We start from the raw sequence: 72,089 nt of genomic DNA, 5'->3' as shown, positions 1-72,089 counted from the left end.
TCAGGTGTGAATGGGGAGAAGGAGTGTTATACTTGGTGTTATCGCTCTCACACTCTCTCATACTGGTCACTGGAAGTTCAACATGGCACCTCATGGTAAAGAACTCTCTGTGGATCTGAAAAAAAGAATCTTTGCTCTACATAAAGACGACCTAGGCTATAAGAAGATTGTCAACACCCTGAAACTGAGCTGCAGCACAGTGGCCAAGATAGGTTGACCAAAGAAGTTGATTGCACGTGCACATCGTCATATCCAGACGTATGAGTGCTGCCAGCATTGCTGCAGAGGTTAAAGGGGTGAGGGGTCAGCCTGTCAGTGCTCAGACCATACGCTGCACACTGCATCAAATTGGTCTGCATGGCTGTCATTCCAGAAGGAAGCCTCTCCCAAGATAAACTTATTTGGTTCAGATGATTTTAAGCATATGTGGTGGCAACCAGGTGAGGAGTACAAAGACAAGTGTGTCTTGCCTACAGTCAAGCATGGTGGTGGGAGTGTCATGGTTTGGGGCTACATGAGAGATTCCTGCTGTGGGGAGTTACAGTTCATTGAGGGAACCATGAATGCCAACATGTACTGTGACATACTGAAGCAGTGCATGGTCCCCTCCCTTTGGGAACTGGGCCGCAGGGCAGTATTCCAACATGATAACGACCCCAAACACACCTCCAAGACGACCACTGCCTTGCTAAAGAAACTGAGGATAAAGGTGATGGACTGGCCAAGCATGTCTCCCGACCTCATATGAACCACAGTTGCATTGTCTTTGCAAAGAAAGTTAGGGACAAGTGTCAGACTGAATGGTAAGTTTAACTGACTCTTTGGTTTCTGTCGCATACAGTTTGTGCTATATGACTTTCCTGTTCAGCATGGCATGCTGAGTGCTTCAGGCATCTCTTCCACGCCTTACAACAGCTTCCTAAAATACAGAATAAAACCATTTTAAACATATATCTTTTAAAACATGTACCCTTTAAATATGCATTCTTTGGATCATTTAATAAATGATTGCGCCTACCACAAGAGGCAATAGTAGGAATCTTGGATTTTAGCTGTTATAAGACAATATGCTACAGTTGGACCCAGTAATGATGAATGTCGGTAATCAATGATCTGTCCCAGGATTGGTGCCGACATATACATATCATAAACTTACCATTGGGTATAGGGACCAAGCGCCCGATAGACCAAAAGGATCACGAACCTACTGTTCCATTTATCACCAGTGAAAAAAACTTTATAGCCTTGTGTCTGGTATCCACTTGGTGAAGATGAAAGGCATCAGTGACTAAATGTTGTAGAGTTCTGTATATATGTATCCGATGTCTATTCCTGCTAGATGCAGCTTTATTTTACTTGAATTTACAGTGAGATTTTTTCTTTGCTTCTATTTGTGACCATTAATCAGAGTGTAGGAAGACACTGTTATGTTTTATGATACACTACCACATGTTGTGATCTTCTGCGATTAGTGGAACTTTCTGAAATACATATATTAATAGTCCAAATCTGAAAAATGACAATAATTGAATTAATAAAACACTGAGGCAAGCCAGAAGGCCAGGAAAGAACTGGATAATTACTCTGGGAATGCAGGAGTTTGGAAAGTGACCAGGAATGTTTTATGGTTCTTATCTGTTTTCACTGTTTCTATTACACCACAAAGGAAAGTGAGTTTCTAATTACCACAAACATATAATAAATTCTTGGAATAGTCAGCTCTCCTTATATCTACGAGGCTCATGTTCATCAATAACATTGCACTGGTTGTATGATTCATACAAGGCGTGGGACTTTGGGACAGTGTGCTGTGGACATACCTGAGCCCTGGATCCTGAATGGCCACTAGTACTATACATGATATGGGATAGCTGGGCTTTTTTTTTTTTTTTACAGATTTGGCCACATGACTTAAATGGGTTGGCAACTAGAGATGAGCGAATTTCTCAAAAATTCAATTCAGTTGGTTCGCCAAATTTTCCAAAAAGATTAGATTCGATCCGAATTTATTCATGGCAAATTGCGTTAAAAACAGCTATTTCCTGGCTCCAGAGAGCCTGTATAGTGGTGTAGAACACTGTGCCTTGCAGAAACACGCATAAGGAGTCTGCTGTGGTAGTGAAACAATACTGTGAGTCAGTATGAAATGCAGATGACAGGCATTGCTCTTAGAATCACTGCACACTTCACTTATTTGGGCAGTTATGGGGCCAAAACTGATAAAAAAAAACTCAAGTGTGAACTCAGCCTTACAGGTCAATGTTAGCACCAGGTATAAAGAACCTTGCAGAAGCCCAAGATCCTACTATAGCATGAAAGAGCGCACTCCTTTTACACCGTCGTAAGCTGATTCCACATAGATTTCTACAGAACCTGTTCTATTAAAGTGCAGAGGGTGTCAGCAGTAAGTTTGTGTTGATGTCACCGATTATTTTGCCTTTCCTCTGATCTGTCAGAACAATAATACCCAAAAAACGGATCCTGTCTGTTGAGTATCTGCCTTCACTAGGTCAGCATTTGGTCAGTAATCCATCAGTATTGCTAAAGCCCAAAAAAACAGGAGTGGATCCAAAACAAAGATGACACGTGAATGGAATATTTGCATGTCTTCTGTGTTTTGTACCCACTCCTGCTTTTGGCTACCAAATCATAAGCCAATTCTGATGGGACCATACAGGCCTTACAGCTGTTACACAGATCCATTGTGCGTCTCATTTTTCCTTCCTTCTGACAGATCAAAAGAAGGGTCAAACAAATGATAATGTCAACCAGGCCATAAAGGCAAAATAGTGGCCCAGTCATGGGTGGGAACAGCAGTGACAGAGTGTTGAGGTGGCAGCAGCATTAGGAGACCACAGAGTGGTTATGTAACAGCAGGAGGTATATTTCCTATTAATACACCCCATAAATAACTGTTGTACAATGTAATTTCACTGCAGAATGGCAATTAAGGTTTATTCTTTTTACTGTTAATAAACCCCCCCAAAAAAGTAAAACAATCAAAAATCACTGCAGAATGGCTAATAGGATGTACGTATCTTTTCCTTTTAATACACCTAGTAAATGGCTGTAGTACAATGTAACTTCAACGCTGAACGGCAATTATGACATATATTTTCCTTTTTTTTTTCTCCTATTAATACACCCCCCGTAAATAACTGTAGTAACATAATAACATAGTTTATAAGGCTGAAAAAATACATTTGTCCATCCAGTTTAGCCTGTTATCCTCCAAGTCCAGAAGAAGGCAGAAAAACCCCTGTGAGGTATTAACCACTTCAGCCCCCAGTGCTTAAACACCCTGAAAGACCAGGCCACTTTTTACACTTCTGACCTACACTACTTTCACCGTTTATTGCTCGGTCATGCAACTTACCACCCAAATGAATTTTACCTCCTTTTCTTCTCACTAATAGAGCTTTCATTTGGTGGTATTTCATTGCTGCTGACATTTTTACTTTTTTTGTTATTAATCGAAATTTAACGATTTTTTTGCAAAAAAATGACATTTTTCACTTTCAGTTGTAAAATTTTGCAAAAAAAAACGACATCCATATAGAAATTTTGCTCTAAATTTATAGTTCTACATGTCTTTGATAAAAAAAAAATGTTTGGGTAAAAAAAAAATGGTTTGGGTAAAAGTTATAGCGTTTACAAACTATGGTACAAAAATGTGAATTTCCGCTTTTTGAAGCAGCTCTGACTTTCTGAGCACCTGTCATGTTTCCTGAGGTTCTACAATGCCCAGACAGTACAAACACCCCACAAATGACCCCATTTCTGAAAGTACACACCCTAAGGTATTCGCTGATGGGCATAGTGAGTTCATAGAACTTTTTATTTTTTGTCACAAGTTAGCGGAAAATTATGATTTTTTTTTTTTATTTTTTTTCTTACAAAGTCTCATATTCCACTAACTTGTGACAAAAAATAAAAAGTTCTATGAACTCACTATGCCCATCAGCGAATACCTTGGGGTCTCTTCTTTCCAAAATGGGGTCACTTGTGGGGAAGTTATACTGCCCTGGCATTCTAGGGGCCCAAATGTGTGGTAAGGAGTTTGAAATCAAATTCTGTAAAAAATGACCAGTGAAATCCGAAAGGTGCTCTTTGGAATATGGGCCCCTTTGCCCACCTAGGCTGCAAAAAAGTGTCACACATCTGGTATCTCCGTACTCAGGAGAAGGTGGGGAATGTGTTTTGGGGTGTCATTTTATATATACCCATGCTGGGTGAGAGAAATATCTTGGCAAAAGACAACTTTTCCCATTTTTTTATACAAAGTTGTCATTTGACCAAGATATTTATCTCACCCAGCATGGGTATATGTAAAAAGACACCCCAAAACACATTCCTCAACTTCTCCTGAGTACGGGGATACCAGATGTGTGACACTTTTTTGCAGCCTAGGTGGGCAAAGGGGCCCATATTCCAAAGAGCACCTTTCGGATTTCACTCCTCATTTTTTCCTGAATTTGATTTCAAACTCCTTACCACACATTTGGGCCCCTAGAATACCAGGGCAGTATAACTACCCCACAAGTGACCCCATTTTGGAAAGAAGACACCCCAAGGTATTCCGTGAGGGGCATGGCGAGTTCCTAGAATTTTTTATTTTTTGTCACAAGTTAGTGGAAAATGATGATTTTTTTTTTTATTTTTTTTTTCATACAAAGTCTCATATTCCACAAACTTGTGACAAAAAATAAAAACTTCCATGAACTCACTATGCCCATCAGCGAATACCTTGGGGTCTCTTCTTTCCAAAATGGGGTCACTTGTGGGGTAGTTATACTGCCCTGGCATTCTAGGGGCCCAAATGTGTGGTAAGTAGGTAAATGACCTGTGAAATCCGAAAGGTGCTCTTTGGAATGTGGGCCCCTTTGCCCACCTAGGCTGCAAAAAAGTGTCACACATCTGGTATCTCTGTATTCAGGAGAAGTTGAGGAATGTGTTTTGGGGTGTCTTTTTACATATACCCATGCTGGGTGAGATAAATATCTTGGTCAAATGCCAACTTTGTATAAAAAAATGGGAAAAGTTGTCTTTTGCCAAGATATTTCTCTCACCCAGCATGGGTATATGTAAAATGACACCCCAAAACACATTCCCCACCTTCTCCCGATTACGGAGATACCAGATGTGTGACACTTTTTTGCAGCCTAGGTGGGCAAAGGGGCCCATATTCAAAAGAGCACCTTTCGGATTTCACAGGTCATTTTTTACAGAATTTGATTTCAAACTCCTTACCACACATTTGGGCCCCTAGAATGCCAGGGCAGTATAACTACCCCACAAGTGACCCCATTTTGGAAAGAAGAGACCCCAAGGTATTCGCTGATGGGCATAGTGAGTTCATGGAACTTTTTATTTTTTGTCACAAGTTAGTGGAATATGAGACTTTGTATGAAAAAAAAAAAAAAAAAAAAAATCATCATTTTCCACTAACTTGTGACAAAAAATAAAAAATTCTAGGAACTCGCCATGCCCCTCACGGAATACCTTGGGGTGTCTTCTTTCCAAAATGGGGTCACTTGTGGGGTAGTTATACTGCCCTGGCATTTTCCAGGGGCCCTAATGTGTGGTAAGTAGGTAAATGACCTGTGAAATCCTAAAGGTGCTCTTTGGAATATGGGCCCCTTTGCCCACCTAGGCTGCAAAAAAGTGTCACACATGTGGTATCGCCGTATTCAGGAGAAGTTGGGGAATGTGTTTTGGGGTGTCATTTTACATATACCCATGCTGGGTGAGAGAAATATCTTGGCAAAAGACAACTTTTCCCATTTTTTTATACAAAGTTGGCATTTGACCAAGATATTTCTCTCACCCAGCATGGGTATATGTAAAATGACACCCCAAAACACATTCCCCAACTTCTCCTGAGTACGGCGATACCAGATGTGTGACACTTTTTTGCAGCCTAGATGCGCAAAGGTGCCCAAATTCCTTTTAGGAGGGCATTTTTAGACATTTGGATACCAGACTTCTTCTCACGCTTTGGGGCCCCTAGAATGCCAGAGCAGTATAAATACCCCACATGTGACCCCATTTTGGAAAGAAGACACCCCAAGGTATTCAATGAGGGGCATGGCGAGTTCATAGAAATTTTTTTTTTTTGGCACAAGTTAGCGGAAATTGATATTTTTAATTTTTTTCTCACAAAGTCTCCCGTTCCGCTAACTTGGGACAAAAATTTCAATCTTTCATGGACTCAATATGCCCCTCACGGAATACCTGGGGGTGTCTTCTTTCCGAAATGGGGTCACATGTGGGGTATTTATACTGCCCTGGCATTCTAGGGGCCCTAAAGCGTGAGAAGAAGTCTGGAATATAAATGTCTAAAAAATTTTACGCATTTGGATTCCGTGAGGGGTAGGGTGAGTTCATGTGAGATTTTATTTTTTGACACAAGTTAGTGGAATATGAGACTTTGTAAGAAAAAAAAAAAAAAAATTCTGCTAACTTGGGCCAAAAAAATATCTGAATGGAGCCTTACAGAGGGGTGATCAATGACAGGGGGGTGATCAATGACAGGGGGGTGATCAATGACAGGGGGGTTGATCAATGACAGGGGGGTTGATCAATGACAGGGGGGTTGATCAATGACAGGGGGGTTGATCAATGACAGGGGGGTTGATCAGGGAGTCTATATGGGGTGATCACCACAGTCATTGATCACGCCCCTGTAAGGCTTCATTCAGACGTCCGGATGCGTTTTGCGGATCCGATCCATCTATCAGTGGATCCGTAAAAATCATGCGGACATCTGAATGGAGCTTTACAGGGGGGTGATCAATGACAGGGGGGTGATCAGGGAGTCTATATGGGGTGATCACCACAGTCATTGATCATGCCCCTGTAAGGCTTCATTCAGACGTCCGGATGCGTTTTGCGGATCGGATCCATCTATCAGTGCATCCGTAAAAATCATGCGGACATCTGAATGGAGCTTTACAGGGGGGTGATCAATGACAGGGGGGTGATCAGGGAGTCTATATGGGGTGATCACCACAGTCATTGATCACGCCCCTGTAAGGCTTCATTCAGACGTCCGGATGCGTTTTGCGGATCGGATCCATCTATCAGTGCATCCGTAAAAATCATGCGGACATCTGAATGGAGCTTTACAGGGGGGTGATCAGGGAGTCTATATGGGGTGATCACCACAGTCATTGATCATGCCCCTGTAAGGCTTCATTCAGACGTCCGGATGCGTTTTGCGGATCGGATCCATCTATCAGTGCATCCGTAAAAATCATGCGGACATCTGAATGGAGCTTTACAGGGGGGTGATCAGGGAGTCTATATGGGGTGATCACCACAGTCATTGATCACGCCCCTGTAAGGCTTCATTCAGACGTCCGGATGCGTTTTGCGGATCCGATCTATCTATCAGTGGATCCGTAAAAATCATGCGGACGTCTGAATGGAGCTTTACAGGGGGTTGATCAATGACAGGGGTGTAATCAATGACAGGGGGGGTGATCAGGGAGTCTATATGGGGTGATAACCACAGTCATTGATCACGCCCCTGTAAGGCTTCATTCAGACGTCCGGATGCGTTTTGCGGATCCGATCCATCTATCAGTGGATCCGTAAAAATCATGCGGACATCTGAATGGAGCTTTACAGGGGGGTAATCAATGACAGGGGGGTGATCAATGACAGGGGGGTGATCAGGGAGTCTATATGGGGTGATCAGGGGTGATCAGGGGCTAATAAGGGGTTAATAAGTGACGGGGGGGGGTGTAGTGTAGTGTAGTGGTGCTTGGTGGGACTTTACTGAGCTACCTGTGTCCTCTGGTGGTCGATCCAAACAAATGGGACCACCAGAGGACCAGGTAGCAGGTATATTAGACGCTGTTATCAAAACAGCGTCTAATATACCTGTTAGGGGTTAAAAAAAACACATCTCCAGCCTGCCAGCGAACGATCGCCGCTGGCAGGCTGGAGATCAACTCTCTTACCTTCCGTTCCTGTGAGCGCGCGCGCCTGTGTGCGCGCGTTCACAGGAAATCTCGCCCATCGCGAGATGACGCATATATGCGTGACTCTGCGCAGGGCTGCCACCTCCGGAACGCGATCCTGCGTTAGGCGGTCCGGAGGTGGTTAAGCCAATTTCCCTCACTTTACGGGAAAAAATTCCTTCCCGACTCCAATCAGGCAATCAGAATAACTCCCTGGATCAACAACCCAACTCTAGTAGCTATAGCCTGTAATATTATTACACTCCAGAAATACATCCATGCCTCTCTTGAAGTGAACTCATCATCACCACCTTCTCAGGCAGAGAGTTCCATAGTCTCACTGCTCTTACCGTAAAGAATCCTCTTCTATGTTTGTGTATAAACCTTCTTTCCTCCAGACGCAGAGGATGTCCCCTCGTCACAGTCTTGGAGATAAATAGATGATGGGCAAGATCTCTGTACTGACCCCTGATATATTCATACATAGTTATTATATCTCCCCTCAGTTGTCTTTTTTCTTAAGTGAATTACCCTAATTTTGATAATTTTTCAGGGTACTGTAGTCCATCCATTCCAGTTATAACTTTAGTTTCCCTCCTCTGAACCCTCTCCAGCTCTGCCATGTCTGCTATGTTCACAGGAGCCCAGAACTGTACACAGTACTCCATATGTGGTCTGACTAGTAATTTGTAAAGTGGCAGGACTATGTTCTCATCACGGGCATCTATGTCCCTTTTGATGCAACCCATTATCTTATTGGCCTTGGCAGCAATAGCCTGACACTGGTTTCTACAGCTTAGTTTGCGGTTCACTCAAATTCCTAGATCCTTTTCCATGTCAGTGTTATCCAGTGTTTCACCATTTAGTATGTACTGGTGACTTGCATTATTCCTTCCCATGTGCATAACCTTACATTTTTCAGTGTTAATCGTATACTGTTCTATTCCGTGTTAATTACTTTACACAGTTTAGTTTCATCTGCAAAAATTTATATTTTACTGTGCAAGCCTTCTACAAGACCTTCTGCACCATTAATAACCACCCTCTTTTTTCTATCACTGAGCCAGTTACTTACCCACATACAGACATTTTCCCCCAGTCCAAGCATTCTTATTTTATATACTAACCTTTTATATGGTACAGTGTCAAATGCTTTGGAGAAGTCCAGATATACGACATCCACTGATTCGCCGCGGTCAAATCTAGAACTTACCTTCTCATAGAAACTGATTAAATTAGTTTGACATGACCGATTCCTCATGAAGCCATGCTGATATGGCATTATTTGCTTATTTTCATTGAGATCCTCCAAGAGAGCATCTCTTAGAAAACCTTTAAACAGTTTACACACGACAGATGTTAAACTTACCGACTTATAGTTTCCAGGCTCTGTCTTTGGACCCTTTTTGAATATATGCACCACATTTGCTATGCGCCAATCCTGTGGAACACTCCTTGTCATTATAGAGTCCTTAAATATCAGAAATAAGGGTCTGGCTATGACATTATTTAATTCTCTTAGGATACGGGGGTTTATGCCATCTGGTCGAGGCGATTTGTCTATTTTGATCTTTTTAAGACGCCGCTGTACTTTTTCCTGGGTCAGACAGAGCACTTTTAATGGGGAATCTACTTTTACATTGTGCATTTCATCTGACAGTTTATTTTCTTCAGTGAATACAGTGGAGAATAAATATTTAATAGCTTTGCTTTCTCCTCATCGCTCTCTGCAACTTCAGATTTATTCTTTTTACCATTTATATAATTGAAGAATATTTTAGGGTTACTTTTACTCTCTTTGGCAATTAATCTCTCGGTCTCTAGTTTGGCTGCTTTAATTTGTCTTTTACATATTCTATTCTTTTCCTTTTTTTTTCTTCAATGCTTCCTCGCCTCCCTCCTGTTTTAGTGATTTAAATGCTTTCTTTTTGTCATTTATTGCTTTATTTATAATTCTATTTATTCACATAGTTTTTTTCTTGTTTCTTAACCTTTTATTCCCATAAGGTATGTACCTCTCACAATTAGATTTTAGGATGGTTTAAAAAAAAAAAACATTTTGTGGCTGTATTTTTATTTTTGAGGACTTTGTCCCAGTTAGTTAGGCCTATGGACTCTCTTTGTTGGCTAAATTTAGCTTTTTTGGGAAGTTTGGTATTTTTGTTCCTCCCTGAAGAAACACTCTTTTGAATGACAATTGGAAGGTTATTACTTTATAGTCACTATTTCCCAGGTGTCCCCCAACCTGCACATCTGTTGTTCTGTCAGGTCTATTCTTTAATACTAAGTCCAGTGTGGCCGTCCCTCTAGTCGGGTCCTGAGCCAGTTGGGAAAGGTAATTGTCTTTGGTTATTGCCAAGAACATGTTTCCTTTATGAGATATGTAATGGACCGTTTCAGCAGACAAGGGGTTAAAATCCGTTTAGGCGATATGCCCCTTTCTGAGAGACAGGCACAGCCACTGCAGAACACCAAGCCCCCGAACTGGATACAAAATAGCACTCCAAACTGGAACCTCACGAATAGCTGCTAGCAGACGAACAGGAATCAGCTTACACTCCTGGCAATCAGTCTCTACAGCATACAGTGGATCCCCCCAATTACGAGACAAGGCTCCGTGTTGAGGGTCAAGCAGTGGTCTGACTGTACTTCAAGTACAGCCTCTTTTATTCATAAACCACAAACATAGTACTGCCCACAGGGTTTTGAAATACAACCAATCAGTAATTTACAACACATACAATGTAAGTACAGCAACCAATCGTTCACGCCCCCAGAGGACCAGAAGGGAGACTGCGACACAGGACAGATACAACATATCCCCACAATGCATCATGGTTTCCTCCTCTCTGTCCCGGAGACAACCGATGAGCAATCCAATTATCTCTCAGGACAAAGGGAAATCGCCAATACACATGTGTAGACAACAGGACAGACATCACCATTTAAACACACAATGGGACAATGGCACAATAGAAACACACCCAGCATATTCCTCCCAAGCTGACAAGTTACACTTATTATAAATTGTTACAACTTTGTGAGTTTACATTGTCCATACATATAACTTACATCAATTTAAACAGTATAACTTGGGGACAAACCTATCCAAAATTCACTTGAATAGGTTCAGGGGTTTCAAAGTTAGTATGGGCCATAATCCTGAGGCAAGAGGCTTTTAAACAGGCCTCTCCAAAACCCAGTGGCGAGGTTGGTTTTGCCACACATCTCCCCCCCCCCCCCAGGGAAGACTAACCAGATACCTGACCTCACGGTCAGTACCTGAGTTAGTCTGGCAGTCCACCCACAACCCAATACTGGACCTGTTGAATTTGGTAGCCTGTCTCTGTCCAGTGAGTCCACCAAGGTTATGTTGGAAGCTGGTACTCCCGGTCTCTGTGTTGCTCCCTGGCTTGGAGTGGAGGTTGCTTTGTGGGCAGGGATCAGCGGTACTCAGCCCTGGTGCCAGCGCTACCACGGAAGAAGCCTGGTTGGAGCCTGGTTGTTGAATGGGGAGACCGACTGTCTCCCCTTTGGATACCCAGCTTTGCTGCTGGAGGGGGAGACCGACTGTCCCTACCCCCTGTGCTGTAGGTGCAGAGACCACGGTCCCATCTGCACTGTTGTGGGGCTTACTGTCTCCCCCTGGTGCGTTAAGCTGCCGCTGGGGAGAGGGGGTAACGAGCTCCTCTCCCATACATACTTCCAGCCGCTGGGGAGGGCGACCGACCGTCTCCGCTCCCAATACAGTGTCCTGCTGCTGGGGAAAGGAGACTGGGCTCTCTATTCCCTGCTGGACACTCTGCCGCTGGGGGACAGGACCGACTGTCTCTGCCCCCTGTAACTCCGCCTGCCGCTGGGGAATGGAGACTGGGCTCCCAATTCCCAATAAATCACACGGCCGCTGGGGAATGGAGACTGGGCTCCCAATTCCCTGTACATCACTCAGCCGCTGGGGAATGGAGACTGGGCTCCCAATTCCCTGTACATCACACGGCCGCTGGGGAATGGAGACTTGGCTCCCAATTCCCGGCACATCACTCGGCCGCTTGGGAATGGAGACTGGGCTCCCAATTCCCAAAAAATCATGCTGCTGCTGGGGGGCAGGAACAACTACCTCTGCCCCCTGTAACTCAGCCTGCCGCTGGGGAGGGAGGATGCTGCTCTCCTCTCCCTGCATTTCACACTGCCTTCCCGGCATATCACCCTGCTGCTGGGGGGCAGGAACAACTACCTCTGCCCCCTGTAACTCAGCCTGCCGCTGGGGAGGGAGGACGCTGCTCTCGTCTCCCTGCACTTCACACTGCCTTCCTGGCATATCACTCTGCTGCTGGGTGGCAGGAACAACTACCTCTGCCCCCTGTAATTCAGCCTGCTGCTGGGGAATGGAGACTGGGCTCCCAATTCCCTGCAATTCACACTGCCGCTGGGGAATGGAGACTGGGCTCCCAATTCCCTGCTGGACACTCTGCCGCTGGGGAGAGGAGACTGAGCTCTCTCTGTCCCGCAACTGTAACTTCCGATGGAGGTCCACCCAACGTGGCAGCTGACCGTCACCTTCTGCCCGGTATAGTAGGGTCTTGAACACTAGACTCCTCACGAACTTCACGGATTTCTCAGCTGGATTGGGTCCGAAGAAGTTCAGCCGCAACCACATCATACGGTCAAATTCCTCAACAGAGTATCTGTACTCCACTGCTGGTTCCATCCTGGTGCTTTTAGGGTCGCTGTACTGAGACATGCGTTGCCCTTAAGTTGTAAAATCCAAAGAAATGGTGTCTCCTGTAGCTGTCCTTCTGGCTGTAGGAACGATCCCGCTGCTTGCCACCAATGTAACGGACCGTTTCAGCAGACAAGGGGTTAAAATCCGTTTAGGCGATATGCCCCTTTCTGAGAGACAGGCACAGTTACTGCAGAACACCAAGCCCCCGAACTGGATACAAAATAGCACTCCAAACTGGAACCTCACGAATAGCTGCTAGCAGACGAACAGGAATCAGCTTACACTCCTGGCAATCAGTCTCTACAGCATACAGTGGATCCCCCCAATAACGAGACAAGGCTCCGTGTTGAGGGTCAAGCAGTGGTCTGACTGTACTTCAAGTACAGCCTCTTTTATTCATAAACTACAAACATAGTACTGCCCACAGGGTTTTGAAATACAACCAATCAGTAATTTACAACACATACAATGTAAGTACAGCAACCAATCGTTCACGCCCCCAGAGGACCAGAAGGGAGACTGCGACACAGGACAGATACAACATATCACCACAATGCATCATGGTTTCCTCCTCTCTGTCCCGGAGACAACCGAGGAGCAATCCAATTATCTCTCAGGACAAAGGGAAATCGCCAATACACATGTGTAGACAACAGGACAGACATCACCATTTAAACACACAATGGGACAATGGCACAATAGAAACACACCCAGCATATTCCTCCCAAGCTGACAAGTTACACTTATTATAAATTGTTACAACTTTGTGAGTTTACATTGTCCATACATATAACTTACATCAATTTAAACAGTATAACTTGGGGACAAACCTATCCAAAATTCACTTGAATAGGTTCAGGGGTTTAAAAGTTAGTATGGGCCATAATCCTGAGGCAAGAGGCTTTTAAACAGGCCTCTCCAAAACCCAGTGGCGAGGTTGGTTTCGCCACAAGATATACAGGTTTTAGTTTCCCAATCTATATCTGGGTAGTTAAATTCCCCCATAATGACAACCTCATTATGATTTGCTGCCTCGTCTATTTAGTTTAGAAGTAGATTTTCTGTGGACTCTGGTATATCAGGTGGCTTATAATAAACTCCTATTAGAATTTTATTATTGTTTTTTCCTCCATGTATTTCTACCCACAGTGACTCCACATCTTCATGTCCCACACTTATATCTTCCCAGAGTGTGTGCTTTAGACAGGACTTTACATAAAGGCAGACCTCTCCCCCTCACCGGTTTTGACGATCCTTTCTAAAAAGACTGTAACCCTGTACGTTAACCGCCCAGTCATAGCTATTATCCAGCCATGTCTAAGTTATTCCCACTATGTCATAGTCCTCCTCATACATCACTAATTTCAGTTCCCCAGTTTTATTAGTCAGGCTTCTGGCATTATTATACATACAATTAAGAGGTTTATGTATATTTTTTACCCTACACCTTTACTTCTGAACTGTTCTAGTCCCTTCTTACATTCCTCCCCTAGTTCCAATACCTTGCCCCAGGTCTCTATCTGCACTATCTTCCCCTCCTATAAAGTAATTACCCTCCCCCCAGTCCCTAGTGTAAACAGTTCTCCAACCTTCTAGCCATCTTCTCCCCCAAAGCTGCCCCTTCCTCATTGAGGTGCAGCCCATCCCTACGATAGAGCCTGTAGCCGACAGAGAACTTGGCCCAGTTCTCCATGAACCCAAACCCCTCCTTCCTACATCAGTTCTTTAGCCACTTTAGCTCCCTAATCTCCCGCTGCCTTTCTTGTGTGGCTCGTGGTACAGGCAATATTTCGGAAAACACTACCTTTGAAGTCCTTGCCCTAAGCTTGTGACCTAAATCCCTAAAATCATTTTTAAGGACCAGTGTCCTTAAAACTTCATTGCAGAACGGCAATTAAGAGGTATTCTTTTTACTATTAATAATCCCCCCCCCCCCCCCAAAAAAAATAAATAAGTATAACAATCAAAGAACGGCTAATAGGACGTACGCATCTTTCCTATTAATACATCCCGGTGGCTGTATCACACAGAACTTGCACCCCAGTCACAAGCAAGGTTTTCTGGAATTACTGATGTATCATATAGTGCAAACAATCTAAAAGCAGAAGTATAACTGCAATTTGGATCCTCAATTAGTGCAGCAAGCTGTAAAAGAATTGCTCCTATTACCCAGGCTGTACACTCTAACCTATTGCACCCTGTTCTCTTTTTATAGTGTGGATGATTCCTCCCTATCCTTTCCCTACACCTTGAATAATCTTTCCCTGAACTTCTAAATTGATTTTTCAGCAAATTAAAGTCTTTTCTAGCACTTTCCCTAGCGCCTGCTGATGTCTCTCCCTGCACCAAGTACACTGGAAAATGGCAGAATCCAAGATGGCTGAGGTTATTTATAGGGCTGTGACATCACAGGGGCTGGCTGCTAATTGGCTGCATGCATGGCATTGTGGGTATTCCCTCATTCCCAGAGTTCTTTGCTCCATGTCCTAGCAGCCATTTTAGGAAAAAATTCGATTCGTTACCACAAAGCGTGAGGAAATTCGGCTTCGGTGTGAACCAAATTTTTTCTGAAATTCGGATTGAATTCCACTTTGTCAACTTTGATTCTCTATTGGAAACTTTTTGGGGATGTTTTTACAAACCCTCCAAGGAGCAATGAACTTCCCCTTGCATCAATTGACATGATGCAATCGAAGAAGATCACCACTGAGCCAGTCATTGGCTGCAGCAGCATCAAAACAGATGACTGTGGGGGCAATGGAGCCGGCACCCAACAGTGGGGAGCAGGGAAGTATGCCTCCCTTTGCAGGTCTGGCCAGGAAGGGGGTTTCCAAAATAACCCCCCAAAACATGTTATTGTTATTGTAAACCTCTGGGCATTTGAAGAAGGGATATACAACTAAGGTCTGGGAATGTAACCTCACAGAATACTAACCTGGATCTACATAAGTCGTGAGATGATCACTCTTGCTCTCCTTGTTCTCAGAAACTCAGGAAATCAGGTATTTCTACACAACATAAGGAGCGACAAATCAATAATGTTGTTACAAAAGACAATTTTAGTGTAAAAAGAACTTCAGCACTTGAGAGATTTTTCAAGATTAGAAAAGGTGATTTATTTACAAGCGGGTACACACGTGATGTTTTAGTCAGGAAGGACCTTGTTCAAACCTACAGCCCCATAGAAAAAAGAAAGTTGCAGAGAGAGCTCAGTAATAGTGTGTCACACAGGGGAAAGCCAATTTTACTCAGAGATTCATGATTCACTGTGCCACCACAAGGTCCTTATTACTGAAAATAGTACCTCAGTAATGCCCTAATGGCTCAGACTACACCAGTAACACAGAAAAAAAAAACACATACAGAAGGGACAGACACAGACACATTGATAGTCAGCAGAAACAAATCAGGGGGGGGGGGGACACAAACACATCACCATAGACAGTTGGAAAATAAGAGGCCATTTATAACTGATATACTGATGGCCCTTTCAAGGTACCATTGGAATCATAGAGATTTTTTGTGATATTTATCTTCCCAACGATAGATGTCACTAAGACACTGATTAAACAGGTCTCATGGATAAATACATAAAATGGTCATGTATTTATAATTTACAACCTAGAGGTAGTTGTTTTTTGTTTATTTGTTTTCATTTTTAGAGAGTTGCCTATATTTCCAGTTCCTTTAAAGTGGCCTCCACACCTATTACAGCACATTCTCTTTGCTGCTTTTACCTAGATTCTTGGCAGTTTGTAATGAGGCGTTAAATAATAACACACTACCACCTAAAATGTTATCGGCTTTCATCACCATATTACCGAAAGAGGGAAAAGATCCTGCGTCCTGTGCCAGCTACAGGCCCATCTCTTTATTAAACGCTGACTTAAAATTATATGCAAAAATGCTGGCACTTAGACTCCAAAAACACCTACCGCAACCTATACATGCTGAACAGGTGGGTTTTGTGGCTGGCAGGGAGGGTAGGAAGAACACAGCCCTATTAGTGAGCCTTATACAACACGCCAGGAGACACTCAACACCTCTAGTCCTCTTAGTCACGGATGCCAAAAAGGCATTTGACCGTATAGATTGGTTATTTATGCAGAAAGCCTTGATTAAATTTGGAGTACCCATTCAATTTATAAAAGCCGTTATGGCTTTGCACGATGCCCCCACTGCCTGAGTGATGGTAAATGGGAGTTTATCCCCAGCATTTTTTATAAGAAACGTTACAAGGCAGGGCTACCCCCTATCCCCATTGCTATTCATCATGACAGTAGAACAGTAGAATGCCTCTTTCAAGCATTACGTCAAAGAGAGAAGATTGAGGGTCTGACGCTCAGGGGGACAAGTCATCACTTGGCAGCATTTGCCAATGATCTTTTAGTTATAATTGCAAACCCAAATGAAGCCTTCCCAGTGATTCAAATGCTATTACAAAAGTTTGGAGACTTATCAAACTTTTTGATCAATCCCACCAAGTCACAAGTACTAAATGTTACATTGAACCAACAAACTCAAAAACTATTACCACTACATACCCCATACAACTGGTCCTCTAAGGCAATAAAGTTCTTGTGAGTGAATATAACCGGAGACCCTAAAGACTTATACATGGAAAACTTACCACAAATTATCCAAAACACTATAGATGCATGGGAGATCCCATTCACGTCTTGGTTCGGGAGGCGACCTAAAATACTATATTATATGCAAACCTTACCAATCCCACTTCCAGGGTCCTTTTTTAGACAATTAAAACAATGTTTTTCTACATTCCTTTGGAGAAAAGCTTGCCCACACCTCCCTCACCACACACTGATTCAGACAAATAGATCAGGAGGTCTGGGCCTGCCAGATTTGACACTATACTATAGGGCGGTCCATGGAATGAGGTGTGTAGAATGGCTCAGGGCAGCAGACGATAGGTTAGATATACAGGCTGAGAGAGAGGAAATGAGACTCCCTCTGCAAACTTACCTATTTATATCGCCAAAAGACACGATTCATTGCACCAACACATTGACCAGTATGATGAAAACTACTATCAGGATCTGGCCTACTCCCCTGTCCAAAACCTTGCTATCCTTATTAACGCTACCCCCTATAAAACAGGTAAGAGATGTCTTATGGAACTCATCTCCAACCTTCAGAGCTACACTATCAGGAGTAAACTCCAACATATCAATCCCGCTGGTGGATTTACTAGATGCAACAGGTTCTCTCCCCAAAAAATTGGAAAACACACCCAAAATAACATTCACTTACCTTTCTACAAAAATGCATCTCAAACATCAAGTGGAAAAAAAGGACAATCTCGCCTCATACCCCCAAAACGCAATTTGAAATGTCACAAAAACTCAACTCCTTATTTCTGGAATGTGACCTGAGATGTTGGAGATGCCAAAAAGAAACAGGCTCGTTCCTCCATATATGGTGGCAATGTCCAGAAATAACTGCTTATTGGCAACAAATATGTACAACCCTCACAAATATTAGCAAGAATAAAATAACACCTACAGCAAAAAGCTGCCTTCTAGGTCTATTAAGGGAGATCAATTGTACTAGACAAATGAAGACTTTGCTCTCTCTCCTATTGGCTGCTGCCAGGGTCTTAGTTGCTACCAAGTGGAAATCTAGGGAGGCCCCAACACACTCACAGTGGTTGATAAAATGTGACAGTTTATTTAGGTTAGAACAGATAGCAGGATGGGAATCGAGAAAAATAAAAGGGTTTCTATCAATATGGACACCCTGGAAGACCTTTAGAAATTTTGCTTAAGTCCCCCTCTAGCTCTTTAGGGACAACAAACGATAAGCTAACTACCTACCCACTCTCCCCCCACCTTTCCTACCCTATTTTTCCTGTTAAGGTTTTGAACAATTTGTTATTGCAAAACAATATCTGTACAATCTTTTTACTGTATGACCGTTTAACAGTGTCAAATGTAAATTGCAGACCTAGCTATGTATTATTGATATTCTTTAATAAAAAGTTTTGGAAATAGAATAAATAAATAAAATAAAATGGCCACCACATCAAAGCAAAATATTGCAATATAATAAATTTAAAAAAATCTAATTATGAAGCTTAAATACATACGCAATTTGACATCTGAATACAATGCTTTGCCAAGGTCAACCAGGTTGGCTAAGTGGCATTCTACACATAATTGGTACCCACAAAAACAAGCCATTGGTAACACTCTTACTTATTCTGATTCAAGTCCTAGCAATGGTCCCCACTTTCTATGATAACAGATGTTTGAAAAAACATGGGGTGTATACATGTTTAAAAGGCAAAAGAAACTGGTTTATGAGTAGATTTTTTCCCCGCCTGTCTTTCTTGTTGGCCTTTGGTTAACCCTTTTATAAATGTATATGGTGCAAGCATAATCCATAAACAAATATAGAGTCTTTGGTGGTGCAAGTAAATTGTAATAGTGTTAATCTTATAGGTTGTAAGTCTTACCTCATTTGACAGAAGTTTGCAGTGGTAAATATCTAAATACATGTATTATAAGTATTAGATTTTACAAGAACCATAAAAAAGCATACATCAGCAATTACGAAATAAAAGTCTACAATGCAGAGTCTAAAGAAAATAAATCAGGTCTCTCATTAACCAGTTCAAACCCTGAATGAACAAACTCTACCATTAATACATTTATCTGATAAATGTTACACATATTTTCCGACATTACCTTTCTAATGGCACCAAGAAATGTTTAAGCCATGTGACTGACCTCAGTTTTCATAATAATTTGTCTTTCAAGAGACACTGTGTCGCAAGTTTAAGAAATAAACGTTTGCGATGATGACACAACATTAGTGCAGCTGCTCCAGTCATTTTCCTACTTAAGACGGAAAAAAAGGAAAAGAAAACAAAATTCAGAGGTCTTATCAAGATTTCTAAAAGGAAAACAGATGTTGCCCCATCATTATCATGGAGGTGAAATGTTTCATTCCATAAATGTAATAAATCCTAATAAAGAAAATGAATGGGAGTTCTGCCCCCATGTACACATAGATACCTTAGATAAATCGACTGATAGATAAATCCAGGGCATATAAGCATTCTAATTTTATGGGAAAAACACAATAGTTTCATTTTGCGAGTTCTGTTTGGTGTAATAATTCTGGATACGTTCCTCCGAATGAAAACAATTAGGCAGCGAGCTGTTTTCATTCTTTACATACAAAGGCTCACATTCTAGTTTTCATCATTTTTATTCTCGGCAGTTCTTTTTGGCCTCAAAATTTTGCTATTGTAACACTGGTTGTATACCAAATTCCCAATTGTCCATCATGTAATAAATAATTAACTGTATGTACAGTACAGTGAGTCAACTTTGTTGGGCCTCTCATACATGGCTGCCATTGTGAATTTTGAAGAAATGCTGTGGAATTTATCCAGAATGGGCAAAGCATTGTTACATCATTTGGTTCTAATCCCTTAACTAGCCTGTAATGAGTACAATATGTATATTTTCTTTAGAGCTTTAAAGATTTATATGCAGGCTAAGTCTTAAACATAAACTTAAGTCATAAAACAAACTATAAACAATCTAAGTTTGATTTGACATAGAAAGATTGAAGTAGATTTGTGGAGTTTGCTTGCTTTAAGTACTATATGCCTGTGAGAGCGGTGAAGCAGTTTTATTCTTCATTGTAGAGTAGACTTTTCCAGATATTGCTCTTAGGTGCATCATTTGTAGGGAACCACAACAACTAAAAACACATATCAATGTCACCACTGTTTTTTGGATTTTGTTTTTATGGTGTTCACCCTGCGGTACACTTGACACTGTTCTGTGGGTTAATAAGATTACAATAATACCATACCATATATGCATGCAATATGTTTTTTACCACTTTTTATTATGTTTTTGGGAAGGCGAGCAAAAACAGAAAACAGCAACAAGTTTTTTTTCCAATGGTCTTGGTATGGCATAAATAATAGGATGGAGAAGGAACTGTCTGTAGATGCAGTGAAACAGTGATGCATCTTATCTACTTCTTCCTTGTACAGTGACCTCAGCACAGGTAAGGCTATGTTCACATATGCAGAATAAACTCCTACAGAGGAACAGAATACCAGAGTAGGCTGCACACCACCGGATCGCCGTTGATTATAATGAGATCCAACAGTGATCCAGTTGCTTTCCAGCATAAATGCTTGCTTTAAGCTGCTTTCCAGCCATTAGAGCCCATTATAGTCAGTTGGGATCCGGTGTTGCATGACCGTGTCCAGCTATGTCAGATACAGTAAACTCCAGTGCTCTGTTCCTCTGCCGGAATGGAGTATCAGAGTTTATGCAGCATATGCGTATGTAGCCTAATCGAGCATGACTCAAACTCTCCCATAAAAGCCTATAAGTCCCCTTCAGTCTGTTGTGTAAATAAATGGCCCATGGTGGCTGCTGTTAAGCATATCTCTAAATGCTATTAACAACAGCTAAGGCAAGATGGCTGTCCCTATAATATTGCATATAAAGCAGAATAAAAATGTAATCTACAATCAGACAATTAAAGAAGATTACAGAAAAAGATTATGACCTGATTTATCATACCTTCATTCCAGAATTCTGTCATCAAAAATCACAAAAATAGGGCTTTTGTAAATTTTTGCACTTGCACAAAATTTTACGACTTTTTTGCACTTGCGCAAACTTTTGCTACTTTTTGCATTTGTACACCACTCACTCAAGTTTTGCAATGTGGGTGGGAAAGTGGGTGTGGCTAGCCATGTTAATGAGTTTCACTCCAAAATTTATCATTGAGATTTTTTTTTAAAGCTGCAAAAAAGTTGCAATCTCACTCCAGGAGGAGGGTGGAGTTGGAAAACTGGAGGAGCTTTTCTAGACAAAAGTGTTAGGTCTAAGAATAAGACAAATTTATCAAGTAACATGAGACATTTGATAAATGTGGCATAAAGTACTCCAATGCAGACTCATTAAAAACTGACTTTAAATGTTCCCCTCATGATAAATTCCCCTCTATGTGTCACTGTCACTATGTAGGTGACAGATTCCCTTTATATTTAAGGTACATTGCTTCAGTAGGATAATGACTGTGACAATTTGGCCAACACATCATTAGAAATATTATGGTTCATATGAGACAAATCATTTTTCCCTTTTACCGACAGCACTGATCTTCAATGCATCAGACTATTCCTTTACTTAAGGTAATAGTAGCAGAACCATGTAATACTGGCATGGATAGATAAAGAATTTTGACAGCATGTCTCAAAACAACTGGTCCTGGAAATAATTTGATAATCTATATTAAGAATCAGATTATTTCCAGCTGATAGAGAGGTGTCCTACTGAAAAATTATTTGAAGCCTGATCTACAAAATCTTCCTCTGCCAATGGATATGTTCACTACACTTCCAAGGCAAGAGTAATTATTTGTGAATTTACTATGTGTGTTTTATTTTTCTGAGATTTCCTATATTTAGAACATTTTTCTTTGGGAAACTCACCCTGAATGTAAATAAAGAATGAATGTATCAGACAATGTATCTGTGTTTACACATAAAGGGCAGATTTATTAATCATGGCACAATGTGTAGTAGGTGTGCAAATATTTCTCCCCTAAGCAGTGTGCCATAGACACAATGGACAAGAGGGGACTCATTGGTAGAATTTTATATATATCTTATCCTAACTACAAGATTGAATCCCCTCAAAGTTCTCCCACTTAGAAATCATGGAGGGGTCTGAAATTCACATTGTAGGTGCATTCCCACTCTGAGAGACAGAATAAATAAAAAAAATCAGGAAATCACATTGTATCATTTTTAAAGAATTTATTTGTCAAGGATTTTGGTCCACTCCTCCACACAGATCTCCTCTAGATCTGTCAGGTTTCAGGGCTGTCGCTGAGCAACAGAGAGTTTCAGCTCCCTCCAAAGATGTTCTATTGGATTTAGGTCTGAAGACTGGCTAGGCCACTCCAGAACCTTGATATACTTCTTACGGAACAACTCCTTGGTTATCCTGGCTGTGTGCTTCAGGTCGTTGTCATGTTGGAAGACCCAGCCACTACCCATCTTCAATGCTCTGACTGAGGGAAGGAGGTTGTTTCTCAAAATCTCACAATAAATGGCCCCATTCATCCTCTCCTAAATACAGTGCAGTCGTCCTGTCCCCTTCACAGAAAAGCACCCCCAAAGCATGATGTTACCACACCCATGCTTCAGAGTAGGGATGGTGTTCTTGGGATGCAAATCATCCCTTTTTTTCCTCCGAACACGACGAGTGAAGTTTAGATCAAAAAGTTCTGCTTTGGTCTCATCTGACCACATGACTTTCTCTCATGCCTCCTCTGGATCACCCAGATGGTCATTGGCAAACTTCAGACGGGCCTGGACATGTGATGACTTGAGCAGGGGAACCTTCCGTGCAATGCATGATTTGAAACCATGACGGCGTAGTGTTCTACCGACAGTGACCTTTGAAACTGTGGTACTAGCTCTCTTCATGTCATTGACCAGCTCCTCCCTTGTAGTTCTGGGCTGATTCCTCACCTTTCTTATCATCAGTGATACCCCACGAGGGGAGATCTTGCATGGAGCGCCAGTCCGAGGGAGACTGACAGTCGTCTTTAGCGTCTTCCATTTTCTAACAATTGCTCCAACAGTTGATCTATTTTCACCTAGCTGCTTGGCAATTGCCCCGTAGCTCTTTCCAGCCTTGTGGATGTCCACAATTTTGCCTCTGGTGTCTTTTGACAGCTCTTTGGTCTTGCCCATGGTAGTAGTTGGTGTCTGACTGACTGTGGGGTGGACAGGTGTCTTTAAAGAGCTCAGACAGATGCTACTAAGTTAGATTAATGAGTGGAGTAGAGGCACAGTAACAGGTCTTTGAGAGCCATAATTCTTGCTGTTTCTCAGGTGTTCAAATACTTATGTTCAAAGTGCAAGACAAATAAATAATTTAAACATCATACAATGTGATTTCCTGATTATTATTTTTAAATGCTGTCTCTCAGAGTGGGAATGCACCTACAATGTAAATTTCAGACCCCTCCATGATTTCTAAATGGAAGAATTTGCAAAATTGCAGGGTGTTCAAATACTTCTGTTCCTCACTGTATATATATTGTGGGGATTCACTCTTGTAGTTGGGATAAGCGGGTGCAGTACAAAGGAAAAGTAAGAGTTCGTTTGAAATGTCCGTGTTTATTCACACATAAGGTCAAACAAAAAACACTCTTTGCAAGGTTGGTGTTTGTTCACACCAAGTAGAAAGTTCGTGCATAACAAAAAAAAGTCACCTTGTCGGCGGTTATGCCTCCAGCAGTCAAAATGCAGGCTTTAGGTGGCCTGCTCTCCCAACACACACTCAGCTTTTCAGCCCAGCACAGGGCTCAGTTCCCACACCAGCAATTGCCAGAGCTCCTCTGTCAGAGAGAGGTAATCACTCACAGCTGACACTGCGGGCTGTTTTTTTTATAGGCCAGTCAAGTCCCGGCCTGGAACGTGGGGAGTAGTCAACCACCCATAACTTTGACTACTCCCAGTAAGAGCCGTCCAGGATCAGCTATATAGCCATACTAAAATAGCAAAGTGTCAAAGTGTCAATCAGCATTAGCTGCTGCTGACACCTGAAAATACCGGCTCTTACTTCACCGAGGCAGGGAACCTTGGTTACACATATCTTCCGTCAACGATGGACCCTTCTGCCTTCCTACACACCTCCCCCCTTTGTTCAACCCTAAGGGGGTGAACACTTTCAGACAGTGTAGCCGGGATAGGGCATCCGCGTTTCCCTGTAAGCGGCCTGCCCTGTGTTCCACTGAGAACTTGAAGTTCTGTAATGACAAGAACCATCTGGTGACCCAAGCATTCCTCTCTTTGGCTTGGCTCATCCAGAGGGGAGCGGTCGGTCACCAGACGGAACTTTCTCCCCAATTGATAATAGCGGAGAGACTCAAGTGCCCATTTGATGGCCAGGCACTCTCTCTCCACTATACTGTACCTAGTCTCGGCTGGGGTGAGTTTGCAGCTCAGGAAAACGAGATGTTCCTCCCCATTGATTTCCTGAGAGAGTACAGCTCCGAGGCCTACTTTAGAGGCATTGGTCTGTACCACAAACTCCCTTGAAGTCGGGTGTCACCAAAACAGGTGACCCACACAGGACTGACATCAACGAGGAAAAAGCCTCTTCCGCCTGGTCATTCCAGCGGACCATCACGGACTTCTGTCCCTTCAAGAGCCCTGTCAACGGAGCCGCTAAAGTGGCAAAATGGGGAACGAAGCTCATGTAATAGCCCTCCATTCCTAGGAATGACTTTATTTGCCTAGTGGTGACAGGTCGGGGCCAATCCTGAATGGCTTCTATTTTATTCACTTGGGATTTGATAACCCTGCGTCCTATGACATACCCCAGGTACTTAGTCTCCTCTAACCCTATTGCACATTTCTTTGGGTTAGCCGTCAGTCCAGCCTTCTTAAGGGAGTTCACTACAGCCTGCACTTTGGGTAGATAACTTTCCCAGTCAGAACTCTGGATGACGATATCGTCCAGGTAAGCCAACGCATACCGATGATGTGGACGAAGTACAATGTCCATGAGTCATTGGAATGTGGCGGGGGCACCATGCAGACCAAAGGGTAACACTTTATAATGATACAGCCCACCTGGGGTGACAAAGGCAGTTTTCTCTTTGGCAGCCTCCATTAAGGGCACCTGCCAGTAGACCTTCGTGAGGTCCAAAACAAAAAAATATCGGGCTTGTCCTAAACTCTCGATAAGCTCATCTACCCGGGGCATGGGATACTCATCGAACTTGGAGATTTAATTTAGTTTTTGAAAATCGTTACAGTACCGTAACATCTTGTCCGGTTTGGGTATTAAGACTATCGGACTGGCCCATTCACTTTTGGACTCCTCAATTACGTCTAGTTGCAGCATTAGCACTAGTTGCACTCCCTCCGCGATGGCTTGTCGCCGAGCCTCAGGTACCAAGTATGGTTTTAACCGGACTTTTGCCTGAGGCTCAGTGACAATGTCATGCTGGATTATGGAAGTGCGTCCAGGGAGGTCCGAGAACACATCCGTGTACTGACTAATGAACGCCCTGGCTTTCTGAGTCTGTTTAGAGGAGAGGCCGTCAGCAATTTTTACTGTGGCAACTGCTTCTCTTGCATCAGACCAAGGAGCCTGAACCTTTTCTCCTACAAAACCTGGCCGTGGGCTGTCTTCAGTAGAGGACTCCCTATTTTTCCATGGTTTTTGTAAATTCACATGGTACACCTGCTCTGGCTTTCCCCGCCCCGGCTGGTGTACCTTGTAATTTACCTCTCCCACTTTCTCGACTACCTCGTAGGGCCCCTGCCATCTAGCTAGGAACTTACTGTCTACGGTTGGTACCAGAACCAAAACCCGATCACCCAGGTTCCGGACCCGAGCCTGCCGATTATAGACCCTACTCTGGGTTCGCTGTGCTGCCTCCATATGCTCCCTGACCAGTGGCAACACTGTCTCCATCCGTCCTTGCATCTGGGTTACGTACTCAATAACACTTTTGTGCGGTGTGGGTTGTTGTTTCCATGCTTCTTTGGCTATGTCCAACAGACCGCAAGGGTGTCTGCCATATAGCAGTTCGAAGGGCGAGAACCCAGTAGAGGCCTGGGACACCTCTCGCACTATGAACATTAGATAGGGCAGAAGAAGGTCCCAGTCCCTCCCATCCTTAGACACCACTCTTTTTAACATGTTTTTTAATGTTTGATTAAATCTCCCTACCAGGCTATCTGTTTTCGGATGATACACGGCCGTCCGTAGCTGTTATGTGGAGCAACTTACAGAGTTCCCTCATGACTTTGGACATAAAAGGGGTCCCTTGGTCAGTCAGAACCTCTTTAGGTAGTCCCACTCGGGAAAACATCTCCATTAACTCCTTAGCTATGAGTTTGGCTGATGTATGTCGCAGTGGCACCGCCTCCGGGTACCGAGTGGCGTAGTCGAGAACGACCAAGATGTGTTGGTGCCCTCTAGCGGACTTCGGTACTAGGCCTATGAGATCCATAGTGATTCGCTCGAACGGGACCTCAATAATCAGGAGAGGCACCAGGGGGCTCCGAAAATGTGGCTGGGGGCTATTTATCTGACAGGTTGGGCAAGACTTACAAATCTCTTCTACCTCCCTGAACACACTGGGCCAGTAAAACCGCTGTAGTATCTGGTCCTGCGCTTTCTGCCACCCGAAGGGACCCCCAAGAACATGTTGGTGGGCAAGCTCCAATATGAGCTTGCGATATGCCTTGGGCACCACCAGCTGTTCAATATGCTCACCCCATAGTTGGTTTTCCCGATACAGCATTTCCTGGTGAATGACAAAACGGGGAAACATCGACTCAGCCCCAGGTTTTTGTGGTTCACCATAAATTATTACCACATTCTCCCAGGCCCGGGATAAGGTGAGGTCCCGGTGTTGTGCGGTTCCGAAATTTTAACTGGAGACACTGAGGTCTGCCAATTCAGGACCCGGCGGCAAGTCCTCAACGTCTCCTACAAACACACTCAGAGGTGTTGTCCCCCCCTCTTCCACCGAAGTGGCGCTCACCCCTACCACTTACCCTTTGGCCTCAGGTTCCCAGGATTCTGGCTTTCTGCCCGAGCCAGGCCACTCTGCTAAAGTTACCGCTGACTCAGGGGCATCAACAAATATTACACCCGGCCGCAGGGCCGGGAAGCCCGGAAAGTCTCTCCCTATTATTAGTTCATAAGGTAAAGTGGTGGCAACGGCCACCTCATGGGTCCACTTGCCGCCTCTCGAGGATAGAGACACCAGGGCAGTGGAATAGTCCTTTAAATCTCCATGTATGCACACATCCCCGATTTTTTGGCCAGTATACTTGTCGGGCCACACCAGGGTAGCTCTTACCAGGGACACCAGACTCCCTGAGTCCAACAAAGCCACTGCCAGAGTGTCTCTCACTTCTACTTGGCAGAGGTGGTTATTGTCTATGGTCTCTGAGATACCTGATGCACACAGCTTCCTGGTATACAACAAGTTGCGGTATCCATAGTTAGTCTCTATTGGTTTGCCCCGATGGGGGCAGACGGCCCTTACGTGGCCAGGCTCCTGACACCGACAGCATACTATCGGAGCTGGGTCTATGGGGGGTACACCCCGGACGGGCTTAGTTGGCACAAGTCTCTGGGTCTGGGATGGAGATTGCTGGGGTTTGGCTGCCCCCTCCCTAATGAACCCCCTTTCAAATTCCTGATATCTCAAGGGCATTACTAGGAGACAGTATATAAATTTAAAAACAGGCACTCACCATCTAACAGTTTAAAATAATTTGATGTTTATTGTTATTAAAATTACACAAATTACCCCTATAATATTCTACGCTTGAAATATTTACAATATTCTGCAATTATTTTGATATCAAACTTTAACGCTTCGCAATTAAAAATATAGCTGTGCAATGTGCAAATAATTGATATAACAAATATTAGACGATAATATTCGGCGAATATTTGGTATTGAATTATAACTCTATATAATAAAACAATATAACTGTGCAGTGCGCAAATAATTGATATAACAAATATTTAACAAAATATTCAACAAAATATTCGGTGCTCAAACAATAAGTTTAACGTGTACTATTATCCAAATAAAACAATAATTATAATGAAGGTGATTATACTTTCTTCCCAAAATGATAGTCACTGATGTTTATGTGATAATGGGAGATTACTTATGTGAAAAAAAGTTATTTGCAGATTTGGTATATAAAATTCGATATGAGCAGATAAATCAAGGAGGTCCGGGATTTTAAATAAGACTGGCGTCTGGGGCGTCCCCCTTGCACAGCCTCTTACCTGTTCCCTCCGTTCACTGCTCTCCAGGCTGGGTCTTTTTATAAATATCTGAACTTCTGCGATAGTTTGCAGTCTTTCAATGTGTCACTTGTGTTGTTCACCGATAGTTCAGTTTTCCAGCTCTGTAAAGCATAGACCTCGGTGTCTCACACAAGAGATGTCTGTAATCTTCACCGCAGGATAGCAGCTGCAGCTTGAGGTCAGCTTAGATCAGATGCTGGTTTCACTCTAATTCGAGTGTCAGGTGCTCTTAAAGGGCCCAGTGTCCTGTATAAAGTCTCAATCAGAATATAGAATATAGTCACTTTGTGGTGGTCTTGGGTGGGTAGTTGTAGATCCAAACACGGCCAGACACGTTTCGAGGTAGCAACCTCTTCCTCAGTGGCTTACTAGGAGACACCTGGCCTATCCAGTGCTAGAGGCGGTACGGCAACGCTCTCCAGAACAAATCAGCCAACATAGGGTATAATACTGGGGCCTCACAGGCTCAGCCGGATTAAACTCCCACTGATGCACCTCCTGGGCCCGGACAAATACATTCACCTCCAGTCTCGTCAGGATCTTACCCTTCACTGTCGGGTAATCAGACGCTTGATCATCCAGTAAGTCAAAATACACCAGTTGGGGTCCAGATGCCAGGAACGGAGCGACGACCTCAGACCATTGCTCCCAGGGTAGCTTCTCTCTCATGGCCAACTTCTCGAAGATTGCTAAATAGGTCTCGACGTCGCCTTCGGGGGTCATCTTGGGGATAGCCGCACGGACCGCTTTCCGGGCATCGTGGAAGCTCTGGGATGCTCCTGCTGCTTGTAAAGCCATCACATGTTGTAACAGCAGCTGGTTTGTTTCCTGCTGTTGCTTATTGGCCTCCCACTCTTGCAGATTAGCTTCCACGAGGGCTTTCACGACAGCTTCCATTTTGTCAAGGGACACGGGTTGTAATCTCACTGGTTTGATGTAAGACATACAGTCGTGGCAAAAAGTTTTGAGAATGACACAAATATTAGTTTTCACAAAGTTTGCTGCTAAACTGCTTTTAGATCTTTGTTTCAGTTGTTTCTGTGATGTAGTGAAATATAATTACACGCACTTCATACGTTTCAAAGGCTTTTATCAACAATTACATGACATTTATGCAAAGAGTCAGTATTTGCAGTGTTGGCCCTTCTTTTTCAGGACCTCTGCAATTCGACTGGGCATGCTCTGCAATTCGACTGGGCATGTTGGCCCTTCTTTTTCAGGACCTCTGCAATTCGACTGGGCATGCTCTCAATCAACTTCTGGGCCAATTCCTGACTGATAGCAACCCATTCTTTCATAATCACTTCTTGGAGTTTGTCAGAATTAGTGGGTTTTTGTTTGTCCACCCGCCTCTTGAGGATTGACCACAAGTTCTCAATGGGATTAAGATCTGGGGAGTTTCCAGGCCATGGACCTAAAATGTCAACGTTTTGGTCCCCGAGCCACTTAGTTATCACTTTTGCCTTATGGCACGGTGTTCCATCGTGATGGAAAATGCATTGTTCTTCACCAAACTGTTGTTGGATTGTTGGAAGAAGTTGCTGTTGGAGGGTGTTTTGGTACCATTCTTTATTCATGGCTGTGTTTTTGGGCAAAATTGTGAGTGAGCCCACTCCCTTGGATGAGAAGCAACCCCACACATGAATGGTCTCAGGATGCTTTACTGTTGGCATGACACAGGACTGATGGTAGCGCTCACCTTTTCTTCTCCGGACAAGCCTTTTTCCAGATGCCCCAAACAATCGGAAAGAGGCTTCATCAGAGAATATGGCTTTGCCCCAGTCCTCAGCAGTCCATTCACCATACTTTCTGCAGAAGATCAATCTGTCCCTGATGTTTTTTTTGGAGAGAAGTGGCTTCTTTGCTGCCCTTCTTGACACCAGGCCATCTTCCAAAAGTCTTTGCCTCACTGTGCGTGCAGATGCGCTCACACCTGCCTGCTACCATTCCTGAGCAAGCTCTGCACTGGTGGCACTCCGATCCCGCAGCTAAATCCTCTTTAGGAGACGATCCTGGCGCTTGCTGGACTTTCTTGGATTCCCTGAAGCCTTCTTAACAAGAATTGAACCTCTTTCCTTGAAGTTCTTGATGATCCTATAAATTGTTGATTGAGGTGCAATCTTAGTAGCCACAATATTCTTGCCTGTGAAGCCATTTTTATGCAACGCAATGATGGCTGCACGCGCTTCTTTGCAGCTCACCATGGTTAACAATGGAAGAACAATGATTTCAAGCATCACCCTCCTTTTAACATGTCAAGTCTGCCATTTTAACCCAATCAGCCTGACATAATGATCTCCAGCCTTGTGCTCATCAACATTCTCACCTGAGTTAACAAGACGATTACTGAAATGATCTCAGCAGGTCCTTTAATGACAGCAATGAAATACAGTGGAAAGTTTTTTTTGGGATTAAGTTAATTTTCATGGCAAAGAAGGACTATGCAATTCATCTGATCACTCTTCATAACATTCTGGAGTATATGCAAATTGCTATTATAAAAACTTAAGCAGCAACTTTTCCAATTTCCAATATTTATGTAATCCTCAAAACTTTTGGCCACGACTGTACAACCGTGCCCGGAAAAAAATATATATATCAGCCTTCACGCCAGCCTCATTGCAATGCACGCATCCTGCACCAATTGTGGGGATTCGCTCTGGTAGTTGGGATAAGCGGCTGCAGTACAGAGGCAAAGTACAAATTCATAATTCAAATGTCTGTGTTTATTCACACATAAGGTCAAACAAAAAACACTCTTTGCAAGGTTGGCGTTTGTTCACACCAAGTAAAAAGTTCGTGCATAACAAAAAAAAGTCACCTTGTCGGCGGTTATGCCTCCAGCAGTCAAAATGCAGGCTTTAGGTGGCCTGCTCGCCCAACACGCATTCCATGTTTCAGCCCAGCACAGGGCTCAGTTCCCACACCAGCGATTGCCAGAGCTCCTCTGTCAGAGAGAGGTAATCACTCACAGCTGACACTGCTGGCTGGGTTTTTTAAGGGCCAGTCATGACCCGGCCTGGAACGTGGGGAGTAGTCACCCACCCATCACTTTGACTACTCCCAGTAAGAGCCGTCCAGGATCAGCTATATAGCCATACTAAAATAGCAAAGTGTCAATCAGCATTAGCTGCCGCTGACACCTGAAAACACCGGCTCTTACTTCACTGAGGCCAGTACCTTCTGTCAACGATGGACCCTTGTGCCATTCTATATATATATATATATATATATATATAGCATCTGTTATTGTAATAGTGCTCGTGATGATAATGAGATCACTACTGAAAAGTGATCTGTACAGATTAGGAAGTGGCGCCTATTATTAGGCTTAATGGCCAGTTCTAAAACTGCAGAATTAAAAAAAATATATATAGATAGTGACATTGAAAATTTAATTATATAACTTCAATAAATCCTTTACAAATATGTTTAGCATAAAACTTAATTCAATAAGTAGGTCATTTTCTAATTACACATTCCCTTTGCAAAAAATGTCAGGTTAGACCTGATTTTTTTTCTGTCACATTTCCAATTCAGAGAACAGCAGAAAATACTGACAAACGAGTTGTAATCCATGCAACTCTGAAGCCCTGCCCCCTTTCATGCCACTTTTTTTTTTTTGTCAGAACTGGTGCTGGGGATGTAGATCAATTTTCACCATAACTGGCATAGATGTCTTTTGCCAGATTTATTATGTGTATTAGACAATTTTTGAAGCTTAATAGACAGTGTTGGAAGGTGTTTAGAAATTGTCAAATTGTGGCAAAATTTTGGCGCAAAATATAAGTCTCAAGTAAGCCAAAAAGAAATGGCATAAGGAAGAGAAAAGTCTTTAAGATGCCTAGCAAGAAACATCAAATCTATTACACAGCAGGAGTCATAGTGATAAATTTGGAGCATCCTACCGCCTGTCTAGTTTCAAGCTGTCTACATTTAACACAATAAAGATACACAATCAATGTGTGAATAAGCTTACCTACAGCAAGAAAATAATCCTCCTGATGTACAGACAAACAGAGTTGGCAACCAGGTAGAAAGTCAGCTGAAAAATAGAAGACATCAAGAACTCGGGAATAAAACTTTATTTGGGACACAGGAAATTTAAATTTGTATTTTAATTTTTTTATGTGTTCCAAATAAAGTTGCTACGTTTTATTCTCAAATGCTGGATGTCTTCCACTTTTGCAGATACATTTAAAGAGGCTGTCCAAATTTTTGATCAAAATCAGATTAGCGGGGGACCATCTCCAGGTACCCCCACCGATCAGCTTGGTGAGTGCTGCATCCTCTTCCTAGGCCAGTGACATCACGTTCATTGGTCACATGACCTAGATGCAGCTCAGTCCCATTTAAGTAAATGTAGCTCAGTTGCTATACCAAGTACAGCTGCTATCCAATGTACGGTGATGTGTTGGTCTCTTCAAACAACTGATCAATGGTGGTGCCAGTAGTTGGACCCCTGCTGATCTGGTATTGATGACCTATCCCGAGGATAGGTCATCAATATTAAAAAAAACTGAAAAAAACCCTTAAGACACTAATAATAAATATCCCCTGTTGTGTTGTGCCATTCCTATATTGTTCCTCCTAGAAATCTATAAATAAATTGTGCTGAATTATATTTTGTTAAAGCTAATGTCCAGATGTCAATTCAGAGTCATTATACAACATGGAGTTATACGTAATGCTCCAGAATAGTTTTTTTTTTTCATGGGAAATACATGGATTTATTAATACTGGCATATCCGGAGTCATGACAGTTCCTTTTTTTAAAACTGACTATGTATAAATATACAATATATATATATATAAATACAGCATATAGTCAGAAATGTCAACTACAATGCATGGACTAAATCTCAATTATCTGGTGCTGCCATTTATAGGACACTGATTAATGACTGCTGCGAGTAAAAATAAAACTCCAACTGCAAACAATTAGGGAAAAGGTTGATCGGAATGATCCGATCGCCACAAATGCAACATTTTCCCTCTCCCACCTTCCTTTCCTTGTATTGTGAATAAAGCTAGCGTCTCAGATTTAATTCTGGCAGCAACCTGTAATTCCTCAGCCACACTGTTCTTTTTCTGAAACGTTATATCTTGAAAGTTTTGTCAAAGTATGAACTAGGCGTTTTTTTCTTAATTGATGTTTGAAATATTAAACATTATCTACTGTACATAGATGAAACTTGTAAGTGTTCCTGTTTGGAAAACCAAGGCTACATAATAACCTAATAACACAAATCACATTCCAGGAGTTTTGTTAACATTCTGGTGTTTTTCGCAATAAATTGATACAAGATGGATTTTTGTTCTTATTTATATATCACACTACCTTCAGCTACAAGCTAAGGACACAAGCAGAGCTGGATCAATTACAACATGAAGGGATAATGTTCTACAAGAAACCAAAAACTCATGCAAAGTCTACTTTACAATCATGCAACCATATCATGGTGGCAAATTCTGGGACGGATTTTTAAACGTACAAAAGACAGCATTGACAGTATGTGGAACAAGCTATACATTTACTGTATATCGATATGTGTGTAATACAGATAGGATAATTAATAGAAATGAGCTAAACATCTTCAATGTAGCAGTTTATCTAAAAGAGTAGACTCATTGTACATCATGTAATACTAACCTTTGACTCAGTATGAAAGATTTACTAATCCTATAGATGGTGTAAATTTAGGTTGTGTAGTATGCTCCAAAGTTATCATAGTGGCTCATGTTGAAGACAGAATTTTATGACAAGTTTGGCACCAAATGGCACACATTAGACCATGCCTTTTTCATGGTCACACCCCCTTTCCAGTATGTCATGCCCCGTTGTCAGATAGTTTCTCTAAGACTAGATGCACAAAACTATGCTACATTTTGGTGCAATCTGTGCCAGAATCTAGGTGCTTTCACATTAGTAAATGTGGGACACTATATTTTGGAAAATGTACGTAAAAATACACAACATATTAGCATTATAATAATGTTACTTGAGAGAATATTACAATGATTACATGGTATGTACGGTATATACCATATTTGAAATGTATCCACTAAGTGAATATTGATGCATTTCAGACATGTTGAGGACATTTCAGGGACAAAAAAATTGTTCTATACACGTGAATGGGGTAGTTTCTGCAGCATTGGCATGGATTTCTACAAACCGTATTTAGATGAATTTGACAGTCACAGAAATCTCTGCAACAAATCTACCCTCAAATATCTACAGCATTGCTCAGCTAGCTAAGGAACCATTGTACATTACTTATAAATGATTATACATTGGAATAAAACACTGATCCAGGGTTGGGGTGGGTGACAGTATTTATTAATAGAATATAGAATGTGTGACTTGACTTACAAGCATTTTATTATATGATTATTTTAAAAAAAATTACACTGGCGTGATTTTGTACCACTCACCAACAGCATATTGGCCCTGACAATTTTCTTTCAATAACTTTTGCTAGCTGTGACAACTGACAACCTTCTGTTAGTTTATGTGCCATGCCCTTATAACCCTTCTCTCTGAATAAAGCCCAAGAAGGCAGTAACCACCAACAAACTCATGGCACAGAGATCTGGGTGTCCTAAAAAGGCACAACTTAGCCCCAGGTAGCAATGGCCGATTCATTCTTGAAGTTAGTGACCTATTCATTATCCACTAGTGGGTCATAAAAACTAAATCCATTATATCTACTATGTATAAATTTTGATTTCTCCAATGGAAAACTTCAAGTGTTCTGCAAGGATTTAATTCCTGAAAGGGAGAAAAAATTATAATAATTATTATTGCAGTGGTAATCATCATCATAATAATAATAATAATAATAATAACTAAAGGAAATAATTTTGTATAACTACAACTACAATAAAATGACAAAATATTTATATTATTGGCAACTCAAGATAAAGAACAGCAGCTCTCACTACTGGTACATGATGCAGTTTATTTAGTATGCATGTGGCTTTTATATACCAACAGAGAATTTATCTATTTTGGGTGCAATTACTAACATATCATGCCTCCAGAAAAGGCAGAGGGTAATTTGGCTGCATATTGGTTAAAAACTCCAATGGAATCAGTATTTGTTTGTCACATGGTAGCTCTGGGGTTGTCTTCCAGTGCTGTGGTCCTAGGTTGGAATGTGACCAATGGCAACATCTGTTTGTATGTTATTTCCATGTTAATGTGGGTTTCCTATGGATATTCCAGTTCCCCTACCAATATAAAATGACATCATAGACTATGTTAGCAATTTATAAGAAACAGGAAATAAGTTGAAAAATTAAGTTAGGTATTATCAGTGTGTATTTTTCTACCATAAATAGCACAGAAAAACACACACACTGTTCCTTTACACTTTCCTTTGTCCCTCAACAAATCACACTAGACTACTCAGCTGTTTGCAGAAATTCCCAGTGATTATTTTACTGAGATGTCCTACTGTCATTAGCAATACTATAAGGCCCACATATCCAAAATTTGCAGGACCCATTCTGCTGGACAGAGACACAGCTGATCGTGCGATCAACTGTTTCTGAGTGGCGTGTTGCACAGCACTGGATTAAAGGTCCTGCTCCTGCACTCAAGCAGGAGAAGGTCAGGTCCTCCGCTGTCAGTAGTGACAGCCAGGGACCCCAGGAGAAGACAGAAGCAGTTTATTACCAACAGAGAATTTATCTATTTTGGGTGGTGAGCGCGGTCACGTCAGCACAGGTCGTGCTGAATGAAGATACGCTGACGTCACTGTGTGGTGACCGCCATTACATCATCAAAGGTCCTTTGGCAGGTCCTGAAAGAAGAGGAAAGAAGACGATGCCGGCTGCACGAACAACAGGATGAGGTGAGTTCATTTTTATTTTTTAAACCCTAAAGCCACATTTTAGTAAGCATTCTGTATTAAGAATGCTATTATTTTTCCTTAAAACCATGTTATAAGGGAAAATAATAAAATATACAGAACACCTAACCCAAACCCGAACTTCAGTGAAGAAGTACGGGTTCGGGTCTGGGTACTACAGTCAGTTTTTCATCACGCGCGTGCAAAACGTATTGCACCTGCGCGATAAAAACTAAACATCGGAATGCAATCGCAGTCAAAACTGACTGCAATTGCATACCTACCTGCACGATTTTCCCGGATCGCAGATGCAAATAGAATCTGAGTCCTTTGTATCAATTATCTCCAGCGCCGCTGGAGATAATTATGCATAATAGGAAGAGGGGAGAAACCTCCCCTCCTTCTATTATGTGCATTCCAGCAGCGCGATTACTATCGCGTTGTCCGGAATGGGAAGTGTTACAGGCGGGAGATCAAAGGATTCTCCCGCCTGTCAGGAAGCAGCGCGGCCCCAACGCGCTCATGCAGGAATGCGCGTGCTGGCGCAGTGATGTCATCTCACTGCGCCGGCCCACGTGTCCCTGATGGTGGCGGGCGGTGCAGCAGTGCGGGCCGCCGGACATAAATATCCGGCGGCCCCTGCACTAAGGCAGAAGAGCCGAGCCGCCCCCCCCCCCCCCCCTCTATAGAAGACCCCTGGAAACGAGCATAAGAAGCGGGAATCAACCCGTGGACGACGAGCCGTTAATTCCCTGGAGGGCTGAGTACCACTATCCCACCAACGATTAACCCTTATTTCTTCCAATTCCCCAGACCACTATATCCTATGCCCCATACCACTATCACACCAACAATCAACCCTTACCACTCATCCCTACCTCTACCCACTACCTGCCCATATTCTCCTTGATCCTACCATCAACCCCCACTATTTTCCTGCCTGCTGCACCCCTCCACCAACGATCACCCCTACCTCCAACCACTCTCCCTGATAAACCCTTATCCCTGCCCCTACCATTAACCCCTACTTTTCCCCTGCCAGCTGTACCCCTACCCTTTACCCCTGGACCACCAACACCGTACCCTAACCTTATAGGAGCATCTCTGCTCCCTATACTGGGTTAACCCCTGCAACCCTGTGTCTGGGGCCTGCATTTACCCTTGCAGCGCCACTGAAAACCCGTCCTTCATAGGGATAGTTTTAGTCCAGGTTGGATGGGCTGCTAATGTATGTGTGTGTGTGTGTACTGTATAGTTAGTTTGTGGGTGGAACTTGGGATTCTGTAGTGTAGTTTAGTACTGTATATTTAGTGCTGTATTGTTAGTACTGTATTGTTAGTGCTTCGCGTACGTTGTGTACTGTAGGTTAATAAATACTGTGTTATTTGTACCTACTGTGTAATGTGTTGTTATTAGCGGTAGCTAGCTCAGTTAGGCGCTTGCAGCTAGTTTAGTGATTGGCGTAAGGCAAGGTGAAAGTAGAGTATTATTCATTATTAAAGGTATAAATAGGCGGATTCATCGGTAGACGGCTCCTCCTAGTTATGAATATTAATTATTTGTATTTGCATAAATTATGGTAATTAATATCCCCCTTTACAATATGACACTTTCATACAATGTTAAGTAGTCAGTGTACAGATTGTATAACAATGTAAATCAGGTGTGCCCTAAAAATAACTCAACACACAGCCATTAATGTCTAAACCGCTGGCAACAAAAGTGAGTACACCCCTGAGTGAAAATGGCCAAATTGTGCCCAAAGTCTCAATATTTTGTGCAACCACCATTATTTTCCAGCTCTGCCTTAACTGTCTTGGGCATGAAGTTCACTAGTTATACAAGCTGTACGCGGACTACTTTACAATATACTAAAGTGTCATATCTTCAGTGTTGTCCTATGAAAATATATAATAAAATATTTACAAACATGTGAGGGGTGGACTTACTTTTGTGAAATACTGTATATATGATGCATTAAGCAGACTCAAAAATCATATTGAAGCTCAAAAATATTGTGACATAATATAACAGATGACTTCATGCAAACAGTCATTGCTCTGACCACATGCAAATCCACTGTATAATGATGCAGTGAATTATATATATATATATATATATATATATACTGTATACAGTACAGACCAAAAGTTTGGACACACCTTCTCATTCAAAGAGTTTTCTTTATTTTCATGACTATGAAAATGGTAGATTCACACTGAAGGCATCAAAACTATGAATTAACACGTGGAATTATATACATAACAAACCAGTGTGAAACAACTGAAAATATGTCATATTCTAGGTTCTTCAAAGTAGCCACCTTTTGCTTTGATTACTGCTTTGCACACTCTTGGCATTCTCTTGATGAGCTTCAAGAGGTAGTCTCCTGAAATGGTTTTCACTTCACAGGTGTGCCCTGTCAGGTTTAATAAGTGGGATTTCTTGCCTTATAAATGGGGTTGGGACCATCAGTTGCGTTGAGGAGAAGTCAGGTGGATACACACCTGATAGTCCTACTGAATAGACTGTTAGAATTTGTATTATGGCAAGAAAAAGCTAAGTAAAGAAAAACGAGTGGCCATCATTACTTTAAGAAATGAAGGTCAGTCAGTCAGCCGAAAAATTGGGAAAACTTTGAAAGTAAGGGCTATTTGACCATGAAGGAGAGTGATGGGGTGCTGCACCAGATGACCTGGCCTCCACACAGTCACCGGACCTGAACCCAATCGAGATGGTTTGGGGTGAGCTGGACCGCAGAGTGAAGGCAAAAGGGCCAACAAGTGCTAAGCATCTCTGGGAACTCCTTCAAGACTGTTGGAAGACCATTTCAGGGGACTACCTCTTGAAGCTCATCAAGAGAATGCCAAGAGTGTGCAAAGCAGTAATCAAAGCAAAAGGTGGCTACTTTGAAGAACCTAGAATATGACATATTTTCAGTTGTTTCACACTTGTTTGTTATGTATATAATTCCACATGTGTTAATTCATAGTTTTGATGCCTTCATAGTCATGAAAATAAAGAAAACTCTTTGAATGAGAAGGTGTGTCCAAACTTTTGGTCTGTACTGTATATATATATGCTGTTGTTACTACACTTTCAGGTACAGTTTTAATGTAGTTTGTTTTAGCTAAAGTTACAAGCAGATCCAGCAGAAAAGAGAAGTGTGTCCTTCCTTTATATTTCCTATTTTTGTGGAATTCACACTTGCCTTTGATCAAAAAACTGCATGTGCGATTCCACCTTTAAAGATGCAGTAAATACAGAAAAAAAATGTTCAGACTTTCCTCTCTTCTCTCCTCTATTGTCTTGTCATATTACAATTAAAGTTGAAACATATATAAACAAATATGAAAAAAGGAGATTAACCCTTGTATTCAGTGCAGGATTTCTGTTTGTGTCAACATCAAGCAGAAAATGTTGCAGGACATATAGGGCCAGATTTATCATTAGCTCGTCAAAATAATGGAGTCAAAAAGTCACACATTTTTGCGCAATCGCTAAAACTGCGCAAAAATTTACGACTTTTATTGGCTCTGCGCTATGCTCGCCAGTTTTCTGAAAGTGGCCGTGTTTTCTTATGTAAATGAGTCTCTAGACAGATTTACTATTGCGACAATTTAAAAAAGTTGCAAATTTTTTTATTCGAACAAGCGACTTTTTGGAAAGACGTGCGACTTTGTAAAGGCGCTTACTGAAGGATAAACTGCTACCGTCAAACCACATTTATCACAGTATTAAAGAACCATTTATAAATCTGACTTAGCCAAAAGTGACTTTGGACATATGTAAAAGTGGAGTAAGGTGTAAGTGTAATAATAAATCTGGCCCACAGTGTTTACTTTTACCATTCATTTCTAGGCTTAGTGCTCCTCTGCAGTATACAGTCTGAGATTACTGTATTAGTTTATTATCCATAGCTGTACATGTTACCAGAATATGGCCATCCTGAGTCTTCTATCTTGGTTTGTATATATATTCCACACTCTGTAATGAAGAAAAAGAATATGAGAAGTTGGAGCTGTAATTACATATACAAATATATTTATCAACGTATTCATAACTCTTAGGGCTCATGCACACAAACCTATTTTTTTTTTTCTGCATCCAATCCGCATTTGTTGTGGGTCGGATGCAGACTCATTCCCTTTAGGGTCCATTCACACGTCCGTTTTTTCTTTCCTGATCGGTTCCGTTTTTTGCTGAACAGATCTGTACCAGATCTGGACCCATTCATTTTCAATGGGTCCTGAAAAAAAACAGACAGCTCAATGTCTGATTTTTTTCAGGACCCATTGAAAATGAATGGGTCCAGATCTGGTCAAGATCTGTTCAGCAAAAAACTGAACAGATCAGGAAAGAAATAACGGACGTGTGAATTGTCCGGAGCTCCCGGCCGGACACAGACAGCGCAGCAGCCAGCAGGTAAATATGATGCTTCTAATATTGTAATATTGCTAAGTAACCATGGCAACCAGGCCTGCAGTAGCGTCCTGGTTGCCATGGTTACCGTTTGGAGCCCCAGAGCGATTAAACTGGGACTCCGATCGGAATCTCCGCTGCCACCAATGATCGGACCGGGGGGGAGGGGAGGCCGCACACTGGCCACCAATGATATTAATACAATAGAGGGGGAGTGGGGGGGGGCGCACACTGGCCACCAATGAAATTACAATAGAGGGGGGGCGGGGGGGGGGCCGCACACTGGCCACCAATGAAATTACAATAGAGGGGGGGGGGATGGGGGCCGACGGAGGCCGCACACTGGCCACCAATGATATTACAATAGAGGGGGGGAGGGGGTCCGACAGAGGCCGCACACTGGCCACCAATGATATTACAATAGGGGGGGGCCGGGGGGGGCCGCACACTGGCCACCAATGATATTCAAACTGGGGAGGGAGGGGGGTCTGCCCCCTGCTGCCTGGCAGCCCCTGATCTCTTACAGGGGGCTATGATACGCACAATTAACCCCTTCAGGTGCGGCACCTGAAGGGTTAATTGTGCTGATCACAGCCCCCTGTAAGAGATCGGGTGCTGCCAGGCAGCAGGGGGCAGTCATGTACACAGTTCGTAGTATATTCTAACTAGAAGCGCCCCCATAACTATGGGAACGCCTCTGTGTTAGAATATACTGTCGGATCTGAGTTTCACAATGTAACTCAAATCCGATGGTATATTCTAACATAGAGGCGTTCCCATGGTGATGGGGACGCTTCAAGTTAAAATATACCATCGGATTGGAGAAAACTCCGATCCTATGGTATATTAACTCCTGACTTTACATTGAAAGTCAATGGGGGACGGATCCGTTTGAAATTGCACCATATTGTGTCAACGTCAAACGGATCCGTCCCCATTGACTTGCAATGTAATTCAGGACGGATCCGTTTGGCTCCGCAGGGCCAGGCGGACACCAAAACGACCTTTTTTTCATGTCCGTGGATCCTCCAAAAATCAAGGAAGACCCACGGACGAAAAAACGGTCACGGATCACGGAAGAACGGAACCCGTTTTTGCGGACCGCAAAAAAAAACGGTCGTGTGCATGAGGCCTTACCGACATTGTGTGATACTTTGGTGCAAATAGCGCCAATGTTGCCTCTGGCAAAACTGACTTCATAATTACCCCTCATATAATAAATTTCACTTAATATGTTTTATGTGCTTCATGTTAAAAAAGATAGTGAGTGACTAAACATTATTTCCTAACAAATAGATGTACCGATTATATTCTGATGGCATAAAGTTTTTTACACTATTTTTATGCTGCACACAGGCTTCCAGTTGGCCCCAAGTCTCCTGTGCCTGGAGATAAGACAGAGGAGTAATTATTTCTCTTGTTTCTCAGGAGAGATAATTATTGTAGCCACTAGGTGGCAGTATCACACTGAGATGCAGCCTCCTACTGGTGTAAATTGTACAGCAGGCCCCACAGTATCTTCTAAGCTTCCCGGGCTGCTGGTAGTGAAGGAGGAGAGAACATATCTGGCCATCCTCCTGCCCTCCCTGCTGTCATAAAACTGGCTGCTGGAGAAAAGGACTCTTCTGCACTGCTGGGCTGACTTCTCAGGTGTGTGACAGTAGTGTGCAGTATGAGACTTTAAGGGGAAATAGGGGATTTGTTTATAGCAGACACAGATCTATGAATGTGTGCTGCTGTCTGCAGTGTTCAGAGTGGCATTGGGGGGACTCTGCCCTAGGTCCCCCCCCCCCAATGCCTCTGCTTTAGGTGCACACTCATAAGTGCCCCAGCTCTAGATGCCCCCAAATGCCCCCACTCTAAATGCACCCCTAATATTGCCTCTTTGCCAGTTGCCCCCCTAATACCTCTGCTCCAGGATCACCACTATTACCCTGCCTCAGGCTACCCCAATGCCTCTGCTTTAAGTGCACCCCCATTAGTGCCCCAGCTCCAGATGCCCCCACTTTTAATGCACCGCTAATATTGCCTCTTCTCCAGTTACCCCTGCTCCAGGATCCACACTACTACCCTGCCTCTGGTGACCCTAATGCCTCTGTTTCAGTTATGACTCTCCGTTTGTGCCCTTTGCTCACATTGCTCCTCTAGAAACTTTGCCTGGGCTTTGTTAAAGGTGGTGACCTGCAAAGGGGGTTGCACTTATGCCCGAAAAATTCTGCACAGTGCGTCACATTCTCCAGTATTGACACGTATGGTTTACATGGCGGCAGTGATGATATTCCGTATTTACAGGCATCACTGCTGCCATGTAAAGAGATACTGGTGGTGGAGTGGTGAAGGATTCAAAGCGGTTGTCCAGGTTTACAAGTTATCCTCTCCACACCATAGGGCATAAGTATATGATTAGTGGGGTCCGATTCTGCGACCCCCCACTGATTCCAGGAACGGGTCCTGTTCCCCCTTTTTGATGGTATGGCAGGCCACACATATGCCCTGTTGCTCCATTTATTCTCTTTGGGACCACTGGAAATAGCCAGCGTTGTACTCTGTCATCTCCAGCGACCCCATAGAGCAGGGCTGGCCAACCTGCGGCTCTCCAGCTGTTGTAAAACTACAATTCCCACCATGCCCTGCTGTAGGCTGATAGCTGTAAGCAGTCTAGGCATGCTGGGAGTTGTAGTTTTGCAACATCTGGAGAGCCGCAGGTTGGCCAGCCCTGCCATAGAGAATGGATGCAAGCACGGCCACCGCTGCTGGATTACACGGTGGTCATAACCACAGATACATGCTGTGTATAATGTGATGGAAAGAAGGCAATATGGACAATCACAATACATTGTAGTAACTGCCTTGTATTAACTTTCTCTACATGATAAATGCCAATTGCTGAAGTGAGACAACCCCTTTATGTGTGCTACACCTAATATGGTTAGGCTTACGTCTTGGTGTGTGCATTGTGTGTTTCCTATGTGTGATTGGTGTGTGCTATATATGATCTATGTATCAGTGGTGTTTGTGCAGCATGTAACCCGTGTATAATTGTCTTGTGTTCCACATCTGTCCAGTGAGTGATTGGTGTGCGCTGCATGTGTCTTGTTTCTGACTGACTTAAGTGCAGGATATCAATATATGTGTAAATTCTGCCACATGTATGTTTGTGCATTTTGCTGTGAATGTCTGCCATCATACTTTATCTTTAATATTCCTGTTATCACTGTAAGGCCACAAGCGTGTTCGGATTAGGTCCGGATGCGTCCCAGTGCATTGCGGCAAACCCGCGCGAGCAATGTGTTTTGCACGCGCGTGATAAAAAACTGAATGTGGTACCCAAACCCGAACTTCTTCACAGAAGTTCAGGTTTGGGTTCAAGGTTGTGTAGATTGTATTATTTTCCCTTATAACATGGTTATAAGGGAAAATAATAGCATTCTGAATACAGAATGCATAGTACAATAGGGCTGGAGGGGTTACATATTTTTTTTTTTAAATGTAACTCACCTTAATCCACTTGTTCGCCCAGCCGGCATCTCTTCTGTCTTCTTTTGTGAGGAATAGGACCTTTGATGACGTCACTACGCTCATCACATGGTCCGTCACATGATCTTTTACCGTGGTGATGGATCATGTGACAGACCATGTGATGAACGTAGTGACGTCATCAAAGGTCCTATTCCTCACAAAAGAAGACAGAAGAGATGCCGGCTGCGCGAACAAGTGGATTAAGGTGAGTTAATTTTTTTTTTTTTTAAACCCTCCAGCGCTATTGTACTATGCATTCTGTATTCAGAATGCTATTATTTTCCCTTATAACCATGTTATAAGGGAAAATATTAATGAACGGGTCCCCATCCCGATCGTCACCTAGCAACTGTGCGTGAAAATCACACCGCATCCGCACTTGCTTGCAGATGCTTGCGATTTTCACGCAACCCCATTCATTTCTATGGGGCCTGCGTTACGTGAAAAACGCACAAAGAGGAGCATGCTGCGATTTTCACGCAACGCACAAATGATGCGTGAAAATCACCGCTCATGTGCACAGCCCCATAGAAATGAATGGGTCCGGATTCAGTGCGGGTGCAATGTGTTCACCTCACGCATTGCACCGGCGCGGAAATCTCGCCCGTGTGAAAGGGGCCTAAGTGCTCATGAACACGACCGTTGGATGTTTTGCAAAACATGGATAACGGGTGTGTGCATTCCACATTATGCAGAGCAGAACAGCCGGCCTCTAATAGAACAGTCCTATGCTTGTCTGTAATGTGGACAATATTAGGACATGTTCTATCATTTTACAGAACGGCCATGCGGACATAGAGACACGGAATGCACACAGAGTCTTTTTTTTTTTTTTTTTTTGCGGCCCCATTGAAGTGAAGGGAACGGCACGGACATGGAAAAAAAATAAGTTTGTGTGCAGGAGCCCTAAGGTGCACCCCCAGAATCAGTTACACTGGTGGGGCCTAAGTACCCCAGTCCGACACTGGCTGCACAGATAGTTTTTTTTGTGTGCCAATGGATGTCTAACATCAGGAACAGGCATTTTTGTGCATAAAGGTAACGTAACAGAAATGGCAGTAAAAAATGCATAAAAACGGTAAAGTGCTTACGACTAACAAAGACTGTGCATGACACCACCCTTAGGGCTCATACACACGAACGTGTGCTGCCCGTTGCCTTATTGCAGACCGCATTTGCAGATTCGCAATACATGGGTGCCGTTCCATGTGCATTCCGCATCACAGATGCAGACCCATTCACTTCAATGTGTCCGCAAATACAGAGATGCGGAATAGTGCGGAACGGAATCACGGAACCAAACATTACGGAAGCACTACAGAGTGCTTCCGTGGCTTCTGTTCCGTACTTCCGTTCCGCAGAACTTGCTCTATCTTTTTGCGGAACGGACAAATACAGACCCATTCAAGTTGAATGGGTCTGGATTCATCCCAGCGGCCGTACGGAGGTTGCCCGTGCATTGGGGACCACAAATTGCGGCCCCCAATGCATGTTACGGCCGTGTGAATGAGCCCTTAGCCAGCTAACTCAGAAAAGCTTGAGTTTTTGCACTCAGATTCTACCAAACACTTAGGCTCAGTTCACACCTGAGCGTTCTGAAAGGAGCGCTCTGTATGCGCGATAGTACGGGCGTTTACAAGCGCGCATACAGAGACAAGCGTACACACAGTGTCGCGCGTTCCCGAAAGTCTATGTACGGGAACGCGCGACAAGCGCCCAAAAAAACGCTCCTGTACTTGTTTGAGCGTCGGGCGTTTTACAGCGCGATCGTACGCGCTGTAAAACGCCCAGGTGAGAACCATTCCCATAGGGAAGCATTGGTTTCTCCTTGTTGAGCATTTTACAGCGCGTAGGAACGCGTTGTAAAACGCTCAGGTGTGAACTGAGCCTAAATGTTCTGGTGTAAAAAAAAAGTTTGCACCTTATCACAAATTACAAATTATACACACACAAATATAGCATTGCAGGTTATATTAAAATGCCAAAAAATGCTTCAAGTGCTAATCTAAACAATGAAGAAAATGAATACATCTACACAATATGCTCTGGGGCAGATATTCAAATCCTGTAGACAGCATAAACTCAGGCAGTCTAAAGATGTGCCAAATTTATCGCACTGGCTCAGGCCTGATGATACAGTTGGTGCAGGGCTAGACACTTTTGTCTAACTTCATACCACCTATTGGTTGGCTTACTTTGTGACAGAATATTGTGCCAAAATGTTGGCCTGAAATGGCACATTTTAGGCATGAGTAGACTGAGTAGAGACAAAAAATAACTGTCCTAACAAGAATAAACGAGAATAATCCAGCATCTGTCAGTGAGTATGATTAAAGTAACTATCTATCTATTATCTATTTAGCTATGTATTATTTATTTATTTATCTATCTATGCATTATCTTACTATTATCTATCAATCTTCTCAATCTATGTATCTGTCTATCTATCTATCTATCTATCTACCTACTGTATCTATCTACCTATCAACCTACTCCATCTATGTATCCAGCTCTCTGTCTATCTGCCTATCGATCCAATATATATATATTCTAGCTGTCTTCTGTCTATCTATCTATCACGCTGGGTCAATGTTAATAGTAGATTATGTAATATCAGCGAAATAATTAAACAAAAAAAAAAAAAACATTTTTACCCTGGAAATGGCTGTAAGGTTCCAGACAAGGCCCAGCAAAGTCTTGGAGTATCTAACAACAAATATTAGGTAAATGTTAGGACCAGTACTTAATTGGTAAAGCTGTCTATAATAACTTCCCAGTAATTAGTGTTTAGCTCACATCATATTATTGTATGTATCTCTGATGCTGCAGTTATTTTATCATTGTTAGTTTTCATCATGGTGCAGCAATACTTGATTTATTAAAAGATTAAAAACACCTTAGGGTGCGTTCACACTTCAGTTATTTGGTCAGTTATTTCCATCAATTATTGTAAGGCAAAACCAGTAGTGAAGCCTACTCAGAGATAAGATATAATGGCTCTTGCACACAACTGTATGTATTTTGCGGTCCTCAAAAAATGATCCGTAAAAAAAAAAAATGGAACGGACACAGAAAGAAAATACGTTCGTGTGCATGAGCCCTAATAGAAAGATTTTCTCCTGTTCTGTGTTTTTTGACCCGCACCTGATTTGGGCTCCCAATAACTGAATTGCGAACTCAGCCTTACTAATAAATTAGGGCTCGTTCACACTAAAGTTTTTTGCGTTCTGTATACGGGCCGTTTTTTGCGTTCTGTACACGGTCCGTATACGGAACCATTCGTTTCAATGGTTCCGCAAAAAAAAAATGGAATGTACTTCGTATGCATTACGTTTACGTATTTCAATTCAAATATAGAACATGTCCTATTATTGCCCGCAAATCACGTTCCGTGGCTCCATTCAAGTCAATGTGTCTGCAAAAAAAACTAAACACATACGGAATGTACTCCGTATGTCTTCCGTATCCATTCCGTTTTTGCGGAACCATCTATTGAAAATGTTATGCCCAGCCCAATTTTTTTTATGTAATTATTGTATACTGTATATGCCATACGGAAAAACGCAACGGAACTGGAAACACTACTAAAAAAAAAACTGAAAAACTGATCCGTTAAAAACGGCCCGCAAAACACTGAAAAAGCCATACGGTTGTGTGAACGAGCCCTTATAGGCCTTTTTTCTAGCTTGTAGAAAACACCATCAATTTAATGCTTTTGTTTGTTTGTTTTTTTAAACTTTTTTTGTTCCCTTTTTTCATACCAACATTTTTGGCATGCATTTGTTTCCCTCTTTTTTTCCCCTATAAAGCAGCCAACAAATGCCTGAAAAACAATCATCCTTAGAGCATGCTGTGTTTTTAAAATGGACCAAAAATGCATGAAAAGTGAGGAAAATACTGCAAAAAAAAACAAAAACATTGTTTGTACTTTAGTTTTATATTTCCCTATTGAATTTCAGTTAGCATCTGGCAACATTTTCTTTTTTTGTTTTTTTTTTATAAAAGAATAGAAATACTATAAGAAAAAAACACCAGGAAGGATGCTGCAAAAAAAAGTGAAACATTTTTTTCTAAAAACACTGTGCGAAACTAACCGTATTGTCTTCTTCAGGTAAAAGCAGGTGTTCCCCAAATATTCCAATTCCAATTCTTCATGTTTTTTTCTGTGCTGAAAAATATATGTGAACAAGCAAAAGCCCAATAAAAACGGATTGGATTGTTACTCTATTGTGATCGTATCAATTTACATGTAATTGCAAAAATTACCAAATCAGCAATTTCATACCCAGATCTGAGCTTTTAATGGCTGTGGAAAATTCCCTTTATAAGAAGTAAAATAAAGCAATATACTGTAGCTGAGAACACATTATGTGACCGTATTCTTATATACTGAAAAAGCTATGTTCACGTCTGGATCAGAGGTTCCAATAAGGGGCCAACGGCGCAGATTTTGTCAAAAATGCTGGACAAAATCGGAAAGCGTTTGGTCGCATAAAATGATAGCCACCATAAAGTAAACCCAGATAGCCCCATTACGGGTGATGTTGGTGTCGATCATATGACGGATTTGGCACTTTTCTGTTTCTATTTTGGCACAGAAAATAGCGCAAATGTGAACGTAGCCTTATTAGTACTTGCTTTATTTCATTTATTTCATTTTATTATTTTTGCAGCATGTTTTGGTGAAAATAACATCATGATGAGTCCTATATTCCTGCATCTGTCTGCAGGAGAAGACACAATGTGGATGTAATATCACCAGTGATTCCTACAGTACAGACTGGACACAATTCCAGTACCTGTCCTTCCATTATGTCTCGGGGTGGAGGTGTAAAATCTGGAAAGCATTAAAAGCTTGTATCCAGACAGTGTCTAGAGAAGGAGACATGAGCTTCCTCTGCAGATAAAGCATCAGTGTCTGCCTCACAATGTGATGTAGAGCCTGTTCTCTGCGCGGTCAGGAGGACATGTAGTCACCATGCAGGCTGTAAGTGACATAGCACATGGGAAGCTGCAGGAGACGAGGAGGACACCTGGTTTTTGGAACATGTGTCCGGACGGATCTGAGTGTGATGCAGGACTGTGACCCTGACAGACACACCACCGGAAGCCCCGCCCACAATGTCAACACAACAAAGGTAACCTCACAGATTGGACGCCGGAGTCAGGAGTCAGCGGCTGATAGGTGAGTGGCTGCGCATGCGCGCTGACGCCCGAGGCAGAGCCGCGAGAACTGCAAGCGGAGCAGGCTGGTGTAAGTGTAATGGAATAAATACAGGTTGTGAGGGAGCGATGTACTAACGGAAAGAAACCTCAGAACCGACCACGTCTAATTGTATCAGATATGTACAAAAGAAATAGAATCAAGGAGCATGTTATGTAGATTTTCTCAGTCTATGCCCAGTCATTTACTACTGCGATTTTGAATTACATTTTTACTTATCAAACCCTCAGTTTATCAATGAGTTATAAAATCTATAGAGAACGATGTAGATAGATAGATAGATAGATAGATAGATAGATAGATAAATAGATATATATGATATAGATAGAAAGTCAGATCGATTATAGATAGAATAGATAGATAGATAGATAGATAGATAGATAGATAGATAGATAGATAGATAGATAGATAAATAGATATATATGATATAGATAGAAAGTCAGATCGATTATAGATAGAATAGATAGATAGATGATAGATAGATAGATAGATAGATAGATATGAGATAGATAGATAGATAGATAGATAGATATGAGATAAATGTAGAGATAGATAACAAATAGACAGATAGATAGGAGATAGATAGATAGATAGATAGATAGATATGATATAGATAGAAAGTCAGATCGATTATAGATAGAATAGATAGATGATAGATAGATATGAGATAAATGTAGAGATAGATAGATAACAAATAGACAGACAGATAGATAGATATGAGATAAATGTAGAGATAGATAATAAATAGACAGATAGATAGATAGATAGATAGATAGATAGATAGATAGATAGATAGGAGATAAATGTAGAGATAGATAACAAATAGATAGATAAATAGACAGACGGACAGATAGATAATAGATAGATAATAAATAGATAGATAGATAATAAATAAATAGACAGACGAACAGATAGATAATAAATAGACAGACGGACAGATAGATAATAGATAGATAATAAATAAATAGACAGACGAACAGATAGATAATAAATAGACAGACGGACAGATAGATAATAGATAGATAATAAATGGACAGACGGACAGAGAGATGACTGTCATTTACAGATCTCACCCATTTCTATAAAGGGCTAGAACTTGTGAGACCTCGGCCTCTGCCTGATATGTATGTATATCTGTAGTAATTTAGTGGAACAAGCACTTCACAATGTCCAGGAGATGATTCCTATATGTCCCCCTCATGTTAGAACCTAGAACTAGAACCTTCTACTGTTCTCTGTGTATTCGATTAATATATCCTAAAGTCGTTTCCTATTGTGCCATTATTTTACAAGAAAACCTGTTTTACTCCTCACTGAAGTAGCCACTTGGGTGGGGGGCATTAGTAACTACACCTTTGGTAGGTTTCCTCTGCCCCCAGCTGCTCCCTGAGCCCACTAGCCCGGATCTGGCTAATAGAAGCCCGGGTGTGTCCTGTGCACCTGCAGGAAGCAGACACTGGCCAGGGGCTATGGACTTGTGCTGGGAAATTGTAGGTCAATCTGCCCTGGTCTTCTGCTATCTCCCTTGTGATATCAGGAAGGAAATGGCTGATGAGGAGACACAATTGAGGACCCTCACCTCTGATCTTAGCAGGGAGATCTGCGCCCATCGTGCCCGGCTCGGTACTGTACATTATCACAGCTGGGTTACAACAAGTCCTTTTCAGGCACCTAGGGGAAGAGTATTTAGGAAATATTTAATTTCCGATATTGATTGACAGTTTATCAATGAGAAATGATACTAACTTTTGTCTATCAATTTGGGAAGAAACAAGGCAGCAGTCTGTCCGCATGAACTCTTCATAGCTAAGCCTTCTGGGCGTTGTAGTACCACCTCTCATGAATGTTTTTTTTCTTTAATCAAAAAGGAAGGAAATGGAAAGTGATTTAAAACAAACTTGGGGGTGACCTCTTGGGGAACCTTCCACCTGTATCTGTTTTACCTAATTGTTTTTTTCTAGCTAAATCTGATTGGCAGTCTCCCCATCTGGAACTGCTTTCCGGACGGCTAGGAGGCAAAGGGTTAAATTCATCAGCACGATGCTCTTCCTGATTATAAAGAAAGTTGGTGATTGCTATTAGAAGTCCTTGTACTTGTAGCCCCCACTGAGGACCTGGAGTCAGCTGGGCAGGAGGCGCAGTGGGTAAGCAGTTGGTGCCCTCTGACTGCACTGGTCACTTCGCCCACAATGGTGGCAGAGACATCTCATCAAGTACAGATAGATAGCTAGAAATCCCAGTGTTTGTACAGTGTGATCCTCCGGCGCCCTAGAACCCATCCTCACCACCTTGTACAAACAGTAGTGATAGTTACACCTGACCTCAGTGCTCCATCTGCAAGACTTAACAGGACTGGCTCTCCATCCACACTCTAATCCCCGCTAAGAGACAGTGACAACCTTATTTTTTTTTTTAATTAAATATTAGCTTTGCTTAATCCCTTTTATGTAAAGGCTGGAGATGCCGTAAATACAGAGCTTGATTTAATGCACTTAGAATCTCCCACAGGATTGTAAATACAAGTCCAACAACCCTCCACCAGCTCAGCTCGGCTAGTCCATGTGTCTGTGTGTTTGTGTGTGGCCCTAATAAATATTGTTTTCCCACACAGATCCATGGACTGTTAGAAAATACACAACTCACACACTGGCGGCCAGCAGCACATGGGAAACAGCAGTGTGGTGGTCAAAGCTCCTGAAGATGGTATGGGGGCAGAATTCCTCAATGCTAATAGTGTGGGCACACGGCAAGCCCAAATCAGGAGTGGAGCAGAAAACACAGTATAAGGGACAGATGGGACTTTTTCTCTTTTTTTAAATTCACTCCAAAACCGCATCAGGAAATCTGCACCCTAAGAAGAATGGTAAAAATAATTTCAAGGAACATACATGGTGCAATAGTTTTAATGCAAAGACTCGCAGAATATTTCAAGGTTGCTACTTATTATTATTATTATTATTTTTTTTTTTATCATCATCATGTGGTGATAATATTAGTGATATTATATTCCTATATAAACTGACGTGTCTAATTCAATACCCTGCAATGCCAATTATTGCAGACATCTGAACTTTTTAACCATTTAGTTTCTAAACTACTACTAATAATAATTATAATAATTATTGCTATTGTGTTTTTTAGGATTTCGATATTATTTTTTTTATGCATAAAAAAACAACTGCTGGTGTCAAACATGTAACATTGTTGCAGGCCTTTTGTGCACAGCTGTAATCGTGGGATAGAAACTATGATTTGTGCAGGAAAACAGTTGGTAAACCTGGTGTCCTAATGCCCCGAGAGCGGCCCTTTTCCAAATTGGATAGCATAGTGTGGGGCGGGTAAGAATGTAGAACTTTGATTTATTAGAGATGGGAATAAATAAGGTGATCGGGATGGCAGGAGTTGTGCCCGGGGGAGACGACTCTATCAGCACACATAGCTAAGCGCACAGACAAGGGGTTAATTTAGTCCCAACTCAGTGAAGACTTTGTAATTGAAAATCAATCAACCTGCTGGACTGTTGAGAACATGGTCAGAGCTCAGTGATCAAAGAAGAGAAGGGAGAGTTGGGAAAGAGTGGAGGTCATGTGTACTCAGGGAGTGTGGAAAATAAGTATTTCAATATATACTGCTGGCTGCCAGAAAGCAGGAGGGCACTACATACCCCTCCATCTGCACACAGCACCAGGGAGCTCCCCTTCTCGTCCATGCCACACATTAACCCTTGGCCGGCCTCTCCACATTAGCTGCATGGGGATTTTAGTTTTCCGGTGGAACCAGCTGAACAAGATGGTACCCGGGCGGGCGCCTATCTCTCTCCCATCTGGAGCTGTGGTGACGCCACTGGAGATAAGGCACTGGCTTTATTGATGGGCGCCCATTGTTTCCTTGTCTGATGACCTGCCAATATCCTGTCATTTACAGGGCATATCCAACTGCTAGTTCCCCTCACTGATTTCTACCGGCAATACATACCCTTATCAACTGCATGTGCAAATGAGCTAGACTGGCCATTTCTTCTATACATTCCATTTAGTACTGCCATTTTCAGATTAACCCTCTCAGCCCTGCAGCCAAGGCAAGCACCTCAGGTAAACCGCAGAGAGAGCTGTGACAATTCCCTTAGATAACTAGTGCAAGCATGCTGGGACTTCTAGTGCTCTGGGGATTCTGTATCTATCTATCTAAGATCTATCTATCTACCTAACTCACTCATATGCCCTAAGTATAGTTTTGTATTTATACATGCTATCATATAAATCACACGCTTTTTATCATCATTGAAGAACTTTGGAAAATCTATTAATGTATTGAAACTTTGAATAAACTGTGTCCCTGTGTATGTTCTGTAGAGCAGAGAAGGTCTGCTGGTAAATGTGTACATGGGAAGAACATTGGACTGATTGTACAGGAATAATAATCAATATATTTATCTATAATATATCTATCTATCTAATATATTATCTATGTAATATCTATCTATCATCTATCTCTATCTCATATATTTTCTATCTATCTATCATCTACTATCTATCTTCTATCTTTCTATCATCTACTATCTATCTATCTAATATATTATCTATCTATCATCTATTTATCTCTATCTCATATATACTTTCTATCTATCTATCTATCTATCTATCTATCTCTATCTCATATATTTTCTATTTATCTATCTAATATCTATATATCCATCTATCTAATATATTATGTATCATCTACTATCTATGTATCTATTATCTATCTATCTAATATCTCTCTATCTATCTATCTATCTATCTCACTCACTCATGCTATAATATAAATCACACCCTTTTTATCATCATTGAAGAACTTTGGAAAATCTATTAATGTATTAAAACTTTGAATAAACTGTGTCCCTGTGTATGTTCTGTAGAGCAGAGAAGGTCTGCTGGTAAATTTGTACATAGGAAGAAGATTGGACTGATTTTACGGGAACAATAATTAATACATCTATACTCAATCAATCAATCAATCAATCAATATATCTATCATATATCTATTATCTACCTGTCAATCTTCAGGTCTGTCAGTCTATCTAATCTATCTATGGCCTCTACTGCTATGGTTCCTATTATTTGTGAATAAGAAGGTCCATGCTGACCTGAAGAGATGGCTACTAAACAGATGCCTGTTGTATTTTCGCCTGCCAGCGCCCCCCTCTGACTGGATTATCACAAACTGAACATTGTCTCTACTAATGTGTCTGCTGTTCATGAGATTTCAGCACAATCTTCCTGGGTAACACAGCAGATTTAATCAAATCGCAAATAGAAATAACCCAGTGCATCACCTCCCAACATGAAATAAGTAGAATATGGTAAAGCAGTGCACTGGATACTGCAGAGCTCATGATAATAATGATAATAATAATAATAATTATTATTACTATTGTTATTATTAAATTAAAATAACATTAAATAGACTGTGATAATCCCTTTTTTTTATAATAAATAATAAAGCAACAAAGAAATCAGTATCATGAATCCTACGATGTAATGTGAGAATATGGGAAAAGCAAGCACTATTATTATTATTATTATTATTATTACTAGTAGTATTATTAGTAGAAGATGTAAAATAATAATAATAATAATAATAATAATAATAATAATAATAATACAGCTAATGCTCTGTATTAATAAAAAAAACTTTGAATTCGACCAAACAGGTAGGCTGCAGTTATCTTGCATTGTCGATCAGCATGTAATGATTCATCTATACATTTCAGGATGAGTGACTTGAACATTTGTCTCCGGCATATTTATATCATTTTTAGGATCATATTTAGACCCCCCCCTTATTTCCCCCCTAATATTGTCGCCTTATGATATTACCTTCTTCTAAATCAACCTGAAAAGGTTGTAGTAAAATGTTGTACTGTCATGGCTTTATATCTATACAGTTTGAATGAACTATATAGCTTCTACAAAGCTATCACATTATGAGATAAAGTACTAGATCCATGCCTTTTCTCCCCACTAGGACTATTGGAGCTACTACTGAACATTGTTAAAAAATGTTCTATTTGAATATGATGTGTACATTCTGAAGTCTATCTAGCTCATATCTATCTATATATTGTCAACTAGGCAAAATAATAATTAGAAAGCATGGCGTTGTGTCTACGGAAAGATGAAACGTGCAGGGTATGTTGGATTTAGGAAAGGCAGGGGTCACAAAGGATGACACCTGTTGCCCCATCTATGTAAGGCCAGAGCACAAAGGGCTTCTGTGTTCCTATACCAATCAGCAGCAACAATAAAACCTCTATAGGTAAGACAAAGTAGATAGGCCCATTGACTTCCACCTGTTGCTACCATGTAGCCGCCCTGGGGCAAGGTAGCTGTAGCCATAAGTGCTTTACTGCTTTCTAGTCCTCCAGGCTCCACGGGGAGAAGGAGAGAAAGCCTGTCTGAGTCTGGGAAGATAAAGCCCTGTAGTCTGCTGCTACCTGTTATCATCTGCTAGATGCTCTATCTACATACAACACCAGCACCGATAAGGTCTGATAACTGGAAGCAGCAGATTTTATTAACCCTTGAAGCGGAGCGTGGGCCTGCAGACAGAGGTTAAGAATTGGGGGCACTGTAAAGTGTACACCAGATAATAGTAATAGTATTGATATCTTAATATTTTGTGAAAATGAAAAATATCTCACAAGATAAATTTGGACACACAGGCTTACCCCCGCTAAACTGTTAACTCAGTGTGAACACAAGCAGCTCATATGTTTTGATTTTACAAACATGGATGCAATCTGATGAAATCCAGCTTGGTCCTGCAGTCTTTACTTAATTCACCCAGATCTTACATTATTAAGACGCCAATAAGGATTGAGTCATCGAAAATCCCGAATTACATGCCCAAACCAAGACATGGGAATAGCAACATGATCCTCAGCAGCAGAACTCCCTTTGCAGAATAGGAACCCTCATTTCTCCTAACCTGTTTATCTTCCTTTAAATGTTTGTACTTGCTAATAGGGACTTTATTGGGAAGTTTGATACCAGGGGATTATGTAAATACAGTTAGTAGTTGTGCCAGTGAGCTTTCCATTCATTTCCTATATGGTTTAGGGAGCTAGGTCCCAAGCTTGGAAAGAGGGAGGAGAGTGCAAGGGAGGCTTGCTTGGCTCCTTGTGAGAATTGTTATTTTTCATCAATCACTTGCAATTTGTCTAAGTGGACAGGACAGGACACCAGCAGCCCTGCTGACTGAGGTCACGGTGACAACACAGCAATGGAGAAGAGCAAATTGCGTTTGCTCACAAACTCACAGATCCAAATGACTGGCTGTACAGGCAAGGCTCCATGTGACATGGGGGGATATGAGGGACTCTGACAGCTCTTAAACGGCCTGGCGCCAAGGTCTAAGTCTACAGGCTAAAAATAGTGCACCGAGGATGAGGGGAGATGGGCCAAGATGAAAGCCAAGTGGGGGGGAAAGGAACATCGGATGGACAATTCCTTTAAATTGTGCTCTTAATGTTATTTATATTGGTTGGATAAAGCCCACAAACCCCAGTGCAGTCAGGATGTAGTTAAAATGTACATACATACACACTGGACAACCCTGAATCTTGAGATATTTTCTAGATAGATAGTTTCTTGGTTATCATTTTTTTAAATAAACAAACATTTCTATTTTTTTTATTCTGTCTGTGAGTGTGTCTTATGGTCTGAACTGTACTTTACACAATCACAAACTGCTATGCCATCATGGCTAAAAGTGCAGCGATTAAACAGTATGGAAGCAGTGACCACTGCTACCCAAGAAAGCGCAGCAGTCCAGTACTTTCATATTATGGGGAACTAGGGATACATGTAAAACAAAATCAGTCTGTCCCTATACCTACCCAAAAAGAAAATGATATGTGTTTTAGTAATTTAATAATAATAATAATAATATTACAATATTCTTATTATTATTTTAGTATTTGTCAAAAGCATATTTCAAGGCTTAAAGGAATTTTTTTTTAGCATTTAGATATTAAATATACATTATGTGTATTGTATTACAACGTGCACTAATATATACTTATTACTATATATATATATATATATATATATATATATATATATATATATATATATAAATACACACACACACTTTATATTAATGTAATGGTCTCGGTTCCCAGGTACTGAGTTATGATAGCTTTGTTTTATAACTAGTTAATTACAATATTGGTTCCCTTACTGAAGATAACATGCTGTAGGGTTATATACATTTATATAATGTATTCTGGGGATCCACTGCCCTGGGCTATAGCATTTTTTATTTATTATGGTAGATTATAATCTCCTTACTCTACAGCATATAGTATATGTATGCGACATATAATAATGGTGTGTGTCTGTGAGCTCCAGGACGCTGCTGGTGGTGACCCCTCTAGTAGGTTGACTTCCAGACTGTTGATAAGACCAGCATCAGGCAGACACTGCCATGTTGTAAAGGACCCTGATGACACTTGTATAGGTTTGGTGGTGGCGCCACAGTCCCTAAGCAGTAGAGAGGAGCAGGGCCAAGCCCAGGGAGAGACTTGGGATGACACCTTGTCTATCAGAGCTGATGCCTATCTCTCCAGTGACACTCTTCCCATATGCTCTCTTATCTCTAGTATACGTGACAGCAGGAACACATTTACATGATGAAATCATTCATTTACAGGAGAAGATGACAACATATTAAGTAGTGCTCAATCAGGACAATCCTGTGTTGTCATGTAACTAGATTAACCCATCCCTGCGCGCAGACCAGACAGATGGGCGCTATCACCCAGACTGTGCATAGTGACCATGTATCTATTATCACATGTTCCCCACCACAAGATGTGCAGTGCCCCCTGAGATGCCACAGTGCTTCTATGTACTTCTGTCCACCCCTCCCCCACGTGTACCACAAGATCACCATCCGAATCAATACTGCATTGCTTAGAATGGATGCCCTGGATACTCTGATCAGGAGCACATCACACAGGACAGGCAGGGAAGCAGGCTTCCCCCTCTGATCTGGCAGAGTGTGCAGCGTTTGGAGGGCGCTGTTTGAAGATTTTTTGGGTAAATATGAAGTGACAAGAGACGGTTCTCATTGTAAGACGTCAGCAGACTGGCGCCAAGCGGCTCTTTAACAAACTGAGCCCCAGTTAATCAGAACAGATCTAGAAATGAACATCTTAAAGAGACACATCACCATTGCCTATTAGACCTGATGACTGTAAGAAATGGCAAAAAGTCGTCTGGTAGCAAGAACAAAATAAAACTATAAAAATTACATGTAGCTTTGAAAAAAAGATATATATATATATATATATACACACACACACACACATATATATTCTATATAGTGGTGGTCCTTGGACAGAAGGACAGATTGCTGCGTCCTACACAATGCCTCCATTGTAATGATTTCCTCACAAGTGTGTCACTGCTTCTTCCAGACAACAGCTCTGTGCTGTGAACTTGTACCAACTCTTCCAGGACTCAGGGAAGGACCAGATCACACAGGCTAGCTGTATGCTGTGTCCTTTTCACCCTCATCTGGAACAGAGACACTGTCCAGACGTGTGTGCCCTGACTGGCCCGGTCACTCGCTGCTTGCAATACTACATGTCTACATGTACATGTATGTGTAATAATAATAATAATTAATAACAACAACAATGTTATATATATATATATATATATATATATATATATATATATATATATATATACCTATCGGAGATGTCATGTCACTCACCTAAATTTCGTGTTATTATTCTTGAAATCCATATACTAGAGGCTGCTTCCCATGTGAAGAAAGCTTCTTTCCTTTTTGAACTGTGTAAATGACCTCGGGGCTTGCATTTAAAGCGGCGATGCCCTGGAGCGCACACACAGTCCTCTTGTGGTCTGTTCCCCCTTATACACAGCGGGAGTGCTGCACCCACACACAAGCTGGAACAATCCTGGTACCAGCCAGTCCCTCCACTGTGTGCCAGTCAGCGGACTTCTCCTACAGCAAGCCTTGTAGTTTAGTGATCGGTGGGCCCCACCTCTAGCCGGTCTCCATGTATCCTGCTTCTACAGTATAGTCCTCTGCTCTGCTGCATGGACGGGGAGAGACTACTGTCCTGCCCTCAGCTTATGTCTAGCAACGTTATCTAGCCACAGCTATCTATCTGTCTATCTAATATCTATCTAATATCCATATCTATCTATCGCATATCTATCTATCTCTCTCATATCTATCTATCGCATATCTATCTATCTCTCTCATATCTATCTATCTACACATTGTTTTAAGTAAACTTGTGTGACTATCTGCATAACTGTACATGTGTGTGAACACACACATAGAAATCTCCGAGTGTGAGTGCTTTAGTGACTTCTGCGGTGTGGTTCCCACTTGGGGCACTTTGCAGCCACCCCCTTCCTAGGAGCTGACCCTACCGGCCGGCACCATGTCTGAGCCGGGTTGTGAGGGCTGCCGGGCTCCTGCAGGCAGGGGGTGGGCAGCAGCGGTTCTTTTCCTGCTGTCATTGGTTAATATTTTATCCTGTTGACATGTTTTCTTACTGCTGATGCTTCCGACACCTTCCTCTTCAGTGCCCCCCCTCCCTCTCTCCTCCAGATTTTGGCCTGAGCTGTGAAAACCCCGCCTATGGAGATCCACAATTGGTGGAGAAAGCGTAAAATCAGCAATCAAGGGGGCTTGGCTCATTAGTGAGGGGATCAGAGCAGGAAGGACATGTGAGATAGTCACAGTTTTCCCCAGATCACGACAAGATCTCACAGGATCGTGCTGCACTATGACTGGCCCTCGTCACACTTCTGCCCCACAACTTTCCTACACGTCCCACTAAGACAGACACCAGAGGGAGAGGACATCACCAGTTCTACAGCGCTGCTCCTGGGGACGAGGGCTTCGGGTTCCACCACTAGTGATTATCAGTACTGGGAGTGACCAGGACTATTTCCCTGTACTGAGAGCCGGCTGCTGGAAGCCTCCTAGACTGAAGCTTATTGTTCTCTCCTGGATACTTGAATGCACCGATGAGAGATCCAGCCTTCCCGGGGACTGCCATGGCTTACCACCCTTTCCACGCTCCTAGACCAGCCGATTTCCCTATGTCAGCTTTCCTTGCGGCCACACAGCCTTCCTTCTTCCCGACTCTGGCTCTGCCCCCGACCACCCTGGGAAAGCCCCTCACTGACCCCAGCCTGGCTGGAGCCGCTGAAGCTGGGCTGCACGTCTCGGCCCTGGGACACCACCACCAAGCGGCTCATCTGCGCTCACTTAAGAGCCTGGAACCAGAGGAGGAGGTGGAGGACGACCCCAAAGTCAACCTGGAAGCCAAGGAGCTGTGGGACCAGTTCCATAAACTGGGCACTGAAATGGTCATCACCAAGTCTGGAAGGTCAGATCATCATAACCAATGTGTCTGCTATACTGCTGGTGTCCTTAGAAATGTCCATCAGAGGGAGAATTCTCTTCCTCGCAGTTTATTAGATATCTCTCACACTCTTATCTGATCATCTGTTGTATACCAGCCCCATGTTTGCATCACTATTTTTTGGGGGAGATATGGAATTGAAGTTTGCAGAATGCATGGTATGAAAGGCCTCAGCCAAAAATAATGATTCACGTATTCTGTACTATTACAGAAAGGGACACACAGTCAGTCCATCTGCTTGGCATTGATTTTATGCTGTATATTAAGTATGCCAAAAACTTGTACTATTCAGTGTTGGTTTAGAGTATATATATATGTATATATATATATATATATATATATATATATATATATATATTAGACAGAAATATATTATGGGCTGAAACTGTATATAATAAATAGCTGAAAGCGTGATTGTATCTCACCGCTGTGCTGTGTTCGAGGTTTCAGGCCCAAAATGTGAGTACAAGAAGTAAAGAGGATGATATGGCTGTAAATAAACACTTGAGATTATATATGTATATATATATATATATATATATATATATATATATATATATAATGCGATAGGACTACTTCTAATGAAAGCTCTTGTTGCTTGTTTCAGGAGGATGTTCCCCCCATTTAAAGTGCGGGTCAGTGGTCTGGACAAGAAGGCCAAGTACATTCTGTTAATGGATATAGTGGCGGCGGATGACTGTCGCTATAAGTTCCATAACTCTCGTTGGATGGTGGCTGGAAAGGCTGACCCTGAGATGCCCAAGCGCATGTACATCCACCCCGACAGCCCAGCCACCGGGGAGCAATGGATGGCCAAACCTGTTGCCTTTCACAAGCTCAAGCTCACAAACAATATCTCTGATAAGCATGGCTTTGTGAGTACAGATGTATGTCTATTTTATAATAATGCTACAGCACGTAATTGTATTATTATAGGGTCAATTCTGCCAAACAGGTGGTAGTCTTCCAGTAACCATACAGTAGAGCTGGGCAGTGGGTGTCATATAGACTGAAACACCCAAATATACTATACTGAGGGTGCCAGTACTACAGGGAGATTCCTATATCTATTAGTAGAATTGCATCTTCATCTTTTCTTTAGCTTCTAGATTAAATATTGTGTCATTAGGGTAATAGATATATATTTTTTGTAATTATATAGAAACAACAAACCATGGAACTATTGTTTTTCATACATGTAGAAGTTGACATCTATTTTTCTCAGATGGATAGAAAGATGATTAATAGATAATAGATTAGATACTGCGGGATCTTGAGTGTCACATTGGTCTGGTAATGTTCCGTATTCAGAAGAATATGGACAATAACAATGTTGCAATAGAAGAAATACGTTCCATGATATTGCAATGAATACAGTCAGTGTTGTCTGTTCCACTTATTTTCGATTCGCATTTTTTTAAACATTCCTAATTATTTGAAATGGCTATTTATTAATGTCAGGGGGAATAGAAATTATTTCTATAAATTATAATGTAGTTTTGTTTCTGGATGATATCTCTGTATATGTATATATATTATAATTATTATTATTAGTAGTATTTTGTAATTGTGGCTATTATAATAAACTACCAATTTATGCATGTGATGTAATGAAAGCCTCCCAGGTCATTTTTCTATAGAGACAATTCACTAGATAAATTGCATTGAAATCTGTAAAATGTGTAGGATTAGATAAAGCTGCAGAAATGAAGCCAGGGACATGGATCTGTGAATGGGGCGCAGCACAATGGGTGAACTACTGGGTGGCAGGGGCAGATACACCAGGGTGGCAGGCCCTATGTACCCGAGTCACAGTAGTGTAGGAAGCAGCACTGCTACAGGTGCAACTATAGCAAGTACATAGACCCTCCACCAGCAAGTCCTGTGCTTTGAATATCAAATATACCACATGGTATCAACTAACCTTACTATCTACCAAGTGGTAGAAACACCTAAGCTTCTTCCACTGACCATGGGGCTATATCTGTGCCTATTCCTAGACATTTCTTGAATGTCAGTGGAGGGAGAGTACCTGTGCGCCTATAGGGCGCCTATAGGAGAGTACCTGTGCGCCTATATGATAGTACCTGTGCGCCTACAGGGGAGTACCCATGCGCCTATAGGGGAGTACCTATGCACCAGTGACTTGTTTTTATCTGATAATTAATAAGCATACCGTCATTTTAAGAGACAGACAATTGGACAAGCACATAGCATCACAACACCATATGTGTAGCTTTCTTGTGGAAGTCACATATTACTGTGCAGCCACACCAAAGTATGTCTCTGGCATTCCTGCTGTGTCTTCAGGTGCCACCTTCTCTTTGTGCCCCAGCTCAGTTGGTTATCTCCTTATTGTGAGAAGCCCCCCTGTCCTATGTATTGTAAAAAGTGAACCCATTGCTTTCTGCGTCTTGACTACCTTGTATTCCTTGCCTAGTGGCAGCATTAAATGTAAGAAAATACCAACCCCCTTACTAATATTTTTCCAACCTAAACCCAAATATATTATCTTGCTCTGAGCCGATCCCTTTTGCACATTTGCAGGCTATCAGTTTCAGACACATCCATCACTTGTAAAGTCCTGTATACATTTCCCTAATGACACTGTTACTAGATTTTGCCTGAAATCCAAGCATCAGTGAATGGCATCAGTGTGGATTAGTAAACTTTAAACCCTTACCAAACTGGTCGTGCTTCAAGGTGAATGCAGCCTAATTCCAGACATGTCATAACTGCTGCTGCTACATGTTCTAATGGAAGCCCAGGCATACCCTGTGTACAAGCACACAAGGCTTAACCCTCTGCTAGCCGAGACAATACTCCCTCCATGCTAAGATTAATATTTCTTTTCATGGGTCTTCCAACTGCAGTGCATTAAACTGGACGCTTACCAATCAATGCCCATCTGTGCCCTGAGTGTGCCAGCCAGCAGCCTGGATTTCTGCTCTGGAGATTTCAGCGCCTGGAGAGGAAATACGTTTTTTCCTCTATATTACAGTGGCTAGAATATTAATCAGATCGATTCGTTTTATGACACTTTGAGCATATTTATCCACCCAGTCCTTTTAATCTTCACCAGAACAGGAGCCTTTATTAGTCCTCTTTATGAAATGTATCATATACTATAGCTTCTACATAGTAAAGCATTTGTGCTCACGAATATTATTATTATTGAACATTTTGAAATGATACTAGTTTTATAAAATATTGTATTATCACATAATATTTGGGGTTTATTTTTGTGATCAATGTACTCATATATTATTTCTATATCTTTTCCCTCTTCAGACCATCCTAAACTCCATGCATAAATACCAGCCCAGGTTTCATATCGTGAGAGCTAATGATATTTTGAAGCTCCCCTATAGCACTTTCAGGACTTATGTGTTCCCAGAAACTGACTTCATAGCAGTGACCGCTTATCAGAATGATAAGGTAAGAGCTAGGAGGATATTTTATTAGTATTACACCTTTGAAGTGTACCAGAAAGTATCGAACTAATTGTAGCTGATTATATATGTAAATTTCTGTTTTTGTTTTGTTTTTGTATATGGAATAATATAATGTACATTATTTTGGACTGGGTGGTATTTGGCTAGCATCATTTTATGAATGGTGAATTCATCCATTTCATATTATTTTATGGTATGTTGGAAGAGGATTATGTGCCTAATGAATAGGTTGTGGTCGTGTTTTATGTGGCTTTCACGCTTTGTGTGTTGCTTTGCTGTAATTTCAGACCTCATAATCCTTGCCCTCTTTTTAGTTGCAGCAAGTGTTTGTGTAATTAGCTTTACTTGTTTAGTTTGGCTCTAGTTTATGTTCCTATGGCTAATATGTGATCAGTGCATAGGGATACACAGGCTATGTCCACAGCCCATGACACAGCTAAGCCCCTTGCTGCTGATCTTAATTGACAGATCTGTTAGAGGGTCCTGGTGGGCTTGTTCCAATCGTAAACTTTATGGCACAGAGTCACGATCGATTAAAGAACACTTAGGCTGCAGCCCAGCCACAAGCTGGCCAAGGCTGATAGGCCCTGTGCAGACTGGGCTTCTTATTAAAAAGCTCGGACCCTTTAACCCCTGTAATGCGGGGTGCAAGGCTGTGGCTCTCCCACTCCTATATTAGATGCTATATTAATACATACAATTGGGCGCCATTTCTGACTTTCCATGCAGGTGGATGTAACGTCTCTTAAATCGATGGAATCTGGATTATTTTGCTTCCACGAGGCCTACATAATGTTGGTAGAAATGCCTAAGAAACAACAAGAAGCAAAATCAATTTGTTGGCGCAAATCTACCATAAAGATGATCGGCCATGCATTTTTAAAGATGGCATCTAAGGGGGACATATTTCAAAAGCCTGAATAATTGATCGCCCTAATGTCGCCTGCACCATAAGTCAGACTTATGAGGGAGATAAGAATAGCTTTTAACCAGCGCTGCAATGTTTAGTCGCCATCTTTCCTCCAGGGGGCTCTGAAAAATAACTTGCTATCATTAAAACTCTATTAATAATTCAAAGCAAACCTCAGCATCATTTTTAATAAAGCCTGCGGTGTGTTAAACCAGGGAGGCTGTGTGTAAAGGAACCTGCTGCAGAGGAGGTGGGGCACTGAGGGGGTCAGCCACACAAACTTTACTTTACCCTCACATTTTAGGAATTTTACTTCCAGATTAACCCTCTCAGCCCTACACCTCGGCTAAACCACGCTGATTTCATTAATGCAACCATGCTGGAGCTTACAGTGCTCCAGGGATGTATATCTATCTACCTATGTAATATCTATCTTTCTATCTACCTATATAATATCTATCTATTATCTATCTATCGACCTATGTGATATCTATCTTTCTATCTACCTATATAATTATCTATCTATCTATCTACCTATGTAATATCTATCTATCTATCTATTATCTATCTATCGACCTATGTAATATCTATCTATCTATTATCTATCTATCGACCTATGTAATATCTATCTATTATCTATCTATCGACCTATGTAATATCTATTATCTATCTATCTATCTATCTATCTATCTATCTATCTACCTATGTAATATCTATCTTTCTATCTACCTATGTGATATCTATCTACCTATGTAATATCTATCTATTATCTATCGACCTATGTAATATCTATCTATCTACCTACCTATATAATATCTATCTACCTATGTAATATCTATCTATTGTATTATGATCTATCTATCGACCTATGTAATATTTATCTATCTTCCTATGTAATAGCTATCTATCTACCTATGTAATATCTATCTATCTATTGTATTATGATCTATCTATCTATTTATCTATCGACCTATGTAATATATATATAAATATATTTATTGTATTATGATCTATCTAATTATCTATCTACCTATATAATACCTATCTATTGTATTATGATCTATCTATCTATCTAATTATCTATCTATCGACCTGAGTAATATCTATATATCTACCTATGTATTATCTATCTATCTATCTATCTATGTAATTATCTATCTATAAATAAATATATATATTTATCTAGCTATCTATATATCTATCTATCTACCTATCCAATATCTATCCACCTCTAATGTATTTAATATATATTATGTGTGTCGCATGTATAGTGAGCATTAAGAAATCATTACTGTTAAATACAAGTTTGCAATATAGTAGGTATTAAGAAATAGTATATAATATAATATATAAAACATATAATTATATAAATATCTAAACATTTAAATATATATATTTTATGAGCTTTTCTTTCACTCCACAGATTACACAACTTAAAATCGACAACAATCCCTTTGCTAAAGGATTTCGAGATACGGGTAATGGAAGACGAGAAAAGAGGTAAATATAAATATAAAATATAATACAATTATAGCGACAGTCACTTTATGTAAGTAGTGAGGATATATATATATATATATATATATATATATATATATATATATAGTGGTTGAAGTAATTATGCTCATAATTTTTTTTTCTCCCATGTTTTGTCTTTTCAATAAGAAAACAGCTAACGCTGCCCTCCCTGCGGATGTATGAGGAGCAGTGCAAGGCAGACAGGGATGGGGCCGAATCTGACGCCTCCTCGTGTGATCCTGCCCCCGGCAGGGATAGCATGCACTCTCCTCTGGGTACAGAGCCCAGTCCCCTGAGACTCAGCCGCACTAATAGAGGTAATGATGACATGGGGATGACTACCTTCCTGTACCTGCTCTATATATGATAGCAGTGGGGTATACTGCCTCCCTGGTCTTCACATATATTTACACGCACACACTAGCAGTACCTGATGCCCACCAGCCCATTGCCTCTCTGCCACCCACTCACTTTTACCAGTGACTAACCATATGTGGCCATTTCCTTACTTTTCTATACTCTTACAGGTCTGTATAATTAATATTGATGCAAGGATATAACATGGAATTACATACCACTAAAAGGAAAAGAATAGTAGTTTATGGAAAAAGAGGGAATTGAGGATACCAGAAATATTTTTTACTCCTCAGTGGAGTTTTGATCATCAGGTTTCCGCAATTCTATTTAAAAAAAAAACCTGCATAAATATAACATTAAATGATTAGAATAAAAATGGGTAAATCTCTTTTTGAGGATTTCATCATTTTGACAGTCTTTACAACTGTTTACACTTAGTCAAAATGGAAATGACCTCTGTCCCAATTGTTTATAATCCTGTCTATATGAGCACATCATCTGCAAGTGGGGTGGCAGCATGTATTGTACTTTGACATCCTAATATACTTCATTATGCTAATATATTATCATGGTGTTTACTTTGAATGAATATTTTATAGATTATTCCATACTACAATAGCACCTCCTCCCTTTCTGAATTTATCATTTGCTCTCATCTGAGCTTGCATAATACTATAGCAAAAAGACAAAAAATAAAATATAAAATAATAAAATCTCTCATTCTACACCTGCTGTTTGATTTCCCATTATTATTTGGAAAACCCTATAATTTAGCAAAAGCAAAAGCTGAGCATGGAAATAAAAAAATAACAGACTAAACAACTTTCCTTCTTTCATATGGATACATTTTTCAGTTCATTTGCTTTTCTTCTTGTTTATTCCTCATCCTCTAATGAATGATTTGTCCGTTATCAGAGATGTGTCCTGAGCCATATGTCCTTTGCATTATAGATGAGAAGTATGGATCAGACAGTGATCAGGAGCTGGAGAGGCGAGAAGTCCGGATCGCCAGGGGTCACAGCAGCCCTGGGGGAAGCCCCTCTACTCCCAGCAGCCCCCGATTAGAAGAGAGGAGCAGGGAGAAGCCCACTGTAGAAAAGAAGACTGAGTCTCCTGAAAGCCGAAAGGATAATGAGAGCAGCCTCTTCAGCGTCCGAAGTTTAGAGAAGGACAAACTGGAGAGCAGGAGAAAAGTGGACTCCAAGGCTGTGGAGACAGAGTGCGGGGGGCTGAGTAAAGAAACTTTTTCCCCCCTCATGGTACAGACTGACAGCCCTCCACAACTCACTGCTAGTCACCTGCAGAGCCTGGCTCTTTCTGGCTTTCATGGGCAGCAGTTCTTTAACCCCTTGAGTGCTGGACAACCCTTGTTCATCCACCCAGGACAATTTGCTATGGCTCCTGGAGCCTTCTCCGCCATGGGCATGGGACATTTATTAGCGTCTATGGCTGGGGCAGGTGGCCTGGACAATGCAAGTCTGTCTTCAGTACAAGGAGCCGCAGCAACACCCTTCCCTTTCCACCTCTCTCAGCACATGCTGGCCTCTCAGGTGAGCGTCCATTCTTTTTACAGTTTTTTTTTTTTTACTTCTGGGGAACCTCAAACGGTAAGATTAGTGCTAACCCTTCTTTTCTAACTGGTATGACCTGTGTGTGGTTGCCCTTGAAATAAGTCTCAGTCCTCGGCAAAAAAATAATAAAAAAAATAAAAACAGTTCTGGAGCCTTTTGATTTCATTCTTGGTTGAGTCTTATCCCAGTTTTCATGTGTCTCTCTGCCTTTTCTTGCTGAGCCCAGAGCTCCCATTCATGTTAGATTCAGTTTTTCATCAAGTCCCAGTAAAGAATTGTGCTGGCCTCCCGACCCCAGCCAGACACATCTCCCACCCCCGATCTCTGATCGATATTATGGCTGGCTTTTCTGGACACAAGGCTCTTGCTCATAAGCCTCTTCACTGTAAATCATCTGCAGGAGGTCATCTATCTGTTGCCCCATACCAGAGAGCCCCCACTTAATCGGTTTTTAAAGATTATAAACACTTACATATTATGTGTCAAAATACTAAATAATAAAAAGAGGGTGAGAGATTAACATAATACTAAAAAACACTTAAATATGAAGAATGGTTTATTGTATAATAGAAGGAAATATATATATATATATATATATATATTATATATATATGATACAAAAAGCAAGCAGCACTCCAAATGTAGAAAAATGAACAAAGCTTATTCACCCATGTGGTTCAGCAGCGTTTCGGCTCAGTACCATAGCCTTTCTCAAGCTTTTTGTATCCTGAATATCGGGTGAGCTTATTCCCATTGGGCTTTGCACCCATTATTGTATTTCTTTGGTCGCTGCTGCTATTTTTCAGTTTATATATATATTGTTTCTAATATTCAATATATTTAATGCTGTTTTCTTCTCTTCCAGGGAATTCCAATGCCCACATTTGGAGGGCTCTTCCCATACCCATACACCTACATGGCAGCTGCTGCAGCTGCCGCCTCTGCTATGCCAGCCACAAGCGCTGCTGCCACCACCATGCCAAGGAACCCTTTTCTTAGTAGTACACGCCCTCGTCTACGCTTTAGCCCATACCAGATGCCAGTGGGCATCCCTCCCAGCACAAACCTGCTGACCACTGGATTGCCAGCAAGCCTCAACCCTGGATCAGAGAGCTCCAAACCAGGAAGCAGCCGGGAATCCAGCCCCATCCCAGACACTCCTGTCCACAAGAGAACCCACTCTAGCCCCTTGTCCCCGAAGAGCTCCATGAAGGATTCCATGAACGAATTACAGAACATCCAGAGACTGGTCAGTGGTCTGGAGAGTCAGAGAGAGGTCTCTCCAGGAAGAGAGACCCCTAAGTGACTGCCACTCTCTGTCAGTCACCTGAGCCACAAGGGCTGAAAAGCACTGGGATTTTGTACAGCACATTATACCTATTTATTGAAAAGGGTCAGCGATCAAAAGACGAGGACTTATACAAGACACACTGAAACCCCACCACCAATTTTGAAGGCCTGGGAGGAATTCGAACACATCTGCTTGTATAAATACATATAATTATTAATGCAATACAAGGAGACAAGCATACACCTATGGGGACTTCAAGAACTCCCATATAATAGTCATTCTGTGGAAAAGAAGCCCTAGATACAATACTTGGTATGACCCAAGAATGCAGAGACTCAATACAATTGATGATGGACAAGGGGGAGCAAGAAATTCCTAACATTTTTTCCCGAAGGAGAGGAAGGGGGGGGGGGGGCAAGGAGGTATTTCTTTCTATGACTATTGGAGACACTAGAAGTCAGATATGAATGCTGTCTGCATTGATTGTGAAGGCAGGAATCGCATAGACAATATGAAGCTATCGAGATGCCACCTGCAGATAGGTAGACTGCATCCTCCACCTAATCACCAGTCTGGTACATTCCTGGCTGCATACTTATCTGTGTGCCAGAGATATTTATGAAAAATGTAAATAAGCTAGACGGATCCCAAATATGCAAATTGGTATTAATTTATTCAGAGTTGTACATGGTGTGTACATAATATTTAGAGAAAAATTCATTGCATTTAATTTTTTCCAATTTACATTGATATATATATTGTAAATGAAAACTTATCTAGCTCTTTGTGATTGCAGGAGGTATAATATGGTTTTTTAACTGTGTTTTATTATTTCTTCCCGCCTGCTGGTGTTCGACAATCATGTGCCATCCATCAAAATAATACCCACCATTAATACTGTACAGAGCGGGCATAAAATGCAGGAATAAACCTCAGGTTTTCTTTCTTTTCACTCCAGTTCAATAAATGTTAATGATCACGGACTGTGTTATTTTATTATTGCCGGTAACTCGGGGATCTATCTGTGCAGATTCTTTCTTTCTTTCTTTTTTTTTTTTTTAACCCTCACGTCTTTCAATAAAAAAAACCTAAAATATGTCTGATCGATTTCAGTCTTTATTTGTTAGAAGTAGCTGAATGTGGACGAATAGATTGTTGGAGAAGAAACCATTTATAATTCTTTTATTTCTGCTGGAGTTAATCTCCATGAATCTAAAACAATATGGATGTACTATACTGTGGTGTCAGTGTATCAGGTAGGGGACGTGCATTGTGGTGGTGTGCTGCCGGCTATCAGTGTAGAGGAATAGTCAGGATAATTGTACCTTGTGAAGGCAACATGAAGGAGTTTGTTTCTTCTTTTTCTTTCTTTCCAGCCATATTATGAAGTGTGTGTATCAACTATCACAGTTATCTAATTTTATACCTATTTATCTATTAGCGATCTAGCTACATCTGTATCTAATCTGCCTCTTTATCTATAATAATAATAATCTTATATAGTGCCAACATATTCTGCAGCGCTTTACAGTTATCTATTATCTATCTCCTATCTATCTACCTATTATCTATCTATCTATCTATCTATCTATCTATCTATTATCTATCTCTTATCTATCTATTATCTATCTCCTATCTATCTACCTATTATCTATCTATCTATTATCTATCTATTATCTATCTATTATCTATCTCTTATGTATCTATCTATCTGTCTAATATCTATCTATCTCCTATCTATCTACCTATTATCTATCTATCTATTATCTATCTATCTATCTATCTATCTATCTATCTATCTATCTATCTATTATCTATCTCCTATCTACCTATTATCTATCTATCTATCTATTATCTATCTATCTACCTATTATCTATCTATCTATTATCTATCTATTATCTATCTCTTATCTATCTATCTATCTTCTATCTATTAT

The 72,089-nt window shown here is 41.5% G+C and overlaps 1 protein-coding gene and 1 long non-coding RNA gene across 4 annotated transcripts; one reads left to right on the top strand and one right to left on the bottom strand.

Moving 5' to 3' along the window:
• Positions 1–34,897: 34,897 nt before the first annotated feature.
• Positions 34,898–59,747, bottom strand: LOC120995457. Of its 2 annotated transcripts, none has more exons than XR_005777596.1 (3): positions 59,355–59,747; positions 48,460–48,533; positions 34,898–35,340 (listed from the first exon to the last, which is right to left on the bottom strand). It is a non-coding gene; the product is annotated as an uncharacterized LOC120995457 (long non-coding RNA). The 2 variants fall into 2 exon arrangements; XR_005777595.1 differs by lacking the exon at positions 34,898–35,340 and adding an exon at positions 40,167–40,411.
• A 468-nt stretch (positions 59,748–60,215) lies between these two features.
• TBX2 (T-box transcription factor 2) lies at positions 60,216–71,133 on the top strand. 2 transcript variants are annotated; one of them, XM_040424684.1, is made up of 7 exons: positions 60,216–61,014; positions 61,658–61,937; positions 64,342–64,488; positions 66,839–66,915; positions 67,081–67,250; positions 68,242–68,840; positions 69,727–71,133. In XM_040424684.1, the coding sequence occupies exons 1-7, from the start codon at positions 60,650–60,652 to the stop codon at positions 70,165–70,167; spliced, it is 2,079 nt and encodes a 692-aa protein (XP_040280618.1). In that variant the 5' UTR covers positions 60,216–60,649; the 3' UTR covers positions 70,168–71,133. The 2 variants fall into 2 exon arrangements, with proteins under 2 accessions (XP_040280618.1, XP_040280619.1); XM_040424685.1 differs by having other exon boundaries at positions 60,225–61,014; positions 61,658–61,925.
• The last annotated feature ends 956 nt before the right edge of the window (positions 71,134–72,089 follow it).

This window comes from Bufo bufo, chromosome 3, assembly GCF_905171765.1.
Source record: "Bufo bufo chromosome 3, aBufBuf1.1, whole genome shotgun sequence".
NCBI lineage: Eukaryota > Metazoa > Chordata > Amphibia > Anura > Bufonidae > Bufo > Bufo bufo.
The sequence above is the reverse complement of the archived record's forward strand: the minus strand, read 5'-3'. Positions and strand labels throughout refer to the sequence as shown.

Excerpts from the sequence above, each read along its gene's own strand:
- TBX2 (XM_040424684.1), top strand. The coding sequence starts at position 60,650 with ATGAGAGATCCAGCCTTCCCGGGGACTGCCATGGCTTACCACCCTTTC. Across the intron at positions 61,938-64,341 it reads ATGGCTTTGTGAGTACAGAT|ACCATCCTAAACTCCATGCA; the intron begins GTATGTCTATTT and ends TTCCCTCTTCAG. Across the intron at positions 67,251-68,241 it reads ACTCAGCCGCACTAATAGAG|ATGAGAAGTATGGATCAGAC; the intron begins GTAATGATGACA and ends TTTGCATTATAG.